Source organism: Aythya ferina (genome assembly GCF_964211825.1).
Source record: "Aythya ferina genome assembly, chromosome: 5".
NCBI lineage: Eukaryota > Metazoa > Chordata > Aves > Anseriformes > Anatidae > Aythya > Aythya ferina.
Window position 1 is genome coordinate 59,458,946 of NC_140301.1, and position 72,089 is coordinate 59,531,034.

General features: G+C 39.2%; 1 protein-coding gene and 1 long non-coding RNA gene across 6 annotated transcripts; one reads left to right on the plus strand and one right to left on the minus strand.

The window, feature by feature from the left end:
* Positions 1-406: 406 nt before the first annotated feature.
* Positions 407-1,932, minus strand: LOC311438191. The gene is made up of 3 exons (XR_014693976.1): positions 1,793-1,932; positions 1,045-1,136; positions 407-934 (listed from the first exon to the last, which is right to left on the minus strand). It is a non-coding gene; the product is annotated as an uncharacterized lncRNA (long non-coding RNA).
* Positions 1,371-31,717, plus strand: LOC311438190 (protein SIX6OS1). Of its 5 annotated transcripts, none has more exons than XM_084522300.1 (18): positions 1,371-1,622; positions 5,550-5,606; positions 5,937-5,993; positions 8,816-8,942; positions 13,533-13,622; positions 18,099-18,286; positions 18,735-18,777; positions 19,191-19,311; positions 19,854-19,948; positions 22,990-23,129; positions 23,615-23,694; positions 25,110-25,195; positions 25,294-25,358; positions 26,472-26,542; positions 27,597-27,754; positions 28,283-28,418; positions 29,829-29,886; positions 31,026-31,717. In XM_084522300.1, the coding sequence occupies exons 2-18, from the start codon at positions 5,558-5,560 to the stop codon at positions 31,226-31,228; spliced, it is 1,767 nt and encodes a 588-aa protein (XP_084378426.1). In that variant the 5' UTR covers positions 1,371-1,622; positions 5,550-5,557; the 3' UTR covers positions 31,229-31,717. The 5 variants fall into 5 exon arrangements, with proteins under 5 accessions (XP_084378426.1, XP_084378429.1, XP_084378427.1 ...); XM_084522303.1 differs by having other exon boundaries at positions 29,833-29,886; XM_084522301.1 differs by lacking the exon at positions 1,371-1,622 and adding an exon at positions 1,873-2,521.
* Positions 31,718-72,089: the final 40,372 nt, after the last annotated feature.

Sequence of the window (72,089 nt, forward strand, 5' to 3'; positions counted from 1 at the left end):
TATTTAACGATTTGTGAAGGGGGGGCTGCAAAACAGTGATTTCGGAGGCCCTAAGGGCATCCAGGAATTAAAGAGTCCCTGGGAGCCAGGCAGGGAGGCTGCTCTCCCCTCCAGGACACCGGGGAGATGCGGAGGGGAGCGCAGCGCAGAGGCTGCTTCCACAGGGACACGCTGCTTTTCACGTGTCTCCCTCTTTTCATTCCCCTCCGGCTCTGACCGGCAGCCAGGTAGGTCAGCTATTTCTCTTTGAAGCTGCATTTTTGTTGCTTCAATTCACTCTTCTGAAAGCAGCATCGCATCTGACCGACACCCGTGCTGCGGGTGGCAGAAACAGTTTTCTGTTTGTCTCTTCTGTCCTGTTTCTATTTTCTCTGACCTTTCTTCTTTCATCCTCATTGCTGATGTCTTTTTTTTTTTTTTTTTTTTTCCATCCCTCCACACTATACCCTCCTCACCTTTCCCATCTAGCTTATTTTCTTGCGTTTATTGGTAGCTTTAAATCCACCCTCTGCCTTAGTGACAGGGAATAAAACCCAACCCCATAGCTACTACAGTTGGTCGGAGGCAAGTATCAGCTTCTAGCCTCTTCCGAGCTTGGGCTGTGCATTTTAGCCGTGTAATGCTGTACATCAATAAATAAAGGCAAACAATTTTGTTAGCGCAACTTCTAGGCGAGCAGCGAGACCGTCAGCAAGGGCAGGAGCTGGTGGCGTGAATCGGAGCTGACGGGGCTGGTGGCGTCCCCCAGCAGCTTCCCCTTCCAGCCCTGCTCCAGGATGTGAAGAATGACACTTTAATGCGTTTTCAATCCCTCGGAGGGCTGGGCTGCATCTCTGTAGATGTGAAGAAGGCTTTATGTGATCTCTGCTCAGCTTGCTCCGGGGTTAGCTTGGTGCAAAGCGGAGCGCCCTGCTCTCATCTAGCATGAGGGCACCTAGGAAAAATCGTAACATGAAATCATCCCCAAGCACAGGATAGATAAATGTATAAAACACCAACACGAGCAGATACTAGGCATTGGCTCAGATCCTCCAGTTGCCCAACCTGGTGTGAAGTCACTGACTTTTCCAGAGTTGCTACAGATTGCACCAGGGAAAGAGGTAACAGAACCAGGCGGTCTGCAGGAAGGGCCTGAACTATAAACAAAGAAAAAAAAAAAAAAAAAAAGTAAACTTGTGTTTTCAACGTTTTCAGGGCCGGGGGCTCCTCCAACACACCTGCTCCCCCACCCGTGGGGCCAGAATCATGCGTGGCACCAAAAAAAACCTTTATTTGTTTGCAAGGAAAACGCCCGGGGCCTTGCAGCCGCCTCGCCCGGCCCGCCTGCTCGCTCTGCCCGGCAGGTGGAGCATCCTCATCGCTTTTCACCCGCTCGTGGCTCCCCGAAGAGGAGGGGAAGGCTGCTCCTTCCCTCTCGGCTCGCCGTTCACGGGTTATTTTTTGGGGGACACCCGCACCGAGGCGAGGAGGGCCGCGCAGCGGCGGCGCTGAGGGGAGGAGGCGGCGGGGACAGGCGGGCGCTGCCCCGCCATTTTGCAGCCTCTCTGGGAGGCAAAGGGGAGAAGTAGGCTCGTAGTCGACCCCAGAACGGGCCCTTTGCCGGGTGCAGGGCTTCTCCCGGGGTAGGTTGGCTCAGGGTCGGCCTCTTTTTCCCTTCGAGGCCGCGGAGGCGAAGCTGAGGGAGCGAGGCGGTGGTGGTGCCCCGCGCTCCCTCCACCTGATGGCCGGGGCTCAGGCCCTGGATAGCTGTCTTGGCGCCCCTCGTCCTTCCCCTAATGTCAGTGTCTCTAACCACTTTAGGGCCACCACGTCCTGGTCACCTTCCAGGTGCCCGTGTCCCCCTAAAAGCCGGAGCGGCCGCTGACCGACCCGACCCCGTCACCCCGCTCCCGTCGGGGGCACCCGCTGCTGCGCGGCCATTTTGTGGAGCTCAGCCGCGGGCCGTCAGGTGCCCCGCAAGGCGGGTTTTCCCCTACAATTTAGTCAAAAATCGGCTTAATTTTTTTTTTTTTTTTTTTTTATTTAGAGGAATTCAGAGAATCGTCTACGGCAATAGATTCTAAGTTGTATGTGCCCGATTAGGTAAAATGCGTCAGTCGAGGTGTTTAACTCCGGGAGGACTCGACAGACGCGCCCGCAATGAAGGCATGGCACACGAGGCACGGTGGCAAGGCGTTTAAAGTGTTAAAAACAGCGAATTCAGAAATGAAGAGCCATACAATTATGCCAACTCAGATGTAGTAACTAGCGCTGTGGAATTGTCATCAGTCAGGAAAGGTCTCCGGTGTTGTTGTAAGCAGTGAAAACTGCAGCAGTTGTCACCTTGAATGCGGTGTTCAAGTCTCATTACCGGGTTCCTCAAACGATGTAGCAGAAGAGGGGCAGAGGAGGGTAACAGCACGATGAGAGCCACAGGCTTTTTGCAGACATAAAATTTAGCCCAGAAATGTGAACTCAACTAAATTTCAAGAAGCAATCACTCACGTAAGAGCGTTAAGGGATAATGAACAACATAGGAGAGGTACGCCTCGATCTCAAAAGCCTTGGTGGAGTTAAAATGATTTATATAAAGTTAACAAAAATAGTGGTTTTGCACAGCAATGTGTAGAATTGAGCGTCATAACGGAATTCGAAGGAGTAAGGGTCGTATAAATAACACATACATCACAGCTTATTCTGGGAAGATAATACTTGTAAAGGATGCCTTCATGGTTCAATCTGAGCGCTGGGCATTTGATTTTAAGGAAGGATTTTTTCTCTTAGCTTATGGGTATTTTTCACCTTTTAATGAAGAACCAAGTAATGTTGTCAGGTGGGATATGAAACTACATCTGTAAGTCTGCTAAGAGGTACTGCATTAGTGTTAGTATGGTGATAATAGGTAGATACTCCGGCAGATAATCAGGCAATTTGTTTGTGATTTCTGCAGTCAATGCAATCTCGTAATGCATGAAACTTCATTGCCACAGTTGAATTTCATATAATTACATTTATTAATGTGGTACAAAAATGCAAGATGTACAGTAACATTTTTCTCCTGGCAGCGTTCTGAATATCACTGGCAGCATTAAGTGGAGACATCCATTAGAAATGAAGTATTACTGTTTGAAGCTGTTGAATATATGTATTAAATATTCCTCACACTTTAGCATTAAGATCGAGAAAAATGACAAATACATTGTTACCAAAGCTATCGATTTAATCACGACGTCTGATAAAAGTTTTGATTTTTAATTGCTTTGGGAAAAGTAAGTATCCCAACCTTTCCTAAAAACGCCTGATTTTCTGCTGTAGCAGAAGTTGATGGAGCAATTATTCTGCTCTTTAGTACCTCTTTCAGACTTAATAATAGCCTCATATGAGAACATCTTAATTTGTCATCCAATATTGGCTAATGGTTTGATGCAGCTTTTCTCCAGTAGGACCAAGGATCCTTTAGGACAGTCATATCGTGGAAGTTATCAGTTGTCCAAAATCAGTTGTCCAGCGTCTTTTGTTGCAGGCTGGTGCTTACTGCTGCTTTTAAGATCTACAGTAATCCTGTAGATTACCAAAGTAGTTGAATCTCTTAGCCCTTTCTACCAGGGACATGTGTCCTCTGAACGTATAACACAGGACAGCATTTGTCATTTGTAGTTACAATACTTCATTTAAATAAAGTCCAGAATATAAATGTTTTACATAAACATGCTTTCAGAAGCACTATCATTTTCTGCAATTTTACCCTTTAAAGAAACTGTATTGTGAAACCAGAGGGGAGGGAATAAACACCCCTCTCTCGTTAGTTCTGTTTCTCTCTTTTTCAAAAGCATTCAAAGACTAAGATGTATCATAACTATTTTAAAGGAGTAAATGGTATGTTTCATCTTAATAATTAGCAGTTGCATAATCTGCTCTATGGGTGGACCTCATGTTGTGATTTATATAGCAATGAGTAGAACTTCTTAGCTCCTATGTGCTTAAAGTCTTTTTTTTTTTTTTTTTTTTTTTGTACGTCTGCATAACTCCTGTGTATGCCCCATTTTCTTGCAGATTTTATAGGAACTGTCAGGGAAACAACTAACAAACATTGTTAAACTGTTTCTAGAGAAGGAATAAACAAGCCATTAACGTTTTCCACATGGTGCTTGCTGTTTGACTCCCAATTTACTTACAATACAGATTTCCTGAAATTCATATACTTCCCAAGGATATTTAACTAGCAGTGTCTACTTAAATACATTTAGGGTCAGATACACATCAGTCAACAGTTTACTGTGATAGTTTCATTTTGCATGCTGCAAACTTAACAGATCTTTAATATATGCTCCCAACTGTTTTTTACATCCTAAGAAATGACTTCTTTTTCCACATCTTGAAAAAGCAAAAATATTTTGCATTGACCTGTGGTTTGAAGTACTTCTGGACTTTTTTTCTTAGTTTTGTTTGCTATCTGAAGTGTTTCCAGGCACCAGGAACTAGGGTACCAATCTTTTAAATGTGTTTGGTAAAGCTGTTATCTCTTTCTCAGAGTTTTTATTACTGCCTGTTCTAATCCAGTCTCTTGGATTAGGTGTTCTGATCCTCACTTAACTATTAGCCAAATTCATTTCTGTCAAACATCCAGCACTTTAAATGCTTCCCCCCTTTCCTGCCTCCCATGATTTAACAGTCTCAGTGCTACAGTATGTAGTCTTAATGCCACTTTAGTTAAATTCTGCAGTTGTTTTCTATTCTTCTTTATCCTGGATAAATCCTCATCACCAATTATCCTGGATATCATCCTCATCACCAATTGATTGTGGTTTTACTTTTTACACACAACCCAAGGAAGTATTCCCCCCATAAAGAAGCCATTGTGGGACAGTCATGTTTCAAATAACTTGGCGTAATGTTAAGTGTGTCAGAGCTAACTACCTGGGTTCAGTATGTTCTGATGGTGATTGCATCCTTTTTGCAAGATGATGTGACTACATTTAAAAAAAAAAAAAAAAAAAAAAAAAAAAAAACTAAACTTCTGCACATAGCAGCACTACACAAACAGAAGAATGAATTTGTAATAATCCACTTTCCATTGCATGTGAATTGTGACTTTAATCACACTTATATACACATCTTCTGATTTAAACGTTCTTCACAATTACTCCAGGAGGAGCGTACAGAATGGATAAGAAGCTTTTCCATTACCAGCATTGCGGTCGATAGGCTTAGTAAACCAGCTGGAGTAGAGGCTACACATTTTGTACACAAGCATCTTTTCTTGCATTCTCCACGCCTCCTAAGAACATTAAGCCTCTCAAGGTTAGAGCTGCTCCAGGAACCTTTACCCAAATTATACACTTCCTTTTTCCTCACTATGGCTTAGACTTTCAGTAAACCCATTACCACAATCAGTGAGAAATTTGGTTCCACTAAAATAGATTAGATAATTAATTCATTTGAGGTTAAAACTGTTTTACTCCTTTTATCTTAAAACGTGTGGTATTGTCTTACAATTTTGACTTGTTTATTGTATCAATAAAGCTTTGGATTGCTTGTGTAAGTCCGTGAATTGCATTTCTCTTTTGTAGTTTACGTGATGAGTGACAGGCTCTTAAGCAACTTGGATAAACTTCTGCTCGAGTTCGGTAGGTCATTATATTATGTATTTTTTAACCGAAAATTACTACTGCCGTTCATATAGCGACGTTTTCAGCTTTTTACAGTTACATTAAATTCAAACAAGCAAATCTGTAGTATTAAGGTTTGGGTGATTGCCTACATAATGTTTTGTTCACTGTGAGGTTATGAAGCAGGGCGCTATCAATTACTTAATGGCAAAACTGCTTGTCTGAAGGGGTAATTTTAGATATCTTGTTAAAATCTTTGTTTATTGGTGTGTGCAGGTAATATTGCACAACATTTATTTCACAGTTTATTGTAGGTAAATGTGAACAAGCATTTATTTTTCTTTTCAGTTTTCCAGCTAAAGCAAACTTCTTATGCAAAGGAACATGTTAATCAACAGATAAATTGTGAGTAGTGATAAGTTATCATTTTAATAACCATTTTATTTGTATCACTGAGTACACTGCTTTTGTTTCATTAGTCCTGGTACATGTTCTGAGTTGCAGGGGCGGAAGCAAGCTTAATAATGAAAGCTGTCCAGTGTCCTGCTCTCACCCTACCTCATCTTTTGCCATCAATACTTGGTGATTCTCCCTAGCAGACTCTGCTTTTGCTTTTGACTCTTAGCTAATGCTGTTCAGCTGTCTCATGGACAGCCAGTTTCATGCTGCACCATTTCCTGCTCTTACTCTGTGGCTCCTCACAGTAACTGGCAGTTCTTTGATTCAGCTGTGCTTGCTCGATACATCTGCCACTTGCCTGCCTTTCTTTCTTCATGGTTTTTGTTCTTCCCAGATTTGGACCTCTGCCTCACTGCTTCTTCTCCCTTTCTGTCTTCCTATAATAATGAAAGTTCTCTCAGTTGCTGTGACCTACTCAAGCCTGGTTCTTCTTTTCTGCAGTCAAGCAGCTGGAAATTTTATTCGGACTCCAAAACAGTAATCCCAATGGGAAAGTCTTGCTCCACATGCAATTCTTTTTACCTAGGACTAAAAAACAGCATATTAGATCTTAGATCTTGACTGATTTGTTTTACCACATTGCTGTGTGCATCACTCAGTTACGGGAATGGCTGTAGAGGAACTATTCTTTAGATGACCTGAGGACATCAGTGCTCATCACTGGTACCCCATAAGTAGAAACTGAAGTTCATACCCTTAAAGAAGAAGAATAAGAGAGCATTTGGGTCTGATTGGTGTTCCTGTATTTCTAATAATCTTGATTGATATGTCAAAGCAAGTACTTATATATTTAGAGGTTTATCAATATTAAACTGAAGTATTTTAAACTTTAAAACATCTATAACATTACATCTGTTACATCTAGAATTCTGTATTAACTCTTTGGTCATGTGATTTAAACTTAGAGCTGTTTCTTGTCTTAAAGTTTATGTAAGATTTTGTAAATTAGGATGGTTCTAGGGAAAATCCAAAGCCCATGTAGTAACATACTATAGCTGCTTTGTTCTGTTCAGAAATATCTATACAGGCATGAACTCACAAGTAACACATGAACTTCTAAATGTTTGGGTTAAATTGTTCAAAAACTTACCCAGAAATAGCTCCACTGATTTAATTTAGTCTCTGTGTAAGTATTACTTGGCAGAAGAACAGTTGTGTCATTCAGCCTCTGACTTTTGGTGTAGGAGTCATCAGACTTTTTGGCTGGAGTCCCTCTATAATCAGTGGAGAGAAAGATTCACTTCTAGGGTGTGATTTGTCTCATCCTAAAGTGAGAGTTTAAAGTAGGTTAGATAAAGTATGGTTTAAAAAAATCTCTGTCATTCCATAGTGAGTGTGGCTGGTGCCACGTGTGTCTAGTTGTGATGTAGATGTCTGTATTGTAAACTTGGGTGGGATGGATCTCATTCACTTATTTCAGAAATGCTTATTTATAGAAAATTCTAAATGAAATGTTAAGTGTGTAGCTTTGATTATATAATAGACTTTTAAAAATATAATTGTGTTATATCTTGGTAAATCTCAAAACGTCATCTGCAGGCTATTTTCAAATACACCTTTTTTTCTGCAGAAATTAAGCGTATGTTGCTTGTCCAATAGTTTTGCTTCATGCTAAGTTAAGGCAATCCAAGTTATTAAGATATTAAAATATGTTGGGATTCTTTTCCTCTTCACTGACTGATGTTCATCTCTGATGGGTGTTCTTTACTGGTTTCAACCCAGGTGGCGTAGTGACTATGTAGCAAGTACTGCAAAACCAGGCCCAAACTTCAGGATGACTTGAAGCTCTAGAACAGTAATTGATGAGGAGGGCAGGATGGCTGTGATTGAGTGACTTCTGCTTAGGGACACTGCCTTTGTCTTACAGTGCATCAGGGCAGCCATGATGGCAAGGGAGAGTTGGCACAAGCAGTTCTGAAACCCTGTAGGAAAGAATAAATAAACAGCACAGAGTAAAAACGTACACCTAGTTGTGCTCATTGCATTGCATGCTCCTCATTAACTTTTATCTGCTACTCAATACATCAATTTATCTTATATTACAGGTTTCCAATCTGAGCAAATTCCTTTTTTATTTGGATTTATCTGTTTCTGATCTCGGCAGTCATTTGTGTATATGCTTTTAGTACGCTGTTAATGATGTTTTTATTTTTCCCTTCTTGAAGTCAGCTTTCCCATTCTAAACATTTGTATTTCTGGACTTCTGTAAAAGAAAACATGTCTAAAAGAGACCTTTATCTCAAGCAACTTTTGTACTCCGATCAGTCTCCCCAGATGCCAGCATTAGCAAAGGCAAAGTGGCTTACACTCCAGTTTTCCTGTATACTACCTCTAGTGTCTGCAGACACATGTACTTCTGTGGCCTCCAGAGAAAACAAGGGTCAGCTTTAACTATTAATAAGAGCGCTTTACTTTCTACCACTATTAATTACTTCAGTTCTATGCAGATGGGGATGCAAAAACGGCATCAGTGTTTCCTTCCAAAGCCAATCTCATAATATTAAATGAAAATTAAGGTACCACACAGCTCAAGCCTTTTCACTCACTTTGTTGGTGCTTTGTTTAATTGCAGGCTGTCCGCTCATCTGCACTATTGAGTCCAAGTATTTTGGAAGAAATTTTGATTCCTCCTGAATGTAGATTTTTTATTTCATGGATGTATTGAAAGAAAAAAACAAAACAAAACAAAAACAAACAAACAAACAATCAAAACAAACAAACAAAAAAACCACAAAGAACCCATATTAATTTTTTTTTTTATATTTCAGTGTATTCTGTAAAAATCACAGAAAAAAGGAATGAAATTGCTAGGTTGAAGGAAAATATAAATACCAGCAACGAGGCAATTGCTGATTTACGCAAGCAAAATGAGAATAGTAAGGACAGCTGTAACGCGTAAGTACACTATAAGCTGAACTTGTAGTCATAGGTGGCATTAAGAAAGTCACAGAGCAAGTAGTATAAGAATATGTGTGTTCAGACAGGAGTGATATAAAAGAAAACTTTAGTATTTTCCAATTATTTATTAGGCTGTGAATCAGGCACAAGAATTGCAGTATTATCCATCCCCTGAACAAATAAATCAGAGAAAAACAGGCTACGTTTAAGTTTGCCTGTTTTAGTGCTTTATTAGAATAAAAATGTTCAAAGGTCACAGGTACCATCTTTGCAGCATGCTAATAAACTCAGGTAGTAAGGTTGAACATGAACATTAGAACCATGATTTTTCTAATTTTTTATACATTGGAGTTCTGACAAATGTAGACATCTGACAATACAGAAAATTTGGCACAGATGATGTAATCCTGTCTTTTCATCCCAGTATTCATCTTTCTAAAGTCTGTCTAGCTCTTGGCAGCTGAAGTGGTGATTTGTTAGCATATCCTTTTTGTTTTCTTGCAAAACTGTATCTAGAGATAAGTGCTTGAAAATAAATGTTTATAGCAGATTTGAAAAAAATTTGCAGGATATGAATGGAGAATATGTGTGTTTCTAAGAATAAGAAAGAAGTGAAGATAGAGCAGGGTCCTCTTTAGGTTTACTTCAAACTATCTGAAAACAGAAGAAAGAATGGAATCAATAGTGTCTGAAGTGGGTATAGTTGGTAGCTGTTTGAATTGATTGCCTTTCTGTAATGATTCATAGCTTTATCATGAAAAGTTAGGAAAAAAATTTGAGCTTGACAAGAAAATCTCAGTGTTCTTTTATACTAAATTCTTGCTTACAGCACAATGTAGATACTTCTAATACTTTTGTAAATTACTGAAATCATTCACACTACTTCCCTCTTTTTTTGAAGTTGTAACTGTTACGTGATGCAAATATGGAAACAAAAAAACAAGGGTAGAATTAAGGATCTGACCTATTTTTTAATCGTTAAATTCAAAGGACTTTGAGTGAGGTCCTAAAAAGAATAATCAATGGCATTACTGTAAAGAGACTGAAAATGAGAAATGGCTCATTCATGGGTACTTTATTCATACAAAGACTATGCTTGCAGAAGGATGATATTTCATGTCTTACATTATTGAAAATGTTGTTTAACAACGTACTGAAAATTGCAATAATCAAGCCCTGGCTACGAGATCAGACAAATAAAGACCTTATGTACTAGAATCATCTTAAACTTCTGGTATTTATCTAGTTGATGCTCCATATACACTGAACATGATCTAATGTCGATTTTGTAAATTCAGATATTGTTTTCGAGTCACAATTGTCCTCACAGTTGATTGATTCAAAGACAAGTATTATTACATTTAGTTGCCAGTAGTACTCAATAGAGCTCTCAAAGAAACTAATTTTTGTCTGGATTACTAGGCATCATAAACATACTGAAGCACGTTCAAAGACTTTGAACAAAATACTGGATTCTTACATGCAACAAGTTTACAGAAAATACAATACATGAGACATATAGGGACACTACTGTGTTTTCTACAAAGATCCATATTAGTTTGTTTAACAAAGAACTGAAGGCACACAGGGACAAAAACGGAATACATATTCTTAGAAAAACGATGGCATTTTAAAAATATTTAGTTGATTGAGTGATTCAGACTTGAAATATTGATCCCAAAACAAGAATATGTGGTGAAATACAGTTGATGGGATGTTTTCCAATTTTACTGTTTATTTTCCTTATATGTTTTTGAAATTTCTCTTCTAGTGTTTGTATTTGGGTTCAAGAATGGTGAGAATTCATGGAAATAAAGGCGGATAAACTCAGAATGTTGCTAGTTTGAAAAGAAACTTCTGTCTTGTCCCACTTGCTAAATCACAGGAAATTTTTAGTGCTTTCAGTTTAGTGTGAATAAAGATCTTTTATACCCTAGCCAATGAAAGGAAAGACAAATAAATGTGATAGCCACCAAGAACCTCCATGAAACAGTGATGCATTTAACAAATTAATAGATCAGACTACTTCTATCCTTTTTCCATTGTTCTGTTGGGTTTTCATACTTCATGGTTTTTGTGTATGTGCTGAATAGGTGTGAATACAAATTGTAACACACAACGTGGTTTGCACTTTGGTTAACAAAAGCTCCATGACTTTTTCATTGATCATTTTTTCATTGCTCATTTGTTTTCCTCCAAAGAAAGATACAAAGTTTTCTGGAAGAAGAAAAGTGTTTGTGTGCCAGTGCACTTTTATGCATATACTGTTGGTTTCTATTTTTGAAAGTCTGACCTCTTTAAAGTGTAGCTTTTTGCTGAATTCGTGGTAGGTGTGGTGAAGTAGCATTTTGTAATTACTTTTTAATCACTGTAGCTTCAAACAATTTGTGCCAAATAATGCTAACTTTCCTGGATGTATGCTGCACTTTCTCATTCAGCTTTTTTTTTGTTGACAAATTTTAAGGCTGTTATAAAAGTTGATTATATGTTGTTGTTTTTCAGCACCTGAAGTACATTATCTTTTGTTCAGGGTTATTGGACTTCAGCAATTTAATTGTAAGGCCTTTGTTCTATTCCAGCTTTGGAGTGCTTGTGCAAATGCACAGTCCTACTTTGTATGATTGCATGCTACAAGCTCTCCACTTTTGAACCACAGGGTATACTCACATCCCAAAATGCTGTTTATGTGCTGTACTTGTGAATATACGGTGTAAACAGTACCATATATCCTCAGTTGCTCTCACTTTCCAGTAGAGAATTGCTTGCTTTGTTCAGTTGTAACCTTGTTCTGTATTGCCATTTCTCTTTTCCTCATCATTGATTTCCATCCCTTTAAATGTAACTTTTTTTTTTGACCTGTATCTTTCCTGTTCCAGTTTTATTTGGTCGCTAGCTAGCTGTGCTTCAGGTGCTTATAGTTTTCTTCTTCTCTCTTCAATCTTCATCTTTAATAGGATCTATGTAAGTCTTCCTTAAGCTGTTTCTTACGTGCACATCTCCTAGGACAGATAGTTCCATGCAAATTTCATTGTAGGTGTTTGTGTTGCCCTAGAGTAGCTTGTGTTCTAGACAAATGCTGTATTTATAGATAGTTATAAGCCCTGACCAGAGAGAGTGATTGTGCTGCCTTTTTCTGTAGAAGGTTCACTTGGAGGGAATGTGCTTCTTTTTCATTGTAAATGGGATCTCTGTACCAGTGTAGCCCAGATGATTCAGCCATCATCTGAATCTCAGCTCCCAGCATCTCAGAATTTGGCTGTTTACAACCTGTCACTACAGAGATTATTCTCTCTGAATGAGAAGAATGTCAGTAGCAAAATAATCTATTTAGCTCCATAGGCTTAAATTTAATTTTTCTGTTTCTTCCCTCACATCACAACACTTAGGTGTCTGTTCAGTCTTAATGAAAGATTACTCCCTGTTTGAAGGCTCCATGCATTGAAGATTTCTAAGTTAGTTTCTCACCATCTATAATTGAGCCCCACCCTGGCAATCTGTCGTTACAATTCTTTGTGAAAACATCTTTTCTGATAGCTGGTATCTCAGCTGGGAAGGTAGGAGACATCCAGGCCCTAATGGTTCATGCGCCGTATTTATCTTTTTTTTTCAGGCAGGTTGTTTTCCTTTTAAAGACCCACTATATGCCTCTCCTAAAGATCACATCTTAATTTCATTTGAATCAGAGTTTACCTGCCTGTTTCCTAGAGTGCCCACATTCAGGGAAGAGGCATCTTTAATACCTGGATATTGAGAAAGTACTGTTGGCATAGCGTCAGGAATCTTAAGTCCATCATGTCCTGAAGTCCTGAACTTCCTGAAGTTGCTGTGATTTCAGTCTAATCTACAGCATCCTGCTGTGGGAACATCACTTTGGTGAGCTGCATCATAGCTCTTAAATTATATGAGGCTCCTGAAATTATAAACAACCAACCAAACACACAAAACCCACACAAAATGGATTATTTGTGTTTCAAGGCTGTTGGAGAACCATATGAGAGGAGGCAAAGTGGACCTGTTAGTTTGCTCTATAGAAATCTGTGACTCCAGACTTCCAGGTCAGCACTTGCAGTCTCTGGGTTATCGTACTGAAAGGCAACATCTCTTTCTGGCTGTTTTCTGAGCAGGACTTGCTTAGCAAATGGAAGAAGCTCTGAGTTGGTGGCTGCTGCTTGCATTTAAGTAGGAGATAGGTGCTGGTGATATTGCTGAGAAAAAGCAGCGTGCATTTCCAAGAACATACACATTTAAAGGATTTACTGGTGGCACTGTTCTGAGTACCTAAAATTTGTGTTTTGATGCCTAAATGCTTAGCACCATAGGTCCTGAAAGCTTGTGAAGCTCACTCTATCCCTTAAAAAGTGCTTTATAATCATTGCTAATCCTATATATACTCTTGAATTTGCAACTTAAAATCTTGAGAAAATAAATGTATGCATGTAAAAGCTTTCTACATTAAAACCATTTATGTTTGACTTTCAAAACATTAATTGTTCTAGTTAGCTACCCAAAGTAACTTGATGTTTTCATTTTTAAATGCCTTTTTATTAGGAGAGACCATTTATACACTTTTTTCTACTTTCTCAACAGCTGGAAGCCCACCTATGCAATTCTTAGCAAGCATGAAGAATATTTGAAAAATGAACTCGAAGTTTTGCAAGAAGCTACAGAAAATGAGAGGTATCTGTGATCATATGAGATGAGGTTTCTAGCAGTAGTGTCTATTAACTTCTCTAAGCTGATCAGCAAAGAAAGCAGTCTGCATCAGAAAGTTTTGGTAAACTTTTCAGTGTAATAAAAGTATATTTGGTTTATATTATTATGAGTTCATCAGCTACTTTTTAGTTACTAATGAAAAAGGATAAAATATGCTTTTTCCAAATTCAATTGCTTCCTAACTGTCTATCATAAATTTTCATAACATTGTTGAATTGCCTACAATTTCAAGAAAAGCCTGTGAAATAAAGGTAATTAATATTTCAGCTTTGGCAGAAATATGAAATATTTGACCACATTTGCCGGAACATGTTTTATCTAAAGATTTTTTTAACCATTATTGTGACACATCTTCACATAGTGTATTTCAGATATTCAGGTTTGGGAAGACTTTTTGGAAAATAGAGAGGTTCTGTTTTTTTCAGAAGCATCATGTAAATGACCCTAAGCCTTTACTTTCATATATGCACTAAATAAGACAACAGATGCATTCAGATAATTTTGAGCCTTTCTTATTTGTGAATATGAATTGAATGTGATTATTAGAATACGCAAAAAAAAAAATAATCATATACTTCTATATATTCTTGAAAATAACTACAAAGCATACACATTCAATGAATAATCATGAAAAATAAGGTAAGTGCCTAAGGAAAGCCTGCTCCATAATCATCTTAAGACCAGTTGTGGGTAAGGTTTTTGTCAGTATTAATTACATGTTCAATTTTGTTTAGTAAGTGGCATTTCTTTTAAGTTTCATCTTCACTAATTAATTTCTACATTTTAAAGAAATGGCTTGTTATGGAATGTAGCTGCCTACGTTGAACAGGATAAAGAACAGTTCCTGAAAATCTTCACTGAAATTTTCAAAATGGGGTGTGCAAAGTTAACCCTGTGAAGTATTGTTTAACACTCATATAAAAGCGATCTTCATTTTAGAGAGGCTGCTCACCTTTACTGATCTGCTTGGGAAGGGGAAGAGATTGGTCAGCCTTATGCTGAAAAAATCATGACAGATCCATCTACATACCTAAATACCAATTTAGAGATGTAACTGTAGATAGCTACAGTTAAGTTGGTTTTGTTCTTTTATATGTGTTCTTCTTTCCAGTAGTTTTAGACAGCAGAAATAGATGTCTTCTTTTTTAGGGCTCCATATTTGGTGAAAAATAAGGCCAAAGTGCCTTTCTATGATTATATGATGAAGCCATTTTGGCCTTTTCTAGTTAGATCTAACAAGCCGAAGAATCATTACTTTTGAATTGCTTCTTTAGATAACTAGTTTCAATTCCAACCTCCCATTTTTTTTTTTGATTTATTTTCCTGAGCTTAATTATAAGACACCATGACTATAAATGATGAAATGAATTTAATTTATATATTTTTCACAATTGGTCTTCAGATATTTCTTTCAAATACAGTTCCTGTGTACTGAAGCATTTAATTATGTACTCAAATTAGCAAGATGTGCAGTCAACAAATTTTAAATATATAAATTAGGAAGACAAATAAGTATATTTAAAACTTCATGTGCTAAATGCCCATCTTATCTGGCATAAGTGGATATTCAAGGCATGCTGCTTTAAATTGAAAGATGTTTTTAAAAGATGGGCAGATCAATTTACATTTAATTAAGCACTTACTGTGGAGGTTTTAAAAACATTCTGTTTTCTTTCTATTATTAGTTTCAAGAACATATAAGAATGCGTAGTACTGGAAGTTCATCTTGAAAGTATCACTTATGTATCATGTTTTATAAATGATATTTTCAGGATGGAAAGAACAATAAAAAAAAGGAAAGAGGAATAAATAACTATCAAGGTAGTGTTCAGGAGCTTTGTGGATGTTGTCTTTTTTTCCTTTTGACATTAAATTAAAACTTTTTATAATGACTTTAGTGTGAACAGTGCTGAATTCTAGATAGCCTATGTTTAGCTACATGAACTGGAGGATGTGAATTACTTAGGAAAAATACTAAAAATTGCGATAATTTCTCAAGACTATTACACTGTTCTATATATGGCTATAAATATTTATCTGTGGAAAATACATTTTTGGGAAAGGCATTCAAAGTTTGAGGTTTATTTTCAGAAGTTTGAAATGTACCAGTTGCAACAAATTATATGACTTTGATATATTTTTTTTCGCATTTATTTGTAATGCATTCTTAATTGTATATCTGCAAATTTCATTGTTGCTCAGCTAGTGTTTGTAGCATCTACTACATTCAACAGAGCTAAATATCTTCCATCTTTCATACCTTGAAAATCTGATACAGTATACACAAATCTCAACTCTGTGTAATATTTATTTCTCAGTTAATTGACCAGGCTGTATTAATGATATATGCTATATGTCTGGAGCCGTGGTAGGTCTTTATAAATGTGTACCATCAGCATAAATTATTTCTGTCAACTGTTATTATGTATTTTACATATGTCCAAATTCATCCTTTTTTTTGGTCAAGGATGAGGTTGAATAGAATACAAACATTTTAAATGAATGACTTAATTTCATTTTAAAGAGTTATTAAGCTTTTGCTTTCAAATGCAGAGAGAAATATACTGGACTATGGTTGTTATTCATACTATTAAAAGACTGTAAGCAATTAAGACTTGTCATTTGGGAAATACAGACTTCCAGTAGGTTTATACTTACATTAAATGTGTGTGACATTAAGAACTAGAACTAGCTCTTTTGTTAATTACTCAGTGTTGTTAATTACTCAGCTAAAGATACTACTTCTGCACTGGAAATGACCTGTAACAAAAGTTATGCTTAGCATCATTATTGGTGTAACAAAAGATGTTTCCCAATGAGATAGTTGAATATTGATCTGTCATTAGCAATCTATCTTTGTAAATTCCTTGTCTGAATGAGAAAACAGACCAAGTAAAGTCTTTTCCAATGTAGTCACTGTCATTGATTTAACACAAGATGATGGCTGCTGTGTGCAAAAGTGTTTTTCTTTCTTTTTTTCTTTTTTTCCAAGCATAATATTGATCAATTTTCAGCCTTATGTGATGAATTACATCCAATTGCTTGTTATGCTATTTGTTTTTATAGCAATTTTTTTTCGAAGCCTATTTAAACTTGTAAGATGTCACGAACATTTACTTAACGGGGCCTCTTAATTGATGCTACTTACTTCAGTAATTTGTAGCTATGTACTAACACGATGTCAGTGAAATTGTATTAGTGTAGGTTAAATTTTGAGGGCAGTCCTAAAAAAAAAAAGAGTATTCTGGCTCTTTGCCAATTGAACATTTAAACGTTTGCTTAACCTTAAGCATAGATAATGCTATTGTTTTAGGACTAACACACACTAATGTGTATGCTTAAGGCTTCCATGAATCAGACTCATATTGCTCAGCATTTCCTTGGAGGCAGCTCTTGAGTGATGCATCAGGCTGCTGTAAAGACTGGACGCTAGGCCAAATCCTCTTTTAGTGTAAGTTTGATACAGCTCCACTGAAAACACTGGAGTTGTGCCAGTGAACACAAGCACAGAATTTGGCTTGATATGAGTATCATGATAATTACAGAAGGAAGAAACATTTGTCATCTGTTGAGCTACCTTTGGACATGGTATGGTCTACATTCCTGTCAAAATAACGACTGTTTGTTATATCATGAATGTATTCTTTGTTATGTCCAGTATAATGATCCATGAAAATAGCTGGAAGAGAACAATGAGAGTCAAATTTTTGTATCAGGAACGGTGTGACCAGCAGGGCTAGGGAGGTGATCGTCCCCCTGTACTCAGCTCTGGTGAGGCCGCACCTCGAGTACTGTGTTCAGTTTTGGGCCCCTCGCTACAAGAAGGACATGGAGGTGCTTGAGCGGGTGCAGAGAAGGGCGACGAAGCTGGTGAGGGGCCTGGAGAACAAGTCCTACGAGGAGCGGCTGAGGGAGCTGGGCTTGTTCAGCCTGGAGAAGAGGAGGCTCAGGGGCGACCTTATCGCTCTTCTTAGGTACCTCAAGGGAGGCTGTAGCGAGGTGGGGGTTGGCCTGTTCTCCCACGTGCCTGGTGACAGGACGAGGGGGAATGGGCTTAAGTTGAGCCAGGGGAGTTTTAGGTTAGATGTTAGGAAGAACTTCTTCACTGAAAGGGTTGTGAGGCACTGGAACAGGCTGCCCAGGGAAGTGGTGGAGTCACCATCCCTGGAGGTCTTTAAAAGACGTTTAGATGTAGAGCTTAGGGAAATGGTTTAGTGGGGACTGTTAGCGTTAGGTCAGAGGTTGGACTCGATGACCTTGAGGTCTCTTCCAACCTAGAAAATTCTGTGATTCTGTGATTCTGTGAAATAGTGATATGCTAAAAGTAATATGACTTGTTGCAGAACAACAGCGTCTAATTGAGCTGATTCCATAAACTAGGCATTTTTTCCTGATAAACAATAGCTTAATAAGTGGAAAAAGTTGTGATTTATTTTATAGGAAAATGTATCAAGATTACATAATCCAGTATAAAGAGATTTTGGAGCAACACCGTGAAAAGTATGCAGAAACTGCTCTTGCACAGGAGTGTTCCAAAAAAAAGAAAGAGATTGAAGAAATCCAAAACAGAATTCTGAAGCAGTCTGAACAATATAAATTGAAAGAAGACGCTTGCTCGGACATTCTGGGTACTATTATTATCAACGCTTAAACTGTACAGCCTGTTGCTAGTGTACTGCACATTAGAAATGCTGTATAGAAATCCACTAACTGATTCATCACAATTTCTCTTAAGCTGATTAAAAATTCTTCTTTTTGTTACACCATTTTTAAGGGAAAAAAAATGTAGCAAATTGAGATTCGGAACAAGATTTTAAAATACACATGCTGATTTGCCATTAGGCTTCTTGGGGTAAAAACATTCCCAAATTACTTTAGAACTAGACTTTCAAAAATGTACATTTATTTTTCATGTATGTTTTTTGTTCTGTTTTAAATGGCATTACCTTCAGTATTACTGCTGTTTCTGTTACGTACACTTAGCAATGATAAGTGTTCCTGAAACGTTAATTTAGCTTGTATTTGTAAAGAAAATTAGACTTGTTAATGATTTGAAACAAAATTTTGTTTCTGCAGAGCCTGTTCCTTTCAAATCCTTTAATGACTGGGCTTTGCATATGTATCCTTAATGCACAGTGTTTATATGGTTTATGGGGAGGAAAGTTTCTATTCACCTTTCACATGTTTTTATTAAAAAAATATAATAATTGTTTATTTATATTTAGAGTGGCCCTAGTAGGCATTTCCCCATGAGGAAACTGAAGCTCAATTAATATTCTTCAGTTAAGTTTTATGGGAGCTTTTTGAGGGAAGAAAGTAAAATTTCATTTAATGACATATCAGTCAAAATGCTTCATTAAGTAGGAGAAGACTAATTGAAGTTAGATTTCGAGACTTGTCTATGAAATGTGGATTTGTCAGAGCTTTCTGTAGCTGTGTAATTTTCAGTTAAAGCATAGAACTGTGAGGGATCTGTTAGTATTCAGTGCTTGAAAAAAATAATGTTGCCATGTTTGTCCCTTAACATGAAAGTGCTTCTTTGAGGCAAAAAACACAGGAAATGTTAAAGCTTGCTGAAGTTGCTACACAAGAATCAGTTGAACTAGAAAGAGAAGCAGAGGAATTAGAAATGAAAATTAATTATTTTAAAAAGGTAATGGCATTTTAATTTTCTTTTATATAAGTATGCTTTATATATGTAGGTGTTTATACTGTCATTTGCTGAAACAAAAAAAGTACGTTTTCAAGCACATGGGCCAACAGGATGATATCAGAATTGGCAATTATTTTTCTATAGCATCACATATGTTTTCTTGGAGAAGAGATGTCCATGAATATAAAGGCTCTTAAAGCTTGCTTTCTGTTGACCTCAGTTTACACCATAATTCTCTCAAGGACCTGTGTGCAATGACTTTCATGTTAGCTCAACAGTGCCAGAGCATACTCAACAAAATATAACAGGACTATTCCTTTGGGAGACACAGGGCTTGAGTATACTGCCTTCACAGGTCCTACTATTTTTAAGAAGGTTTTGTTAATTTGAATGTATTTAACTAAATATGCTTTACAGTAAGAATTGCATAAATTCCTTTTCTTTCCTTCTTAAGAAAACTTTTAATTGTACTGCACATATTTTAATTGCAGCATATTTTTTTTTTCCAAATTTTTATGTTTATCTGTTCTTTATCTTTTAAGAGATTTGAAGAGACTACAGAAGATCAAAATGATTCAGAAATGGTTGAAGGAAAAAATCTGAAAAGTCTAGAGAAGCCAAAGAGTTTTAAGGAAAGGTATGTTTAAATTCCCTTGCTTTAATCCAGACATCTGTGTGGATAGTTTTAAAGGTTTTGGATACATTTACAGTGACTGTAGTCAGAAATAAAGTGCATTAACTCTACTAAACACATAATTGGTGAAAAGGAGTCATGGTTACAAATGTCATTCGTCTTCAGCTCTGAATTACTCAAGAAATTTAACTCCTAATTTGGTTCTTAAAAAGAAGAATGAGTGAAAGTTTCATAGACAGGATTAATCATTTAGTAAATTAGTTATCATTTACAACTTGGACTCACTTTAATTTGTGCTCAACCACAAGGACTGAAATCACCATCAGGACCATCTTGCACTCATCTGGAGTTCTTGTAAGTGTTAAAAAATCGCCCTTAAAACTGTTCCTGTTAGACCAAAAGCTGTTTTAAACTTAAAATAAGTCCAAAAGTCTTCCAAGTGATTTTACATCATGGTCTTCTTGAAAAAGAAGTTTTTTAGAGTTTGGAATTGGAATTTAGTGGACCATGTGTACAGAAATGTGCCATCTTAACTCTCTAAGCTCCTTTCATAGGGACATTTTAGGTTTTTAGTATCTGCTTTTATATCCCTGAATTAATCAAATGAATTATTTTTTTCATGGTTTAAAGCCCTATACCTGTTCTGCCTTCTAAGCTTTTTATGATTGTCAAGATCTTAGAAACAAAGGGAAGCAAGAAATCCACTTTGTTGTAAGACTAGGTGAAAAAGATTGGAAACACTTCCTTGGAATTTTCAGAGGCACCCAAGTATGTTCAGTCTGCAGAAACAAAATGGCAGGAGAAGTAGATTTATATTCGGGGTGTGGAGACGTAAAAAGTATTCAATTAAACACTCAATTGAAAGAAATTCATAGGGTGCATTGCTAGACCTTCCAGTTGTATGTTTATCTCTGTCATGGATCTTTCAGGTGCTTTTCCTTTCACCGGAAGTTTTGTCTTGGTTGCATACAAGTAGATCTTTTTGGTGCTCTTATCAAAGAAATAATTCCATGGCTTATGTCATGATTATAAGTTTCTGTAAACATTTTGTGCTATTACAACTCACATTTCTCTTTAACCTCCATGTATGTGAGATATAGCATATAGTATCAGACCACAACCTGATTACTAATTAATGGTTTTGTTTTTGAAAGCTTGTTCTTGTCAAAGATATCCTCAGCATAAAGGGTTGTGGAAAACTGTAAAAATTGTTTTAAAATATCCCTATTTGGCATTAGTATATTAAAAGAAAAAGGAAGCACAGAATTAACTAATGTTAAGACGATCACAGAAGCATAGAAGTAACCACTGATGTTAAAAATCAGAATTTTATTAATCTGTGATTATAATCACTGTAAAAAGAAATCAAACAGAAAATGTGTTAAGATAATGAGTCATATGAATTAAAACCTTCGCAGACTCAAGACTATGTACAAAAATATAACAGCAGAATATGGGTACTAAAGGCAGGAGAGGAGTCTATTGTGAGTTGTTCTGCAGTCACTACACTGTGGCTCCTAGGCAAAGAGATCTTTGTGAAGAAGCAGGAGGTATCTTCATCTTCTGCTACAAAAGAAGGATGGAAAGAGAGTTTTGATACATTTGATACATTCTTCTGAATAGATATATATTGTAAAATAAAACTTTATTTAATGTATGGCAATTTTCTAGAAATATAGAGAGTTGTCTGCTAGGTTTTACAAAAACACACAGAAACTGATTCCAGGAACTTGTAAAAACACAATTGGCATCTTAACCTGTGTAAAAAAAAAAAAAAAAGGTTAATGGCAATCTAAATCATAACCATCAGCAGCAGCCTTGTTCAATTCATTTTTGAATGATGATTGTGATAAAGTGGCCAAATGAGCCACACTGAACAAAGTGAGCAGTTTTAGCCAGGGCTCTCTGCTTAGCTCTAGTTTTATCACTCCTTGGTTTAAAGATTTCCACATCTGATCTTAAAGATAATTGGTCATGTAAACATCTTACTTCCCATAGTACTCGTTCTTGACACAAGTAACATCTATAATTGCTGTAAATAAAAGAAATAGACATTTAATTTATTTATTTATTTATTTTCTTTTTTTTTCTGGTTTGTTTGATATATTTGGTGATTTCTGTAGTTTGTTAGGTTGTTGTCCAGCTCAGCACTTACTGTGTATACAACTTCATTGGTAAAGATTTTTCTTTTTCATCATTGTTATTTGACTGAGGTGCATTCCTGATCACAGTTGAGCATGCACCTGAGTTTAATGTGTTGTTAGGTCTGATATCTTAACCAGTGCTTCTAGCACTGGTATGTTTTAACCAGCAGTATTGCTAACTTTACTCCATGCTACCTTATAAAGTTCATCATATTTTTTATCTTATTTTCATTTATGAAAAATTTCAAGAAAACCAGGAAGACTGGCTTTCTTGAAATCTTGAATCTTCAGTTATTCCGAGTAGTTTTGCTTAGTCAGCCAAAAGCAGATGTTGCAGCTAGAAGCACAGAGGCGTCAAGCAGGAATGCCAAAGAGAAAATAAAATAAAACATTATTAAAATAAAAATGGTAAATGTTCCTGTGCCAAATTGTTCTGCTAACTTTTGTCTTTCTACTCCGTAAAAGGCTATTTACCATACACAGATAATTACCCTACAAGTGAAAATGTTTGCTGTTGTTTTGTCTTTTGTCTACCTACAGTATAAGTATTTTGGACTATCTCAAGGAGTGAAAAAGTGTTTTTAAATGTGGAAGTGTGATTGCAGAGCTACAGTTATGATTAAAGCTCTTTTACAAAAGTGTAAAACCAAAACTATTAATACTTTGAGACTGACAAAATTCAAGTCAGCAATGTTCTTATGATCATCTTATTGCTATTTCATGTCCCTGTATTCTCTGTCTGTTATTCTTTAAGGGAAAATTAAATCTTACTGATTGCTGGAGCTGTAAGATGTAGAACCTTTCTGGAATCATGCATCTCCTTTGAAATCTCCACTTATTTGAAGCAGTTGTATTTTATGATTTCCTTTCTTTTTCAATCATTGCCTTAATTTTTTTTAGGATATTTGAAGAGAGTGAGCATCCTTCTTTGTTAAATGAGAAACATCAACTGTATAAACCATTACATCTCCCGTGCATTCCCCGGAAATCAGTCCAGTCTGTACAGACTATTAGATTCTCTATGAAGCGAACGGACAAAGGTGCAGTGTGTTTCCAATGATCTTTTTGTGAACATTTTGGGTTATTTTTATGTAAATAAATGAAAACCATGGTAACAAATGTACTCAGCTGTTTTTACTGTGATAGTTGAAGCCAAGCTTTCAATGAAAGTTGAGTACATACCTGTCTTCATGTTCTGAAAACCTTCTGATTCTTCTCTCATCCATGCAATGAGTAAAGTGACATGGTGGGTATATTTAATACATAGTGCCAGAGAAAAATGAAGCATACTTTTTGCAGTGTTTGTAAAAAAAAAAAAACAAACAAAAAACTAAACTAAACTAAAACAACCAGTAAATAGTATTTGCTGTAATTTGTTTGATAACTTTCATATTTTCTGATACCTTTGTTTTAGCTATTCATTAGCAGGAAAATTTCTAAGCTTTGTTGATAAGTGCACTTTAACAGTGCAGTGCTTTGGATGCTTACTCCTATTGACAGTATTAAGTAAGTTTTGTTAATTTAGGGAGGGAAGAAAAAGAGAAACATATGGAACATTCAGTTGCTACTAGCAGTTCCTCCAGCCATGCAGAAAATCCGTCACAGGTATGCAGTTCTCCCACTGGTAAAAACATGGGATTATATAATGTTTTGTGTGGTTGTTTAAATTGAAAATACTTCAAATATATCCAGTGCTAATCTTATATAAAACTTAAGCTAAATTAACACTGGAACCAGGACGCTGAAGACTTGGTAACCGTAATAAAAATCTGTGGTACTAGTTCCAATTCAACTGAAAATATGTATACTTTTGCAAAATGTTTTTAAAATTTAGAGTAATCTTTGTAGATGCTGTGGTTTAACCCAACAGACAGCTGAGCACCACAGAGCTGTTCGCTCACTTCCCTGCAAAGAGATGGGGGAGAGAATAGGAAAAAAGGTAAAACTCATGGGTTGAGATAAGGGCAGTTTAATAGGACAGAAAAAGAAGATAAAATAATAATAATAATAATAATAATAATAATAATAATAATAATAATAATAATAATAATAATAATAGGAATGAAAATAAATATACAAAAGAAGTGATGCACAATGTGGGGAGGGAGGACCTTCATAAGATGAAACAAGACAACATGAATCCAAAGATGAGGATGGGAATCTGGGACCTAGAATTGCATTAGAAAATAGTGGGAAGCAGTAAATCAAAGTTAAGGGAATTTTAGGAAAGGTTGATGGCAACAACAAGATGGAGTCTGAGGGAAAAATAAAAAGAATGAAGGAAAGGAGGTTTTTATGCTTCAGAAAAGGAGTGTGGTAAACTACAGAAGGTGAGTGGCAGACAGATTCTGCATACCCGGCCCTTTTGTCCCTTACCCCAAGCTGAATTCAATTTGATAGCATTTTGCAAATTAAAAACAAACCAGAACTATCAACTCGCTGTGAACTGATGTGTTAGCTGACGCTGAGGCATAGATTCTTAGTGCCACTCTTCCCTTAAGGCACAAATACATGTTGCATGTTAGAGACAGAGCTTCTGATCTGATGAAATTCTGTGAGGTGGGAGTGTTTTCATGTTACTTACAGTTATTGCGTTCACATAGCAGACACTCTTTGTGTCCTCTTTGTGTGCCCTCTTTGACCTTAGGACATGGAGACAGGCCCTTCAGCCCATGCTGTATTGCCAATCAGGACCAAACTGGCTGCAGTAATAGAGAACATGTATAAAGTTTGTAAATTATGTAATGTTATTATGACTGAGAAGTTAATTTTTCGCCTCTAGTTATCAATTCTGTGAATGCAACTTTATCAGAAAAATGGAAGTGCTTTTGGGTATCGTGCTATAAGAAGAAAAATGTTAATCTTAGGTAAAACAGACAGGCAAAAAAGTGTATATGTTGCATAATTGTTTAGCAAAGATTAACAGAATGGATTTAAACAGCCTAAAGAGAAATCAGAATGATATTGTTGAAGTGACAATTTTATATGCTGCCTCAGTTGATTTTTTTGCAATGTTATAGATGGTTATGGACACTGCATGGACTAATAATCTACAAATTGCCCAAGTTCCATCAACAGCAAGCTTGCAAAAACAAATGCAATTCAGGTAACTTTTCTCTAATGAAGTAGCTTTCATTCTTGAGATTAAAGTTTATGGAAATAGTCCACATTGAAACAAACAGCAGTGTAACTTTTGTCTTTTAGACAGGTAGTTCCTCCAAAGCAAGTGACTACTAATCAACAGTTCGAGAGTGAAAATACAGCAATAGGTAAAGTACCACAGACATTTTCTGATCAGGTGTGCTCTTACTGTAAACTAGACCACAAAATGATAAAAGGGAAAATTCTAGGACCCAAAATTTCACCCTGGTATGAATGGACCACCATTTGTTTTCCTTTTACGTCTTGATTATTTAGTTTAAAATTGAGAATACAGTAGGCAGGCTGAGTCCTAATTTAAATGGAGACTGAACTGTGCAGTAATGTGGTATGCATTCTACATTAACCACTGCTAATGAAGGGCACCTCCCAGCATTTCTTGTAAATCTACGCTCTTAGTTTCTGTTTGGAAACCTGTGTGAAAATCTACCCAAAAGGCATGATAAAATGCAAAGAAAAGGGCTATAGCAAACTAAGGAATTCAGGAAACTTGAAGGATCAGATTAAGATTTAAAAAATGAAAATTAAGAAGTATGCACAAAATGCTTTCAGAAGCAAAACAGAGTAGCTGCAAATGCATTTACAGTTTTTAAGTCCCAGGGCACTGAGCTGTAGCTTAAATTATTTATTTTTTTTTTTTTTTTGTCCTAATTGTACTGTCAGTTTAGATGCATTTCAAAAACTATAGTCTATTTTTTTTATAAATAGGATCCTAATTATATGTCCTGAAACACAGGATCTTAGCCTACAGTGTTGCATGGTCTAAAGCTTTCAGCAGAAGGTTGGGTAGCATTCTTCTCATTTCCTACCCTAGATTTTGCCCAGGTCTTAAAGATATGTTCCATCAGTCTCATATGGATGTGCTTTTTATGCTGTTTCTACGTGTTTTCTATTGACTGGTATTAGCACTCTCAGAGCGCAACAGCTGGATTAGGCAAAAGTAGCACTCAGGGAGCAATAGCTAGATTTGAAGAACACACCAAACAATATGAAGAAGCTTTAACATTGCTTTAATGCTAGTGAGTAAGTGGCAGAACGAGAGGTAACTATTATGAAAATGGCCACAAAGTGGGTTATTATGAAGACTACGGTCGGAACACTTCCTTATCAATAGCAATGCCAAGTTAGTAGATCTTTTTCAAGGATTCTTTCCCACAACATAACTTTTACTTATCCATTTAAAATGTTGTTACAATACAAGCAGTACTGTATTCTTTGTATAGAAGACCAAGAGGCCAAATGTGATGATAAAGAAGCAGAAGATGAGCCTAAGGATTCTTCGTATATACCTCAAGTAAGGAAAGCGTTTCTTATGTCAGACATAGTTATTTTATTTACTGCAGTCAAACTATTCTGAAGTATTTGAATCAATTGGTAAGAGGTAATTAGATTTCTCAGGAATTGGCAAAGTGACTCACTTTAAGGCACCCAAGAGGTGAGAAGCCAATCTGTGTCTTCTGATTACTAATACAATGATCATTGCTTTTGGCCTTGTCAATGTTAATGGTTTTTTATGCTACCTTGACTATGGGCCATCTATGCCCATATGCACAGCATTTTTTAGATAGAACTGGTACATGTAACTTTCATCTGTGTAAGCTAAGATGCGTGGGAAACTCACTTCTTCCACAAAACTCTAGAAAATAGGCTCTGTGCTGGCTACAGAATCCAAAAGGCTCCATTTGCACTACTTCTACAATCTGTACTTGAATGGGAGTTTAAACTCACCATGCCGTAATATTCAAGCTACTTATTTGTACAGATTGCATGTATAGGTGATACTGAGATCAAGTTTGAGATACTCATCTTCTTGTAGTTGGTTACAGGTTCATGGCTGCTGGCAGCTGGTGGAGAAAAATATCTTTAAAACAATATTGAGCCTGGTGGAAATTGTTCTACAGAATTCAAGTGTATATTCTCCATTAACATTTTCTGAGAAAGAAGAAATAGTCAAATGAAATATATTCTGATGGTTGATGTTCCTTTACTTCACTAGAATATCATGTGGATTCCAATGTGACTCAAAGCATTAACTAAGAGACACTTTAGAAAGAGAGAGTTCTTTTATTCCAAATCATTTTTGTTCAGTCAGCTTACAAGTTTATTAATTTTGGAATGAAAATTTTCATACATAATTGCAATCAGAAGTACTCCATCTTAATTAGTTAAACTAAGGTTACAGTTGTAACTGTGGAGAATATGTAACAGTGAGAATTTATTGAATTCCATTAATTTTTTATGAAAATAAAAAATCTAACTAAGCCTAAAGCATACGATGACTATGTTTAAAACAATATTTGGGGAAATTACATATGCCATAAATGTTATTATATGTTTCTTTTAAACAGAAAATACATACCTATTTTAAGTCAAACGAAAATACTCCAGACACAGCAGAAGAAAGTGCAGAACATTTTCTAAGAACACCTGAAACACCTGAGTTTGTTGGAACACCTGACTCAAAGGGGAAGAAAACCCAGTTCTCTAAAACACCTCCATTTGACTTGTATGATTTCAGCTTTTATATTTGGATTTCATAAGTTAATTTGTAATGATGTTTATTTTTTATTTCTGCTATTTTTTGAAAGATACTACAGAAAGATTTCCATAGAAAGCTCTTCTGAAAATACTATTTTTTTTCTGAGTTAGGTTCTGTTCTTACACTATCATTTCTACTTGAAATGTAGCTTTTTCAAGACGGAGGGGGACTTTGCTTACAAATATGTGAGGCAGGTTTTTTGTAGCTCATTTGCTAAAATTGTTGTCTTTTCCTGCAGTAATATTTGTTAATCAATTACTATCTTTAAGCATTTTTTTTGAAACACGAGAGTAAAATTGGTAGGAACACTTCAGTCTGATTTGAAGGGCTGTATTACCCATTCTGTGTTGCAAGAAGTAATTACTGATGGAAGATACAGTAATTTGGGAAAGTCACAAAACATAATAAGGACAAATAGAACAACAGCAACAAAAAAGCCATCTGTGCTACTTTTAAAAAACTATTAATGTAGGTTTTTCCCTTCTGTCTTTACAGCATTCACAATTTAGGTTGTGAAGAAGGAACATCAAAATCTCCGGCTTTCTTTTCTCTCATGAACTTCTCCCAGAAGTCACCTGGCTTTAATTTGTTTGATTCTTCTGTGTTTGGGGCAGAACATTCATCTGATGAGGTAAAAATGAGTACATAAGAATATTGAATTTCCACAAAGCAAACAATGCTAAAAAATAGTATTGACTGCTAATGAGGATTTCTTGAACGATCATCTTTTAAGCCTTTTTTTATTAGCATGCTTAATTTTACATTTGATATCTTTAGGAAAAGCTTATCTCCTTACCTGTTCATTCTCCTGTGATGACTTCTGATCAAGGATTGGATCTTACCCGTATGGGCAAGATTGGATATTGTGCAGATGCACAAGTGACAGGATTCACAAAATGTTACTGGCTTAGCATTGAAATGCAAAATTTTAGGTACCCTGGCAGAATTCACAACTCACACGCCAATCCTGCATAGTTTTGTCTCGCTGTAGTGGGGAATCGGACACTTAAATTTTTTTATTTTTATTTTTTTCATCCTCCAGTTTTCACAAAATGCAAAACACTTAGGAAAAGAATAAAGGTTTATTTATTAGGAGAACTGAAAAGCAAATATATTTTAGCATCTATATTTAAATGGAGGAGGTAGCCAACTAATTGGAACAGGGACTGGAATCCAGCTAGTGCTCCTTATCCTTTGCAGATTGCCTAGCTGTAGTGTTCCAGAGTAATTTTTATTCTCTCTAGGCTAAGTGATAGGCAATTGGATATTCAGGATAGATGTGTGTCAGTGTGTAACACAGTGGTTAGCTACCACTCACTGGTAATGCAGATGCAAACCTCATTATAGAAATAAGGGACTTGAACCCAGGTATCTCGTATTTCAGTGGGTGTGCTCAGTCTTCTGGTTACTAGGTGAAATCTAAAGGAGGAAAGAGGGACAATATTTATTTTGCATTTCTCAAAATACATGATGGTGATATCTCCTATCATCAGCCCTGTGTAGGAGAAAATAGACCGGTGGATAGTTTGTGAGCTGTTTAGGAATGAGGTAGGTCTAGGTAAGGTGAGGTAAGTGAGTAGGTAAGTCACCTAATACTCTCAGAACCCATGTTATATTGTAACAGCTCAGGAATTTACCAGCCCCTAGCAGTCACTTCACTCTTCACAATTAACAAGTTAGATGGGAATTTTGAAGGTCTTAATATGGACTTAAGTATCTGTTATAAATCTTGCCTAAGGATTCTGCGTATATACCTCAAGTAAGGAAAGCATGAAATGTATCAAAGAATTGATTGTGCAAACTCAGGGATTGATATATAAATTTAAATTCAAATGCTAATATTCACTGGTGGGCAACCTGATCTAGTGGGTGGCATCACTGCCCATGGCAGTGGGGTTGTAACTAGATATCTTTAAGGTCTCTTCCAACCCAAGCCATGCTATGATTCTATGAATATGTCTTTCTCACTTATTACATATCAGCATTAGAACTTACATTCTGTCTTTTAAATTTGTTAAATGAAATGTCTGCTTTGTTTCAGACAGATGATAATTATCCTGTGGGACACTTGAATCCCATGTCCCCACAGAAAGATTTTGGTAAGTCTGAAAGTACTTGTGTTTTCGATTTGTGATATTGTGGTTTAGTGGTTTGTTGTGTTTGTTTTTTTTGACTAGCTTGAATCTTTCTCTTCATACTTGTCTTATGGACCTCAAATGTGTGAAATTTCATGGAAAAAAGGAATGTGAGAAAGAAGAAACAGAAATAGGGATTGTCTTAGGTGTATTTGAAGCAAACTCTGAGAGGGGCTGCAAGGGGAAAGAAAGATTTAAGTGTCAAAGTTTTGTAAGCCTTTTCATTCCTGAAAGGAGCTCTGTTCTTTAAATGTAAAAAGCTATAGTCCTGGTAAAAAACACTTTTTTTAACTTCAGGCTACTATCTCAGTGTTAGAAAAATACATCTATTGTTTCCACCCCCCCGCATCTGTAACAAAAGCAAAGTTTTCATTTGATAAAAGAAACCTTGATCATCACTTTAAATCATTGGAGGTACACAATGTAAAAATATCACAAGTGAGAGAGGAGAATGAGACTTCATAAACCATATCTTCTACCCATACAAAGTGAGCCACACACATTTATACATTCTGTGTGAAATCCTGGCTTTAGTGAGGAGAAAGGACAATTTTTCAGTGATAACAGTAGGATCAAAATACACTTTTGATCAAGCATTTTTCTGAAGGGAACTGTAATCTACTCTTTTTAGAGGTCCTGCAGGTGCAAAGCCACTTTTTTTTGAAGTGGATGAACAAAAGTTTATATGCATACATAGGTATTGCAGAGAAAAGGGTATGAATTTTGTGTTACTGAATGTGAAACTTGGGGGGTTCCTGTTTATAGCTTTGTTTCTCCAAATATTTCAGTGGTTTTTCAGAGGAGAAAGAATCCACAAACATGTATCAGTTTACAAAGACTCTGTTGCTTAGTATTCAAAATATTTCACCCAGTATATACTGAAAAAGTGTTTTGTTATTCTAAATCATTCAAGTGCTTCATTCTACATAATTTCTGATAATGCCCTCCTTTAAGTACCATATCTAGTGCAGAAATAAACACACAACTGTAGTCTGATATGCAGTGGGCATTGGGAGTAAAATATGATTAAAGGAAGCATATTATGCTGAATGCAGTATTCTTTCAGTAAGACAATCTAAAAATATAATATTCACTCTATATAGGAAGCTTATTTGGGAAATCAGAAAGTGAGGATGCATTTGCCTTTCCCTTCCCCTCGGACTCGACTTCTCATGCATTTGGAGATGGAAAAGATGACTTTAGTTTTCCATTTGCATTTGGACAGGATCAGAGATCATCACAGTCTCCTTCTGTGAAAGGTTTTCATTCTTCCTTACAAAATACAAAGCCATCTACATTCTTTTGAATACCTTTGCCTTCCTTTTAAATTCTTTTCCTACTTAGCCTTGACAAATGTTTTCAGTTTCTTAAGTTAAAGTACAAAGCATTTCATCTTCTCCTTTCATTTCATGTAAGAATACATTATTGCAATTGCTGCAAGAGCATGTGTATCTCCAGCAAGCACATGCTTTGAGATGCAGCTTTCATTTTTCTTATTTATTTTCTAAACATGTTGTTTTCATAAAATGTTATGATACACTGTCCCTAAATTGGCACTTACAAGCAGCAGAAATACCATTTTAAAATAGCATGTTGAGTTAATTCAATATCTGTGAGAGAGCATCTAAAGAGTACTTCTAGATGAGTACTTTCAGTCTCTGATACAAAATAAAAGAAAGTGTTAGTAAAAGTAACTTTATTGTACCAGACAAAGCTGAATTTGAGTTACAGTGTTCTTAAGTTGGTTATCTGTTATAAAATGTTTGAAATAAACATTTTTGTTAATTTCGTGCAAGGTTTTGTAGATATCTCTTAATATCTGAAGTGAAATAATGTTGTAATAATACTTGACATTTAAACTTCTGTCTAACTTGAGATGCTGAAAGCAAAGTAAAATCCTTCAACTTTATAGAGGTTTTCCAAAAAAATAAAATAAAAATACAAAGTGAGTTTCCAGAGTGAAACAGTGGTCAATACAAGCGTATCCACCAGCTCTCCACAAATGGCTTGCTTTCTGGACTGGGTGGTTGTGAAGATGATACCATAGTAACTCAGCAAGGAGTGCTTACTGTTCAGAGCCACCACACCACTGTGCCCTGTGAATGCCTCAGAACTGTCCTCTCCAAAAGCAGCAGTTTCACATTTATGGCCTTTGAAGGAGATATGAGGTCGCTTTTGAGTTTTTATTTTTTGTTTGTTTGTTTGTTTCTGTTATATGTGAAACACCTATGACTAGTTTTTGAAACTCCTGATAAATTTATAAGGGATATCTGTTTCTTGGTAATTTACTTTGAAGTAAATACTCTGTGTAACAGCAGGCAAGCACGATGCTGGAATGGAAGCAGAGGAAATAAAAGAAAGACAGTATTATTCAGTGAACTTCACAGAAGACACTGCAGGTGCACTAACTAGTCAGGAGGGCACATGGACTGAGTGAAAACAGGCTGATGAAAATCATCTTACCATTATAGTCTGTCGAGTCCACCAATCAAAGGTCTTCAAGGTCCAAAGGGGAGTAGCATTTCTCTTCCCTCTGCTGACCCACAAAGCCCTGAATCATAGAATGCCCTGGCTTGAGAGGGATCTTAAAGACCATCTAGTTCCACCCCATTGGGGTGCCACCCACCAGACCAGGCTGCTCAAAGCCCCATCCAGCCTGGCCTTGAACGCCTTCAGGGATGGGGCATCCACAGTTTCCCTGGGCAGCCTGCAGCAGTGCCTCACCACCCTCTGAGTAAAGAACTTGCTCCTAAAATCTAATCTAAATATCTCCTCTTTTAGTTTAAAACCCATCTCTCTTGTCCTAACAATATCTGTCCAATAAAATGACCAAGAGCTGTAATTCATGCCACTACTTCTTATCCACTAAACCCCTAAAATGTCTTAGGACCATTTTCATGCAGCCCAGCTTCTCCTTCAGTACCTGTGCTTGGACATTGGTGGAAGTTGGGCATTTTTTAAGCAAAGTGGAGATGGATTGAGGAAGCTTAATTGAAGTGCTGCAGAGATCCAGCTAATAAGACACGTATGGGTTTGGTGGACTTTATATGGGCTTCCATGCTTATCTATTTAAAACATTTTTTTCTAATTTACTGCATACCTAATTGTCTAAAGGCAAATTTGAGAACCTGTCTGTGTTATTTGGTATAGTGTGTTAGGATATGCTACTGACAGATAATCTTCGGAGATCATTTAGTAAGCCCAAAAGTGCAATTTTATTGGCTCAGTTATTCCATAACTGAACCTTCTTTTCCTGTTATCTGATGAATTTTGTCATCCATGTCTCAGATGTTGGTTATACTGCAGTAGTATACTGCAAGGCTGCTGGCTGAAGTGGGAGAAACCACAGTTCAAGATCCTTCTGGATGATTACTTAGAGAAATAGGATAGGCTTGTTAATAACAATAAATAAAAAATAAAGCTACTTCATAAGAGGCAACCACACAGTATTTGGAATACTCTTCAGAGTTTTACAACCATGAACTACTTTTAAACATGTACTGGGATTTTTCATTGTAAATGAAACTGTCAGTTTCTGCATAATCCCTTGTTATTATGCATATAAAATCAATAGTGGTCATGTTGCTGGGCTGCTGAAATGAACGCTTCTCACACTGAAAGATTTTGTTCTTACTGTCCTTTACACGAACACCTGACTACACCCATCTCTGGTCTAAAAGTGTAGGTAGAGATCCTCTTGTCAACGTAGCAGGGGTTGGTTGAGAACAGCGTGCTTCTTTGTTCATTACCACTTGTTATTTGCCATTACTGGCCCTGTGGTGCAGATAAAGTTGAAAAAATGTGTGGTTGTTCCTCACTCCTCAAGGTAAAGTTGGTAGATTTAACTTCTATCACTGCTGAAAGTGTGGAAAGCTAACTTAGCTGACTCTGGACTCTTGTGGGTGAGGGACAGGTGACTGCAGCTTAGCTGGAGACCAGTAGCCTCCAGCAGCATGCCAGCAATGGCAGCTGGGGAGCTGTAATCTCTTAAAAGCTGTGCAGCTGTCTCCGAAGTGGTAATATGGTGCTACTGGTGCTGTGAACCCTTGGAGGTGGGGGTTGTCTTGTTGTTCTGCTCTTGTACTGTACCTAGTAAAACAGAGTTCAGGTTTGTAACTGAGCCCTAAGGTAATAATAGTAAAAACAAACAAACAAAAACCAACCCACTCTTTTAAATAAACAGAGCAGGGGGTTGGCTTTCAGTCTTGTGTGTGTACTCTAATCAGAAGGTAAATGTTTATTTAGGGCCTGATATCTTTACCACTCCAAGTTTTTATTACAATTTTCACAGAAAACTGTGTCACCTGAAAACTCCTCGTAACAGCTAGTGCATCAGCCAGCATTAGAGAAGATTATAGATCAGTTCTGGTTAAATACATAACTGTAGGAAATATCTTAACATTTGAATAAGTCCTTTTTTTAATTTGTTGAGTACAATTTTTAAACACTGAAGAAAAAAAAAATTATGCTCTTACCTCCTGCTGCCGAGAGGAGGACAGTCACGCCTAATTTTTCTTTCTCCCAGAGGAATAATGCCTATATCGAGATGCCAGTTTCCCAATGGGATTTAACACAAAGAACATTTGTCCACCTTTCCTTTGGCATGCATAGTGGTCTTCCAGCAAAAAATATTCATTATAGTTTGTAAGGTGATATTTCTGTAACACTTTGACCAGAGGCCCATCTACTATTTTACTGTTAATTTTACTGATGCCCAAATGTAAAACATGCTTATAAACTGGAGAGCACATTTAGCTAACAAATATGCAACAGCTGGACAAGTTTCATGCTAAAATTAATTTAGAAACTAGGAGGTAAAGGCTACCTGGAATGACTTCCAGCTGTTGTGGGATATATAATTTATTTTCATGTTACGCTGATTTACGGCTTCACACAACACCTTTGATAGAAAATTGCACATTTGTTGAACTGTTTCCACTCAAAAATCAGGTTTCCCAATAAATTGTCAAATTTATTCTTTTCGTTCTCAGTCTATCGATATAAAACATATACACACAGCATATATCGATATAAACATATACACACAACTCTTTAGGGCAAATTAAATTGTTCTATTATATATACTTCTTAAGGTGATAAAAACACAAGAGTTCCTTCATTTTGTAGCAGAAAAAATGTTCAATATTCAAGTATGAATGAGGCATGTAATAGTGATGAAATGGGTTCTTCACAATACTAAATTTTCAACAATACCATTGTGTGAATACTTTGAGAAAAAAATCGTATATAGTATCACACTGTAGACTCAGCTCGTAGAAATATCCACTCATTTTATAAGCAATATCAGAAGAGCAACCAGAATAATGAGCTGTAAAAATTGCACAAAAAAAAAAAAAAAAAGTACAAAACTAAGTTACAACCCATGGTATCGAGTAGAGAACATTAACTATAAGTAGTAGCTCTATGTTTAGCTACCTGTTAAGACTTACTGTAGGGTGCCAAAAGTATCCCATGCTTGCCTGCCACTTTTGGGCCCTAAACAGAAAAAAAAAAAAAAGATCCATTTCAATTTTCATTTCAAGACTATGAACATAATTAAGACAACGTTGGAAGTCAAGAGGCATCACAGCACATATATATATATATTTAAATGCAAACTGTCGGGACAGTGGTAGAAGAATCATTGCATCATAAGAAAACAGTCTTATACTATAGCATTAATACGCTTAAGCATTTCAAGGAAATAAGCTTTAAGTGCTACTTATTGTAACAGATTGGAATGTGTAGACACAGTATTAGATGGTAGTAATCTCCCTGGTGCAAGGCTGATTGCATGAGTAGCAAGAGTTGGCTAATCCTTTTCGGCCAATGGCATAAAACAAGGATTAGTTTTTCATTTACTGCAACTGAGTGGGTCATTAAGATCCAAAGACACTAATGAGCCTGAACAGGCAATTGGATTCTGGTTTCAAAGTTATGGGCTAGTCTAAAAGGAGATGATTGTGTCTTTTAATGATTTAAAACAGGATGATTTAGTGACCTTTTTCCTGAAAAAAAGAAAACAAAAAAAAAAAAGGAAAAAAAAAAAAAAAAGGAAAAAAAAGGATTGAAGGCTATAACCATGGAACACAAACCTGGAATGCTGATGATTTCTCTTGGAACTTGAGTTGTTGCCAGATTCATTGCCTTAGAGGCTGAATGGCTCATTTAGAAATGTATCTGTTGCCTTGCTTTTATGTTCTGCTCTTGATGTCTCCAGAGTTGACACAAGTCACATGCAATCAAGTCTGTATTCCTGGTGGACAGGCACTGTCCTAATGTTCTCTGACTCACACCCAGGTTGTTTGCAGCTCAGCAGTTCTGCTTCCAGACACATCGCTTTTGTTCTGATGCTAACATCTTGCTGAGAAATTGCCTCTTGGCACGTTGTTTCTTGAATCCTGTACCTTGCTTGATTTGATGTGAAGATGATGCTCTTTTTAGCACTTGCAACACATTACCTTTGAAAAGGTAAATCTTTCCCCCCACCTTTCCTTGTCCCAAATTTTCTTCTTTTCTATAATCATTTCTCCTCCACAATAATATGTAGTTTGTATTTGGTTTCATTCAAATCAACAGATCCTGCCAGAAGAATGTTAAACACCAAAACATTTCAATGTGAAGAGGATGTTTAAACATATACAAAGGGCAAATACATTGATTGTTACAATTTCTTAGGGGAAATACTGTCAAATGTTCTAATAGCATAAATGTATTTTCCATATCATACCATAATCCAAAAAGCAGTCACGGTATTATTTCACAGCACACTTTATTCCATAGCACTTTGAGATTTTGGTTGGGGAAAATCGGGGAAAGAAGTGCAGGGTTAAGTAAATAAATGTTCTGTCTAGCAGGGAAGCAGCTGCTATGACTGGTGGGAAGCTTGGTAGTTGACTGTGCATAAAGTCTGTTTGGGGCTTGCAGTTCTTATCCCTTCTGTTCCCTTCTGCTGGAGCAGGACTGCCTTCAGCTAAGGGTGGGCTCTTGCTGATTTTTCCTTTTTCTTGAGGCTCATCTTTGGCTAATATTATGGTTTCCACACAATACATGGTACTGAGATCAGTGATGTTCACCGCCACAGATGGAAAGGGCTTATGTCCAGAAGCCATGGGTATCAGAAGTTACTAAAAATGTTTATTAACATTTAACTACAAAATCCTTTGTAAGCAATATTCCCATTACATTTCAGGGAGATGCCAAGACTTTGAAGCATTCCAGCCATTACCCAAGTACGACTGGCGTTCACCACAGCTTTAAATCATCCCGGATGGGTTGACAAATGTCACCTGATAAAATACATACTTTAAAGTGTTTTTTTTTTTCCTTCCAAGTCTTGCCCCAAATGCTTGACCAGTTGTGTTTCACCGCTACTTATATTAAAGGAGTTACCACATGTAACTGCTTCTTTCTCTCTCACAGTTGGAAGAGGCTCACAGCTTATAATTAATGAGATCTACAAGGTGAGATGTTAAACCAAGGCCCTGGTCACCTGTCCTTGCAATCCCCATTGCTTGTCACTGCTGTTGCTCTGTTAGAAGAAGACACGTGCAGAACATAGCTTAGGTTTTGTTTTGTTTTGTTTTTTCCAACTTGAACCAATACTTGTGAATCATCATCAGGGGCCTTTTGTTTTGTTTTGTTTTTTGTTTTCCTGCTTTAGCCTTACTTCATGGACCTGAGAGCTACGAAAGTGGCTTTCCCTTATGGGGCTTGTGGGGCTGCCAGTGTCACCACGTACAAAGAAATACAGAGTAATGTGACTGGGGTCTGCTGAGTGCCTGGTGCCACGTGTGGTAAGAATTGTGTGTTATCACTTGTCCACAGAGTTGTACCTAAATTACCAATTCCTGTGACTTTTTGAAGAATCATTAAAAAAGCCAATAATTAGATGCACATAAGAGGTTAATTGTTCAGGCTGCTCTTTTAAATATTCCTGAGATATTCTTGGTGTTTATCAATGGGACACTTGGATTCCCTGTCTTGTGTTGCCCTACAACTATGTATTGTCCTTAGCTGAAGAAACTGCCCCTTACCCCAGTCACTGAGTATCTCTCAGCCCCCAGTAGCATAATGAGAAATGTTATTTGGGGTTGGATTGTTGAGGGACATTGGGTTGTTGCAGACTTCACTCGAACCTACAAGAGGATCACAAGCAGGAATGGTAGGTCAGATCTGAATCTGTTGCTTCTATCTGAACTGTTGGACTATCTATGGGTGTGTAAAGAACATTTATCTCCATGGCTGTCAATATTCCCAAGGACTACGCATCCACATGAAAATAGTAATGGTAGGCAAGACATTTTTGTGCCAGCAACCCACAACCATATGAAATTTCTTTTCTGAGGAATCAGAAAATGATGAGATACAGATCAGCTACCTTCGTCCATAAAGCAGCTGTGGGTTTGCCCTAAGCTCTTGGCAATTCCTGTGCCTTTACAATAAGGGTTTGCTGGGTTATGGGAGGTCCATGCACACCTTCTGCTGATGTCTCTGTCCTGGTCTGGGAGGAAGAGGAAGGCACGCATGATCTAAAACAGAATTCCTGTGCTGGCAAAGTTCCTTTAGTGTTACACTGGGCAGCTCTGTGATGCAAAGCACATGCAAAGGGCGGAGGCTTAAGGCTTTTTCACTATGCAAATTACACACTTGCAGCAGCATAAGGCTGTCAGCAGCGTACTCCACTTTGCCTGTTTCTTGCAGCTAGCTCACATATTGTGGTGTCAGTCTTTCAACACAGAACATTTTACATCAGAGAAAAGGAAAAAAAAAAAAAGAAAGATGCTCCAGTGGATAGCGTATGTATTTCAGTTCCCTTTGTTGAGCCTTATCTGAGCTGACACTGCTGGAATAAAGTAGATTGTCAAAGGCTGGGCAGAGCACTTTCATCATTTGCAAGTATTGGCATAAAGTAAAATAATGATTCGAATTTCTGTTTTCTGTCTTTTGTGGCTTACATTGTCAGTTACCGTGATGTTTTTGACAAGGGAGTGCTGCTGGGTTAGTGATTTCTTCCAGAGCTTCAGAAATAGTTAAGTTATCTGCTATTATCATCATATCAAGGCTGACAGTTGATGGTCGGTGCTTATTTATTGTCTTTGTAAATTACTAAATGAAGTTAGGAGCAGCAAATGTACTTTTACAAACGTACTCTCCACTTTTATAATGTTAATTTCATTGAATTGTCTGTCATGTGTGTACACTCACATCTGGCAAAATCCTTGATCCTTGTAAGATGTGCAAAATAACTGCAGGAAACAGGTTTTCTGCAGTAACAGAGCAGGGAAGAGAAAAATACTATGCTGAGCATGTCTCTTAATAACTTTTACAACCTAGTGCCTATACATACATGTAGGTAACATTTACCTCAAGTTTCCCTAGGTGAAGCCCTAGTCCTTATAATTACAAAGTTCTTTCACTGAGGCTTGTAATACGTATACAGTTTAATGAATGTACCATGTTTAAAAAGAGAGAGAAAGGTGAAGTTCAAATACTGAAGTCATATAATTAACCCTTCACTCAAATGACTAAATGATGGTTAAGTATCAAGACATACAGCTGCATTTGCAGTGGAGTTATAAAGTATGAGCAGTGTGACCCTGGTGTTGGCAAGGGAAAACATAATTACTGCTAAATTATTTTGATGTTATGGTCGAGATTCCATGAACTGTGTAATATTGGATCAAAACTTAGTTTTGCGCACTCAGCTACTCCTAAATAATGGCTAGTTTGACATTCTTATTCCCTGTATGTGAGAACTGGGTAAACCTTGCATAAATATTCCTAGCTGGGAACACATCACTGCTGTTATGACTCGAAAGATGGATTCAGGAGCAATCCTTCCTGTTTTCCCTTCATCAGTGAAAGCAAGCACAGGTCTGAATTACTTCATATGTATAGCTAGGAGACGTATGTAGCAATTATCATGTATATTGCAGAAATGCCCACAGGGTACAGCTTTGTTTAGGGCTGCATTCTGAGAGAGTCCAAACTTTAAATATTTCACAGTTTTAAAAGACTGGGCAGACAATGGTGGGCTGGATCATAAAGTCCTGAGTGCTTCCCATACATGCTGAGCACCTTTGGTTTCCAGTTGGAAGCCAATGGGGGTTAAGGTTGCTTAACTCCGTACCAGTCGGTACCAGTCAGTCTGCTCCATCAAGCCTGTAGGACTCATTAAAAAATAAAATATCAGCTTTTTTATTATTATTTTTTAAAGAAAAAAAAAAAAGGAAAAAGGAAAAAGGAAAAGGAAAAGGAAAAGGAAAAGGAAAAGGAAAAGGAAAAGGAAAAGAGAGAAAGAGAAAGAAAAAAAGAAAAAAAGAAAAAGAAAAAGAAAAAGAAAAAGAAAAAGAAAAAGAAAAAGAAAAAGAAAAAGAAAAAGAAAAAGAAAAAGAAAAAGAAAAAGAAAAAGAAAAAGAAAAAGAAAAAGAAAAAGAAAAAGAAAGCCTTAAAAGAAGAACTAGGCATTTGGAAATTGTGGTTGTGGGAAATAGAATTCCTCTCTTTGGCTGTGTTTTGTAGGATGTTTCAGGAAGGCATCGTTCACCAAATTCAAACCGGGCTGTTTCCACTAGATCAGTGTTACTGACAAGCCATGCTCTGAGCAGAGTTGTCATCAAGAGCTTAATCTGGGAGAAATTTATAAAACCTGAAGAACAGCAGCTTTCAAAGTGCTGGATGTCCTTTCAATTGTATGTCAGTCTAGAAAGATGATGAAAGAGCAAATCTGGTGAGGCAAAGAGAGGCAAATAGAAGAAAAATTTATGGAAAAATCATTGGTATCAAACGAAGACTGGCAATTAGCACCACAGACGCAATGCATTTATTCTTTCTTACCCCAGATTGTGTAGGCCTATGTGTAAGATAGTAAATGCCATCTCTGCTGGGGTAATTTTTATTGTCATACTGGAGTCAGCATCACAGCTTCTAGCAGCTGTTGGGGGAGGTGGAAAGAAGGCCGTCCATATGGCTCTGTGTATTGTACCCAAAGCATCCCATGTTTGGGAAGATCCTTACAATGTCAGTGGTGGGTCATCTAAGGCCTGCTTTTGTTTCTGTAAAGTCAGTGGGGATTTTGGCGTTTATTAGTGGGAGCAGAAACAAAACCTTAATCCCTGCCAATTCTGTTTGTATTAAATTATGCCCCATGACACATGTGTGCACAGTATACCATGATTAAAACAGGCTCTTACGCTGCCATCACATCTTCTCCAACAACAGTGGGACTGAAGGCGGAGTGGACCTGCAGACAGGCAGCTTTGGGCCTCTTCTTCATTTTTTCCATCCCCTGTGTGAGAAAATAAAAGTTGGGGGAGTGGGTGTGAACCACTAAACTTATGTATGCTACCCATAGTCTTACTGGTGGTGAGCTCTCAAGAAGCTGGCAGTATCAGTTGGCCAAACTCAATGTTAGCTACTGCAGGTGTCATAAGATCCAGAGGAGGACGAGGGGCATTTGCAAACACGGTGCAAGGGTGGGCATTTAAATGGAGTCTGGGGCAGGGGAGCCAAGCAAGAAAATAGAAGTAAGCAACAGGCAGGATATCAGGAGAAGAACAGGATCACAAAGCACAATGAAGGAACACTGGGTGGGAAAGCAGATCCCCAACCGGGCCCTGTTTATTCCAGCTGAATCACTTTTCTTTGACCTGAATGCTTTGCTTGCCTCATCAGCATCTCCTCCCTGCTGTGCGCTGGCTCCAGTGAAGTCTGGGCAGTGCTGTGAGGATGTGGCTGAGTGCTGCTGGTCAGGGCCCTCGGCTTTCTTACTGCTTTTGGAGCTTATTTTTGGTACCTCAGTGGCCGATTACATCGACTTAGATGGCAGTGATCAGGGGAGATGCTCAAGTCTGCTGCTCAGAAAGTAAAACCATTGCTGAGAAGGACAGTAGCAAAGAAATTTGGAAGTCCTGATGCCAAAATGCCTAAGCCTGTGCGTGCCTCTGCTTGCATAACCCCTCTTCATGCCAAGTGCCAGGCCTGCACAGCCGGGCTTGACCACTGCATGAAGCATCTTTTCATGCCCCACGTTGTGCCTCAGTGCTCCAGAATGCCAGGGTCGTCCCTCTGCAGAGTTGACCGGAGCAAACCAAAGTGGCTGCTCTTTGTTAGTGAAGTGGGCTGCACTCGATCTAGGCGCTGCTCCAGCCTGACAGGCTCTGCTAAAATTGATTTCTGTGTGCGAGCTGCTTGCACACCGTTAGAACAGGACTTGTGTCTGGCCAGCTTCTTGGATGTACTGTCAGGAATGTGAGGACACTCAGAGCATCATTTACGGAGGATGTGTGCATCATTGGGGTTTTGTGATGGATGGAGCCAGTCTCATGGACTCAGAATTCACTTCACCATCTCCAGAGGTACCAACTGATTTAAAAAAATAAGTTTGTTGTCAGGATTCTCCAAAAGTGGCAATGTTTTTTATTGTATCATAGATTTATTTCACATGATGATGTGTTTATTCTGTAATAAACCAAGTGATAACTGTGTCTGGTTTACATTGCTTGCCAGTACTTTCTCAAAGCCTTGGAAAGTAAAGCAAGGACAAACTGCTTTTCAGCTTTGTTCCTCTTGCCCATACTTATAGCATGGTATAAGTAGCACTCACACGCTGCTGTGGCTGGCAGACCTGGCTGTTCAAGCATTCATGAGCAGCAAGAACATTATCTCCATAAACGAAATACGTGCAGACGCAGGCTCATGTACACAAACAAACAGCAATACATTCCCTCTTGCATACGCACTTCAGTTGTCAGCCTCTTACTTCCTGAAGCACATGGGGATGTAGGAAAGCCTGGCACTAGTGCAGACTAAACAAACTGCTGAATGAAGGGAAAGCCACGATCATCCTTGTGTATCTATGCCATTAAATACATTTCTAATTAAAGCAACCATAAATGCAGCTTCACCATTTCTGGACCAGTCCTATTTTATTAAGTTCAATGGTCAAGCTCCAAATGTATTTGTTTTATTAAGCCTCTGAAGAACTGGATACGTTTCTGGGCAAGTCAGTTTTCCTGCGTCTCTACTCTCAATGGATCAAAATTACCATGTTAATAATGACATTACTGTCATTAGTATTTTTTATGTGCTAAAAAGTCTATAAGAAGAAGTAATGTCCTTTATTAGACTGAATGATTCAGAAAAAAAAAAAAAAAAAAAAAAAAAAAAAAAAAAAAAGCTATCATAATTTGACTTAGCTACATTTTGCTTTCACGTGCAAGCTCCTGCACCTGGGCTGGGGCAATCCCAAACCCAAACCCAGGCTGGGCAGAGAATGGATTGAGAGTAGCCCTGAGGAGAAGGGCCTAGGGGTGGAGGTGGATGAGAAGCTCAACATGAGCCGGCAACGTGTGCCTGCAGAAAGACACGCATGTCCTGGGCTGCACCAGCAGCAGCGTGGGCAGCAGGGAGGGAGGGGATTGTCCCCCTCTGCTCTGCTCTCCTGAGACCCCACCTGGAGCCCTGCACCCAGCTCTGGGGCCCCAGCACATGGACAGGGACCTGCTGGAGCCAGTCCAGAGGAGGCCACGAGGATGTTCAGAGGAGGGAGCCCCTCTGCTGTGGGGACAGGCTGAGGGAGCTGGGGATGTTCAGCCTGGAAAAGGGAAGGCTCCAGGGAGACCTCACAGCGGCCTGCCAGGGCCTAAAGGGGCTAAAGGACGGCTGGGGAGGCGCTTTGTGCCAGGGGATGGAGTGACAGCACAAAGGGTAATGGTTTTAAACTAAAAGAGGGTAGGTTTAGATTAGATATTAGGAAGAAATTCTTCATTCTGAGGGTGGTGAGGCCCTGGCGCAGGCTGCCCAGAGCAACTGTGTCTGCCCCATCCCTGGCAGTGCCCAAGGCCAGGCTGGATGGTGCTGGGGGCAGCCTGCAAGGGGTCCCTGCCCTTGGCAGGGGGCTGTAAAGTCCCTGCCAACCCAAACCATCCTGTGATTCTGTGATCTTAGCAATACATGTGTGACTCCAAGTGAAAACACACCCATACACCACCTCCCGCCTTTTCCACTGTCATGTCCAGCCCTTGTCATTGACTTTGTCTCTTTCCATTCCTCTTCCTGGTGGAAGGTTTTATGACAGGGTTTGACATTTGAAGTACAACCTTTCTCCTGTGTTGGAGGAAAGCAGTTCCTATCTTGCCCATCAGCTTTTTTTTTTTGGTGAAGCATTGTGAGAAACATTTAGGTTTTTCAGGTATATGTATGCTCAGTTCAGCATGAAGCTTGCTGCGAGCCATCTGACCTGGGTGCTGCTCCCATCTGCTCTCCACGAGAGGAACAGGACGCTCTGACCATGGCTGGGAATCGCAGCAGAGGCAGAGGAGGAACAGCTACTCCTGGCTAGGAAGACACGGTCCCTGTCACCTTAGGACACTGCAACTTCACCATGACAAGTGCTTCTCAATGCCAGTGCTGGGTTGCTATGCCCGGGATGTGTTTCTGAGAATGCATCCACTACAAGGGCTTCTGTTTTTTTTTTTGTTGTTGTTGTTGTTGTTGTTTTTGTTTTGTTTTGTTTTGTTTTGTTTTGTTTTGTTTTGTTTTTGTTTTGTTTTGTTTTGTTTTGTTTTTGTTTTTGATTTTGTTTTTTTGTTTTGTTTTTTATCTTAAGGCCAGTTATTCAAGAAGGCCTAAAAGGGTCTCCACAAAAGCAAAAGAAGTGCTGTGTGCATCTCCTGGCATCCTGCAAAGAGGCACTTCTCTACTTCCACCTTTCTTTTTTTCTTTTAAATGAGAATGAAAAAAGGTTCATGCCTTATCAGGGTACTGAAGAGACACATTTTTCTATACCTGAAATATCACAAACATTCATAGGACAGGCTACTGGTAAGAAATACAGCAAAGCTGAGTTAGGCTGCTTGCTCCAAGAACTACAGGTGGAAATCTGGCAAAAGCATTTCCAAGCTTTGCTTGACAGCATATTTTATTTTATTTTATTTTATTTTATTTTATTTTATTTTATTTTATTTTATTTTATTTTATTTTATTTTATTTTATTTTATTTTATTATTTTATTTTATTTTATTTTATTTTATTTTATTTTATTTTATATTTTATTTTATTTTTTTGCTTTGTTTATTCACCAGGGATATAGCGATTCTTTCCCAGGGAAAGGTATGGCATTTCCAAACCTATTGACAGGAAAGGCCAATGCTGTTCATTTATTTTTTTTATTATTTTAGCACAGAGATACTTTCATGCTCTGATCTTCTTGACACAACTGTTACCTCTCCTTTATGTTTGGAATGGCTCTGGGTGCCACGGGCATGGTCTGGCCACATCAGCCTTTCTTTACAGCACTGGGACAGACAGGGTGCCTAAAATCCAGGTGGAACATATATGCCCATCTCATCAAAGGAAGTTAAATTAAAAAAAAACCTTTACATAGAGTATGTTAAAGACCATAATGTGCTGTTAGATTATTCCTTTGGTTATTTACAGCTTTATTTGTTGGGAGAAATTATTCCACTAACACTGGGGGTTTATTTGACTGACTGTACTGCAATGGAAGGGCTGAACCCCCAAGCATTCTAGCCTCGACCAGGGGAAGCAGAAATAAAAAACAGTTCCCAGTATTTCTACACAAGAATTATGGAGTATTTTCCCCTATATCACAACAATCTTCTCCTCTGCTGTAACATATCTGCGACCAATCATTCCTTAGACTTACACATCAACCCACTAACCCTGTTTCACAGATCAACTCACCTCTTAGATGTGCAAAACAAAGCAGATTTTGATCTATTTTCATTATGTTTTGTGAGTGTGCACGTGACATAATTTAAATAAGCTTATCCTACTCAGAAAGAAAAAAAAAGCATTCCTACCACAGTTTAGGTAAACTAAGCAATTATTCTGTTACTAAGTGTAATTAATGCCTAATGTTTTGCTTTGATTAATTGGACAATCAGCATCTGCTCCTAGTAATAGGGATTAGTAACTCAAGCCGTCTCATATATTAGAAGGTAGGGGGTTCTTCAGTATTAAAATCTCTTTTTCCACATTCATGTGGCAAAAGCAGAAAAAAGCAGCCCTGTATTATTTTCTAAAAACTGAACAAAGGGGGGGCAACAAATTTCTGAAAGAATATGGAGAAAGCTTTAGAATGTCTTCAAGAATTCATATTTTTTAGTCAGTAAAATCCATTATTCTCCATTTATTATTTCTCCAAGAAAGGAAGAAATTTGATCTAATTCTCTGACAGTTTTTATGGACAAATGACCAAACCATTTAAGATTCTGCATCTTCTAGCAGTAGAGGCATTTGGAAGAGGAAGCTGAACTAAATAAGAATCTGCATTTGGTATTTCTGTGTTGCTGATTACTGCTTCTCTCAATTTAGGAAAAGAAGGAATGGCATTTTAGATATAATAGCTAATAGCTATTTTTCTCAATGTTTAGTTTCTCCATTTTATTTTTATTTTTCTCTGTGGCTAAAGAGTTACAACATGCAGTGAGGTTACAAGGCTAATCGTGCTTTATCATCTCCTATAGATCCCAACGCTGGAGCTGGAGTGCAGTTAGATGCAAACACTAATCCAATCGTGTAACAGACATCCCCATATGGTTAGTCACCAGCTTTGCCTTAAGCCAATCAATAATCACTTTGATAAAGAAAAATAAATTTGGATTTTTTTTTGTTGTCGAAAGGTCATTTGGCCTCTGATTGCTGCAACCACCAAATTATAGCCAGGTGTTATGGGATTCTCCGTCGCTTCAGTGTCCACTCAAAAACAGTTCTTGCAGTGGGTGGTAGGTAACTTAAGAAATGATTCTCATTCCTGGGATTACTGCAGAGCCAAGAACAGAATTAACTTGAGCCATACACTTTGCTTCTAAAAGCCTATAGTAGAGACTAAGCACCTCATAAAGTGAGGTGGGATTTCATTGTAATATAAACAAAAAATATATTTGAAGAAACACTGTCAGTATAAGCCATTGAACACAGGAGGTTTGTGGTGGAGGCTCACCTGGAGGCTTTCACTCTCCAGTCTGTGACCACTGCAAGAATGAAGAGTGAATCCATAGTAGGCACCTGATAAGCACTTGGTTTAGTCAGCTGATGGAGGCTTTCACAGAAAAGTTCATCTGCTCTGATACATCCGGTACTGAAGACAGTGAAGAGATCATAAATGCCAACATTTCAAGCTGTGCTACTTTAGCCTCTCTCTGAATTTGTTTGGTTAAGGGCTGACTCCTCTGTTAGGTCACAGGCTGTGCATACGTCCCCTGTACCAGGTCCTCTGGGCCAGAAAGGCTATTTCAAGTTGTCCTGCATAGGGATTTGTGCTGCAGTTGTGGATGGACTCCAGCAGGTAAGGACTGATGATGAGGGATGAGGACTGATGACTGAATATTCACTCTACGCTCAGTTCAATCCAATGAATAATTCTCTAGTAATAAGCACTCGATATTCACAATGAATTGCCTTTAACCAGATGGGAGGTGAAACAAAGACATTGCAATAAACTTCAAAAATAACGCTGAATACCTGCATATACAAAGAAAATAAGATCTGCTCTAAGATGCCCCACCAACCATGTATTAAATAACTATATTTTATACTGAAAATTATATCTTTTCTTGACTTTATTTCCTCTTGGCTTGTATGTTTACTCAGATGGCTGTCCTATGTCATAAACATGCATCAGTTACATAGCTAAGGTCTTACAGTTACCTTCATACCCTTTTCTCTTTTCCTTCTATCTAGTCTGGCTTTACCATACCTTTCAGATGTGCCTTTCCTCCTGTTGCATATCACGGTGCTGAGATTCAGGGTTTTATTTCTCCTTCTGGAATTGAAGCTCCCTTGTCTTCTCCATTTGTCTTTATGGAGACCCAGAGACATGGCTACTGAAGCAGAACATTTTTTCTCTTTCCTGACACTGAAACCAAGTTCTGTCTTCATAGTCTGTCTGTAATATTTTAAAATGAATAAGTGAGCAACCAGATCCTCTTTGCTGTGTTGAAAGTACCAGCATGAAGTGTTACTCCTTAAATTGTACACTGTAGACATATCCAGGAACCTCAGCAGGGTGAAGCAGGAGCTGTGCATTAGACTACTCAGCCATTAGACTAATTCTTATGGGTCACGTTATGATATACAGTCAGTTCTGATCTAGATGGGGTGAAGATACTCAAATAGACTCAGAAAGAGCAGAACAGCAGCATTTCTGTGACTCTGCACCAGACCCTCTTCATCTATATTGCTTGCACGATGTCCACGGGAGTGATTTATCTGCAAGCTGGATAATCTGCCAGGGAACAATGGCAAGGAAACAAAGAATGCTCAGGGTATGTAACAACTCATAGCATTTAGAGGTTCCTTCCCCCAGAAGTTCTATAAAATAGGGAATCTAAGCATTAGCAGGTACCAAGCACTCAAGATGCTGGAATTTGTTAGTGAAAGTTACTTACAAGCCAGTATGCGAAGTAGGACCTCAGCAAAAATAACCTGCCTAAAAGATGCCCAAAATCCAGCTCCTAGACAAAGTCTTTCTCAGTATATATTCTCTAGCTAGAGGATGAGGGCTGTTTTGGTATATGTACTCTGGTAGGCCCCTGCATTCCTCATTGCACCGTGGTGCATCTTTTTACCTCTGTTTGTAATTAGAGCTGCTTTTTGATTGGTCTTGACAGCAGTTTGAAGTGGTCTTTTTGTTCAGAAATGTCACCAGGAAGTATATTAATGGAGAGATGCCAAAGGTATAAAAGCTACAGAGTCCCAAGTTACAATGGAGATATATTCTTGTGTATATTCCAGTGCAATCTTTGCAATATAAAAGCAGAGACAAAACATCTCCTACGTTTCTTTCCTCCCTTGAATTCCATCTTTCACCACCCTATTCCCTTTGCAGATTGGTGAGCGGCAGTTGCTAAATATATGCATAATAGTGAAAACCACTACATAATACACTGCATTGAAAAAGAGTCCTGCCAGGCTTCTAGGTCAAGGGAAGGAATATCTCTTTCTTTCCTAGTCAGCTTATCTTCCCATTTGTCTCCTTTCTCTTTATGAAAGAGCTGATGGGGAAGGTCTCCAGTTGAAGGAGCTATTCAGAAAAAGACCTGACATTTTGAATCAAAATTCACACTGCCTCCAAACATCCCAGTGCTATTAAACAATAATCAAAGTAGAATGAAATTCATATTTACTCTGAAAACAAAATACATGCAGGTATTTGATTTAAGAAAATCCAGATAAATGCCTTTTGGAAGAAATACTTGAAAAATGGGTGCAAAATAGATAGTTTAGGTAGAGTGCGAAAAACAAAGTAACGCCTGAACCTATGGGATGAGGAGAAGAGCAAACAGTAGGCAGAAGCACAGATGTTTGCATTCTTATTCTTTAGAAGAATGCAAAGGTAAATGGGGACAAAGACTTGGAAAGGGTCGCCTATTTTACCAAAGCACACCGCTGGTGTCACAAGCACTTTGGTGACAGGCTCGGAGATTCACAGCACAGCACACACCAGTCCCCACGTGCCATTATTTCTGGCCTCTGTGTCTCACAGCAGTCTCTGACACTGACACCAAATTTAACACCTTCAGTGCACCGAATTAACGCTTTCAGTTCTAGTGAAAACGTGGATGACACTGGGGAGATTTTACCCCCAAAGTATGGGTAACAGCTAAAAAACTATATCCCTAAACCAAGTACAGGTACATGTGTCCATCTGCAATGCAAATTGTCACCTGAGCTGTAAAGCGACCTCATAGCAGCCAGGCAGGCAGGGATCGTACTGGTTTATGCTCAGGATTCCCAGACAAACTGTTTCAGGATGTGGTATTTCTTGGTAGGTCAGGTTGGTGGTTGGACTTGATGATCTTGAAGGTCTTTTTCAAACTAGATGAGCCATAGGTGTATAATCCCAGAGGATTAAGAAATAACAAAGCACAAAGCCAAGGAGGTGAAAAAGCTCTTTGTATGCCCTGTTGCTTTTCCTTTAACCTGGCAGTAAAGAGAAAGCAACCACTGCAGTCATTAGAAGCTCTGATGCAATGAGCTGGAACACCAGCGAGGACCAGTGAGGTGTTTGCTAACCTCACTGAAGACCCACGGCTTGCAGGGGCCCAGACACATCCCACACAAGCTCTTGTGGTTTGCCACAGTCAGTGGCCTCATGTCTCACATAGGATTCATACCCAATCAATTCCACAAGGTGACAGGAGCAAGCGTAGAGCAGTTGTGAGATGTTTCTTGGCTGATCACCTAAGTGCGTCCCTAGGACTTTTGAACACCTCAGCAGGGTGAGCAGGGTTGCTCAAAAGGGAATTATTGCCACATATGAGATCTCCAGACTGTTGCTGAGCTGGGAGAGTCCCAGATCCATGGCAGCCTGTGTGTGACCACAGTGGGTTGTGCAGACTGCTGCTCAAAAGCAATGATCTACTGGATTTCTACTGCTAAAACCCTTCTGCAAGAGTTTTGCTAGGAAGCACAATCCAAAGGCTGTATTCTGCTCTCAGGGACATGTACACAGAGCCCCCATTAATATGTACTCATGCTGAATGCATCTGCCTATTGCCTGGCACCAGGACATCCCAAGGTAGCAGAGCACCACAGGAAGCTTCCTGCTCTTCAGAGGCTGGATTAGAAATGCTATAAAGCTAAAGAAAACATCACCTTCGTTAGAATGACCCACTGTGCTTCACAACAGACCTGACTCCATCACTTCGTGCCTCTGCCCTGCCTTCCCTGCCTCCCTGCTACAGGATAAAAACCAAACAAACAACAACACATGCATCTGCAAAGCCTCCAGGGGCAAAACTTTCCTCCGCAGCCTTCATCGCATCTCTCACTCTCATATTCAGAAGTGCAGAATTCATTGTATAATCCACACCCACTCAGCACAGAGATCATTCTTTGACATCAGAGGAAAAGTTAATGTATGAAGAAATAAAAGAATATGTAATGGAGATTTCCCCAGAGCAGAAAGGAGTGGAGAAATCTGCCATCGCGTATCATGCGTCTCACTAACAGATACATATTCATTCTGCTTAAATGTATTCTGGTAGTTCTTATATATTCCTTGTAGTTCCTAACAATTATATCTGATCTCTTTGTTAGGGACAGAAAATGTAGACTTAATAAGATGTCAACAGACAAGGAGTATAAAGTAATTGCCCATTACGCTATAAATGTGTTATAATCATTTGCCAGAGGGAAAAGAAGTCTAATTGAATGAAAACTCTTGATGGTTTCATTATGCTTCTATTAAGAGGCAGTCAGTCCTCCTGATCCAAATACAAGGCTCAATGCTTCTTGCATTTACATCCGCAGAAAAATTGAGGGAACTGCAGTTTGCCAATGGATTTGCAGCAATGCAGGGCTGGAGTAAGAGAGATAGGAGTCAGTCCTGAGCATTTCTGAGCCAGGATGAAATGAAAACATTTACCGTGCATGTGACTGAGGAAGAAAAATTCAATACAAATGACAGCAAAGCTAAATAAAATGCCAGAGCTCTTTTCAGCAATGCCAGGAATCAAGCAAGGTCTGTCTGTGGGGAGAATGCAAAGAGCTAAATTTCTGCCTTTCAAATTGCACTGCTAAAAATCCAGGGTAATTATTTGCTTATTAGTTATTTAATAAAACTTCCTTTTCTCCATTCTCCCTGCCACCCAGGCAGAACACAGCTGTTAAAATCCCTTTCTGTCTTTGCCAAGATCAGCCCAGCCGTTTTCAATCCCTCCCTAACTCCCCCTTTCTCTGCTGCATCTTGTTCAAGCTTCTTGTCCTTGCCTTTGTGCCCTGCATAATTCCAGCTCTTCCCCACTCCGCGTGCTACCCCCCGCGCATCCTCCATGCCCTACGTACCAACTTCAGCATCCTGTGCATCTGCTTCTCTGTGAACCTCTTGGCATTTCCCCTGCTGCCACTATTCACAGCTTCCCTGAGGCGCTTCACGAAGTCATCCCCCTCACCTACTTCCAACACTTTTTGAAGAACCTTTTCTTCCATGACCTTAAATAAACACAACACCTGGTGGCTTCATCTGCTTAGCACATTACAACAGGGACTGTCGCTCCTCCTCTGCATTAGTCTCACTGAATATGTAGCTTCAGTGCCGGTGTGCCTGCCCGTGCTTCCCCAGCCCATCCATCTCGGTGGCTGCTGTAAAGTTGCTCGTGAGCATCCTCTGGCAGGAACTGTGAATCTCCGTGGGGTCCCACCTGTGCTGGAGGTCAGACAGATGGACACTCCAAAGATGTGTAGTGTCTGGGAAAAATAAATAAATAAATAAATAAAATTTGGTTTGATTCATAAATGTCTTTTTTTTTTTTTTTTTTTTTTTTTCAGTGTGAGTAAGCACCCCTATGTAATGCCTTTTAGCCTCTGACAAAAGGCTGACTTTCCTTAATTGCTCTCCACCTGTTTCTTAAACACCATGCACAGCTCCCTGGGGATCTGCAAACCACAGCTGGGAAACCTCCACTCGCCCCTTTGCTCCCCTTGATCAGACAAGTGAGTGCAGCTTCCCGAGCAGAGGTATTCTGCTCTAGGTGAGGGCTCCTTGAAGCAGTGAGGATGCTCTCTGGAGGTAGCAAGGAGCAGTGATCCGTTCTGAACAGGAGTTTAAAGTGGTTAGAAAGCCAGACTGCTTCTGCTGCTTTGCATGTATGCAAGATCCTATGTACATGTAAGTTAGGAGACAATTTTTAAATCAGACCAGGCATTACACATGTTGTGCAAACCAAGATGTTGTAACCAGGACCATCACCCAAAACAGGGGGAAACAGGATGACTGTCCAGCAGTTCCTCCTTCTATCCCTAAGCCTTTAGGCTTCCCTGTCCTACCTGTCTACCTGCCTGCCCAGGCAGTCTGTTGCATACTGCTGGAGAGGGGGAGGTAGCTGGGGACACAACTGGGGAGAGAAATTTGGGGGCAAAGGGCACAGATCCATCACAACAGAGGCTTCACTGCTTCATGATGCAGTACTTCGTTACTCTGCATTGCTGTATTATCTTGCCTTCATTTAATTGGCTTGTGCACTTAGGTGAACAAGCCATTGCAGAATTCTTGAATGATGAACATTTCAGTTAATTTCCCGTCTCTTTTTGGCTGGGACAAAGAAACCTATTTCTTTCCGCCTCTTCAGAGAGGCTTGCTGCTGTATGCTGTTAATAGGGTCTGTCCTCTGTCCCCCAACTCCTCTCTGTTTGCAAAGCCACTTGCTTGTGTAATGCAAAGGTATCTTGCACCCATTGTAGAGATTTACTTTCATGGACACCAACATCCTGGGCTCATAAGAAGATGGTATTAGCCAATTCCAAAATATTGGCTGGGAAACAGCCGTCTCAGCTCAGGTTGTTGCTGAGAGTCGCACTTCAGCATGCAGTCCTCTGCTTCAGACTGAAAAGTTTTTGTCATGTTGTTTCAGGCTCTGCAGAGAAAATTGCTGGTGGAGCTGTATCTGCAAGTGGAAATGTCTCCCTCCAGACAGAGTCTGGTCCAAAGCTACCTAGAGTTAATGGATTTCTTTCCCTAAGGCATCCAAAGTGGATTACATGTAACGGCGATGAACTGGTTTATAAACAGAGGAATAGTCTCTATTTACAGGCTGCCTTTCCCTGAGAGGATGAGTGGTATTGGTAATAAACATACAGCTTCTTGTACGTAGCAGTGGGATTACTTGTATCTCTGCTTTTTTTATATATAGATATAGATACTCTCTGTTCAGAAAAACCCAATGGAAGAAATGTAGCTAAAATGCTGTCTGCAGCCTGATGGACTGATAGACAATCCATCAAGTATTTGGGGTGAAAATGGGGTGGATTGAGATGATAAACAAAACTGTATTTTATGGAAAAGATAAACAATGATCACTAAACCCATGTTGTTTAAGATTAAACACCACTGTTATTTTTCACAACACAAAACCAAACCAGTGCCAAAATACCCAAATTGTTTTATCATGTTAGCCTATAACTAAAACTCAGCACTTTTAACAATTTCTTTCAGTGTAATGAAGCTATGTTCAAAGCAAGAAATATAAAGGTATAAATGAGAAGTAATTCTGCTGAAATCTTTAGCCAAAATTTCCAGACTGGAAATAGAAAAGCAGGACTTTTTGTTGGATAAATCTTATTTTTATTGAGAATTGAACCCTCATCTTTCCTGCTCTTGCAAAAACCCTCCAAGTGCATAGTTATACTCTGAACTCAAAAGCATCCTGTATTTTAGTCGTGTTTTGCTGGTTGCTTTTCAGTTGCAGCTGTTCTGGGAGAAAAAAAAATCTGACTGTATTTCAGAGTGATTATCAAAAATGTAGATTTAGGAGAATAATTTTAGGCACCCAAGCTTGAAGTTTTGAACAACGGGATTGCATTAGTGTAAATAACAGCAAAGCCACAAACCTGGGAAAAATAATAAAGCAGAAGGATCTCAAAGAAGAAAATCCAACTCCTGCAAGAGCTGCCAAGGATTACCATAAGGCAATAATTAATGACTGTTGCTGCTGGGTCTCTGGCTGATGCAGGGGGAATATTGATATAATCCTATTAGTGTGTTGCTCTCATTAATGTACTTATGTCAATTAGCTGAGCATTTTAGCAGAAAGGTGAATTTATATATATATATATATTTAATGTAACATAGATTTCCAGTGCAAAAATCAATTTTGAACAACCACCAAAGATCAAGGTCCATTAACGAATCTCATCTGACACTAATGTTGTCTAATTACATTAAAATGTCAAAACTAATTTAATGGCATCAGAGCTCCCTGCTACATAAATAAACACAAGTATGGTTACTTTTCTGAAGAATTTCATTTCCAAGCAGAAAAAGGTGACTGGAAATTCAACTTTTGCTCATTTTCCACATTTCTGTCATTATCACTTGTTTGGAAAGCTCACCAGGACATTCACCAACATCTCACCAGCAAAACAACAGAGCTTTGTGGGAGCATTTAAAAGAATGTGAATCTGGTTGTAATTGGGCAGAAAAGAAGAGGGAACAGAGACTGCAGTGAAGATGCAACAAGGGTTTTCATCACTCCAACACACTCGAGCCTTGAAAATGAGTTGAAATAGACCTTGAACCAACAACTGTTCAAATGACTGATAACTGGTTCAAAGAGAGGAGATTTTAACCTAATTCCCATTGTGTATTTTTTCTTCAACAAAATAAAACAGAAGATTCTTTCACAGTTGCCAGGGCTGGAGCCTCTGTAAGAGATTATGAGACATGCAGCCAGTTACTAAGTTCAGATACAAAAGCATTTCTGATTGGTTTCCTGCAAGACGAAATTCTGTTATAAAACCTGCTATTCATTTTCCATTGAAAGAGCAATTTGGGAAACTGTCTTCCTTTGTGCTCTAACTAGGCAGCAGATGGTTCCAGATAAGTTTTACTTGGTCATATTGATTTCACTGAAGGGATTTAATTTTGTTTCTCAGCTGAATCACAGAATCACAGAATGGGTGAAGCTGGAAGGGTGGTCTGAAGGTCATTTGGTCCAACCCCCCTGCTCAAGCAGGGACACCTAGATCAGGTTGCCCAAGACCATGTCCAGACAGCTTCCAAATATCTCCAAGGAGGGAGAGCAGATTAAAATATGGGAGATGCATCTCAGTCTCCTGAAATAGCAGAAACCTCCTGCAAAGCAGCTTCAGTGTCGGTCCTGCTGTTGGTGACTTGGTCACCAAGAGGATCTCCTTCCCTTGTGATAGCTCAAAGACATCTGCTTCCTCCTGCAGCATTTGTGTAGGGAATATCACTGGCAGACCCAGTGTAACACAGACAACAAACAGACAAAGGACAAATGAGTGGCTGTGTGGAAAAGACATTGTGCAATGTGATTATTTTTAAAGGCTGTCCCCAGTGTGGGCTTAATAAATAATTAAATCCCGTTATTTACAAGCTCAGGTCCATTTTCACACAAATGCACTTCAAACTGCAGTGATAAAAAAAAAAAAAAAAAAAAAAGGATGCTTTTTTGTTGATTTTTCTTCAGTGCAGCCCTGAAGCAATAAACCAAATTGACTGCTAAATTTAGACATGAATACAGTCTGGCCAAGTCATCTTAGAGTCTATAAATTTATTAATAAGGGAGATCAAGATGAGTCAGGAAAGAATCCCTGAGATACAGAGCTGCTTCCCCTTTTAGTGGGTCAAGGATACTTTGGGATTTGAAACACGTTTTGTAATCTCCAATTGACATGTCTAGGTCTAGGTTTCTTCTGTTAGCTGTGGAAGAAACCTCCACAGAGGGGAAGCAGCTGGATGGGCACCCCTGACCAGGATGTTCCTGTGCCGAGGGGCTGCTTGTTCCAACCCAGCAATTCCACACTGCTTCCTCTGGCTTTCCCTGGCCCTTTGGCTCACTCCCCTTTTTCCCAGTTGTTAATCCTGTCTTAACTCCTTCCCAAACAATTGCCCTCATGTCTCATTATCATGCTGGTCTTTCTGACCAGCTCCTCTGAGCTGTTCCTCACTCATGTCGTGTTTGGTGTCTCTATTTAGAAGAGAAAGTCTGGCATAGGAACACCCAACATGTGGATATAGCAAGGTCTCAGGATCTGTCATAGTGAAAATAAGCAGAATAAGAGCTCTTTTCTAAGCAGCATTTCATACGTGTCACCTATCAAAGGAGTCTTTTTGAAGCCCTAGCTGGTGCCTGCATGTTTTCTGCAAAGCAGGTGTGATGGTTGATGCTCGTACTCCTCACACAGTCCTTAACCTTTAATCTTAGACATTCCACAGAGGTGTCCAGTTATTTCACAACTTCTTCCAGATAAGAAAATAAATCCATAGCAAGAATAAATGATACGTCCCCAGTGCTGCCAAGTAGCTGACCCATTGCGTGGCAAGGTAGGAATTGAAAGAGGAGGGATATGAATAGGGAATTTGTGCCCTTCACTGGAGAAAGTCTTATCTTCCCAGAAGAGGAGAGTAGGCAAGATGTCACCTCATAGTAGTTAATGACATAATCTGTCTTACTGCCCTTCTTCACATACCTATACTTCTCAGGCATGTCATGTCGTGCAAGAGCTTCTCTCCTGAAGAAGTCTGTAAGCTTCTCCAGGAATTAAACCTTAGACTTAGCCTTGAAAGACTTCTCTCATTTCTCTCGTGATCCTCCCGCCCCATACAATGCATTTCTTCTGCAAGGACAACACAGGTACAGACAGTAGGGTTGTAGATTTTATGTTTAGTACTTGGGGAAATGGTCTCATTTGGTGTAGATCTTGTGTCCAGAGAGTGGTCAGTGTTGGATGAGGGACCAAGACACTTACTCAGTTACCTCTGTCTACCATCTTTTCCTCCTGTCCGTGTTGTGTCTGCCTCTCCCAACATCTCCTTTCACCTCCCTTCCTTTTCTCTTGTTCTTACCTGGGGATCACTGTCTGCAGTGGGCTCGCTCGGCTTTGGAGTGGCAGATTGTGCCAACAGCACAGCTGCTGCATGAAATAGGTTAGGAAAAAGCCAAGAGGGAGCTTCCAAGACAAGGATGTAGGGGAGGAAAGGTGTCGGATGAGAATGGAGGCTCTGTTGCCAGAGAGCCTGCTTTCCTGTGGTAATGCACCTCTGCAGGACTTGGCAAAGGTAAACACGAATGGTCTGTGTGATGCAGCTGCTGCTTTCTCTGGGGTTAGAGTTTGCAGTCAAGAAAATTACAGCCTTTTATTTACTTAGTGGGAAGTTTCCACTTTTGACTGCTTTGCCGTAACACTTGTGTGCCCATCACCCTTGTGAGTCAGGGACAGCAAGACAAGAATCTGCTCCTGTGCTTAGAGCATGAGCTTGAAGCTGGGGCACTGCTGTGGGCTTGACCCTGTCACTGACAGCATATAAATCAGCCATCAAGTTTGCAGTGTCAGTCAGTGACTCTGAAGATTACAACTCAGACTAACTAATGTTTGAATTCTTTACCAATCCCCCAAGTAGCAGAGTCAGTCCAACTCACCTCTTCCAAGTGGCTTCAAAGAGACTACCCAAGTCAAGAGAGCAGAACGCGATCCGTGGCAGCACACAAAAGGATTGGTGTTTGCTCTACTTGGCCAAAATTCATTTCAAAATGTGTCAGCATGAATGTAGGTGAAGTACCACTGTGAAGAAATGAGGACATGATGAAGATCAGTGTGACAAAACCATGTCTCCAGGACACACTGTACATGACAGCCTAAGCTTTAGACCAGGCATCCTGCCCCAGCCTGCCCCAGATATCTACGCCTGCCCCAGCCAACTCGAGACTTGTACAAAAGAGCAACTTCTGTTCTCAGAGGAGTCAGGAGAGCGTAAAGCAAAACTGCTTCATTCAGCACCAACACTGGCTTCTGTCTGCACAAGAAATGGATGGAATTGCTGCAGTTCAGTTCCAAACTACCACATGATGAGGCTGTTTTTGGGATCCCAAGAAGAGTCCAAATAGATTGGCACCTTGTTTAGGTTGGAAAGACTCGTGTTCAACGAATTTGATCAGGCTGATAATTTATAGGTAATCTGTGCTTCTTAATTATCCACTGTGGGGTTTTCCAAATTCTGCATGGCAATGCCAACACATCCCCCATGCCCGTGCCTATTCAGTGCTTGCCCTCTCCTGGCCCAGTGCATTACTGCGTGTGCTTTTCCTCCAAACATTTAAGAGTTTGCAAATTTTCCTCTCCTCCTCTGTTTCAAAGCTGGCTTTCCCCACCTAGGATTTTGCCCTTTGCTAGTAGGAAGGAAAAAAAAACACACACAACACAATTATAGGTGAAAGTTCCTCTGCCAACATCCCCAGGATATAAACTTGAAGTCTGAAACCATGGATATTAATAAAATTGCTCTTGTTATGCTGCCTGCTTCTGGTGATCAAATCTGCCCTCAGTGGTCTTGTTTTACAGAAACAGAATGAGGGTGATACAATTCACAGCTCCTGGTGTCATTAAAGCCCTTGTGCTGATGGGGAAGGAAGTCCTGCTTAGAAACACCTACTTAACAATTTGGGTGATTTTTTTCTCCTTTAAATTCCCCAAATTTGGCATTACTGGGCAAAGAAGAGATAGTGCCCTAGAAGCAACCACTGTCACCTATTTTCCCCAGCAACAATTCTCACATCTACTTGGCTATTCTTCTTAAATTGCCATCTAATTTTCAGTATAAAGAGTGTCTAAGTTATTTACTTTTCCATGATTGCAGCTTTATTACAAACCTGCAGGAAAAATAAGAGCTTTCATTCTTGTTTTAACTCCTTCAAACTTCTGAATTCATCTTCCCCACAACACACACATGACACAGAAAAAGTGTCATTTAAAGAGCATCCGGAATAAAGGTTGACATATTTTCTTCTCATGTTCTAATAAAAAACAAGCATATAACCATAGTCTTGTAATTAGCATGTTCACTAAATACCATGTATTTTGCATCAGGTCTTGGAATGAAACCTGAAAGTAAAATAAGCACATTTCCAGAATGACTGTTGGACACAAATGAGAGATGCAATTCTTCAGCACAGACCCATCCTCAGAACAACATGGAACTTCACAAATGTGACTGACGGGTGGTCTGCACACGAAAAATAACAGCAAAAATAAGCGGGGTGAACAGTGTCATTTAATTGACTTCTGCCACTACAAATCTAGGCCAGATGCAGCCCTGGATTTCCAGTCATTTAAGAAAGAGCCTCTTACAAAGAAAATCTATTTTGCGAGATACACAAGTGAAAGAGCTTGGAAGGTCACCAAACCTAAACAGTTAAAAGCAATCGCGTTTCAATTAAGTTGAACTGAAACAAACAGGCTTTAGAGAGAACGGTAAACACAGAAATGTTTCACTGAGCATTGAGATTAACAAAGACCATATCTTCTGAAATGTCTTTAAGAGCCGTCTCATCGCTGCGCAGACATGAGACATTGCACTGCATAAATCCCCAACTTCCCTGCGCCAAGCCAAGCACAAAAATTAAATAGTTTTTCCCTCCGTTCGAGATTAAATAATGGTGATACAGCCATCCGAAGCGCAGTAAAAGGGAAACAAATGGATACGCGGTATTAAGAGAGTTAATTATAGATGCAGATTAAAAGGCAAGACTGAGTAGTGGAAGAAAAGGAAAGAGTAACCTCCGGCGCAGAGATACTGACATGCAGCAGTTGTCAGTCACCTAGCAACAAGTTTCCTATCCCTGCTGTGCTCTTTAATTCAGCAAATCTGCTCAGGATGTTGGGCTGTTCTCCTGACAAAACGCATTATGTAGTAGACTAAAGGATACAAAAATCCACTGTACACAACACTCTGCTCCCTATTGACCACTGATCCTTTCTCTCAACCCACAAAAGAGGCTTGCATAATGCTCTGAAAAGAGAAAAGTCTCAACAGAGAAAACATTTGCTTGTAATTGAGATTGACTACATAATGAAAATGATGTTCTTTTTTAAATTCAGCTTGTTGAGGCCATGCTTTTTGTCTCCTGGCTCTCAAAACCCATCCCTGCTGGGAAAAGGGGCAAACATTGTACAAACTCAAACCTGTGGGTTTTTTCCCTTCTTTTCACTGGAAGCACACACACGCACGCATGCACGCACATGCATTTTGTAACTAAATGGCCAAGACCGGCTCCTAAAGACTTAAACAAGTTTGAAAAGAGAGAAGACAAATAGGAAAATTGTTGTGCAATTCTGCATCGGAGGAAACCTGCCTTACTTCTGAAGGAATACTGGGATGGGGAAGGCTGAATATGTTTTGTAATTGTTTTGACTAGCAGGTACTGCTGTCTGAGAAGAAAAGTTGTTTTATTCATGAGTCTGTGCAGTAAATTATAAGCAAAACCAGGAACGATCTGTGTGCCCACATAAAGTCTGGGCTGTGCTTTGAGATAATGATTACCTAAATACAAAGAATAAGCAGGGTGTTCAGCTTAAAAGACCCAAGTCTTGACCCAGCGAACTCTCTTCCAGTCTGTGGCAGAAGTCTGGGGGAGTGCTTCTCAAGAGGAAAGGCAGAGCGGTGTCACTGCTGCCACCACCAGGATAGCTGGTGGTAGCTGGGTGTCTTGTCCTATGTCTTAAACCTTGGTTGGTCTTCTTCAGAAGACAGTAGCAAGAGGGAGGAAGGAAATAAGGGAGAAATTACAGCCCTATCCAGCTCACATGGGTGCTCCCAGCAAATTCAGCAGAAGAAAACAAGCCCTCTGAAGGCTCTGGGGTTTGACCCTAATTGGCACACTGAGCTCTTCGGGATGGAAATGGTTCATTTGTCCTCTGTATAGCACCTAAGGAAGCAGAGGCCTGGCATCTGAGAAGCTCCAGAGGTGCAGGTAATGGCACTAGCACATGACAAACCTTTCTGTTGATGTGGTCCAGCTGACTCAACAAGTGTGAAACTCCAGCTAAATGAGTGGTAGCCTGAGAAATGATCTGGAGTCCCTTACAGAGTAAGACTAGTCAGTATGTCAGTGTGGAGCATGAGGTTCATGTCCCAAACCATGACAGCAGAGGAGGGAGAACTGGTCCCAGAGAGCTCCAGGGCACAGCACAGGTAGGAAATATCAGGAAAACCTGATTTCCTCAGGATCCCTTCCCTTAGAGAAGGGAAAAAAGGCAAGGGCCATGGTTTAACTACTGTGTGTTTCCAGAGGTAATAAAGTACTTTCCCTGCTTGTACCTGTAATGTCCAGATGCTCATTCCTGCCCAAATGCTCCCGTTCCTTTCTGGGGCTGAGCTGAAGTAAGTTGGGGACAAAATGAAAACAGATATACCTTATTTATTAACTTACACCCAGATCCTTTTTTTTTTTTTTTTTGTACTTGGTGTGGCTGAGCCATGGCCAATTGGTGTGGGCTTTCCTCAGGGTTCATCTCACAGAATAAGGATAAAAGGTTAAATACTTCAATAATAAGAGATAGGTATCGATGACTTTATTCTCTGGGTTACTGAAACATGTTTAACAATTTCTCTTCTATATCAGTGCTTTTGCTGATCTAACATTTATTCTCATTTTGTGTTGTTTTATATATCAAATAACAAGTTGATTCTTTGTTTCCTTTATTTTAATAACCATGGCTCTGAAGATATGGACGGTTACTAACAATGTGAGTGTAACGCACCTGTTAAAAAATAATGGATTGGGAATGGCTGCCATGAATATATTACGTGCCCACAACCAAGAAAAAGTAGAGTTGTATATTTAAAACCTTCCCTCTAAAAATGATTGTGTCTCTGAAACCAATCAATTAATTTTGAAAATTTTTATTGCCTTTTTAAAGCAAAACCAAAATTTATTTTCAAGATAATTTAAACCAATAAATTAAAACTTAAGGATTAACTTCATGAAGCTGGGAACAATCAGAAGATAATGTGTAACAGCAGGAAAGTGGGTTATATGAAAACCCCAAAGAGTTGTTAAAAACATGAAATAATAGAAGGTTTAGAGAAGTCCAATGGAATTAAAAAAAAAAAAAAAAAAAAGCAGAAAAAAAAAAGCAGAAGACATGAATAACTGTGGTGCTGGTGAAATACATCTTGCTATCTTCAAAACCAGTGTAGTGTTGTTTACAGTAGAACTTAAGACCCCCTGTCACTCAGAGAGTGCTGACAGATTTCGTATAGGAGTTTCAAAGAAAAAGGAGTTGGATCAATCATAGAATATACAGGAGTCCAGACTGCTCAAAAAATGGAAGAAAAAAAAAAAAAAGGCAAATATTTAGGCTAAGAAGTAACTCCTAGTAGTACAGAATGAAGAGAACACATAGAAGTATTTACACCTATTTCTGGAGCTTTGCAAATATATTCAACAGAGATATTTGTTTTAAATCTACCTACAAGAACAACCTGTGTAAATCCTGGATGAGCTTAAATCTGTGCAGCTCCTTCCCTGCCAAGCCAGTGCACACTAGCTGCAAAAGGGACCTGGTATTCTGAAAGCAGAATTTCTGCTATGAAGGATATTAATTTTCAAGTATAATTTTTGGAAAAGTTTTATCTTGGAAAAGATAAAATTAAAGTGGACACCGGGGTCAGTGCAGAATAGTTGGATCACATCCCACCAAAAATAGGAATCGCAAGGGATTCTCCTGTTGATATTTTAAACTTTTGTTCATGAAAGTTTTAATCAATTAAAATGCATTATCTACCCTCTTAACTTTCTCAGAGAGGATTATCTGACATTTACTATTCACCAGTTTTGCTGAAAAGGTTAATAGTTCACAGGCTGAAGTTAGAAGTAAACAGAATTGATCATTCCTAATGCTTTGGCTGAAATGGAAGGGCTTTGTGTTGACAGGCTAGGAGATGTAATGAGCCTCTAGTACATTCTTAAGGCTTGTTTCATTTGCTCTGTGAATGGGGAAAGTAAAATTATAGTCTATAGGTGTTTTCCATGGTTCTTTCATAAGCAGGCCTCCTGACACCAATTAAAGAGATTATGTCATCAACTGAAAAGAAAGCTATAACCTTGTATGTTAATGCCGTGATTACTTAAGACAGGGTCACTGGACCCAATAGAACAGTGAATGACCTTGGTGAAATTAACTTCAGAGCTCAATTCCTAATTAACTGTTTTGAATGAAAGAATGTGTGATTTCAGGCTATTGGTCAAAATATTCACTTTTTTCTGTACAAGGACTTTGCCACCAGAAGTTAGTCTCCAATAGCATGAAAAACGGGAATAAGATTAGGAAATGGCAAACAGCATGCCCAGAGCTTTATGAAAGCAGATATTGTGCCCTGGATATTTTGTCTGAAAAACCTTATTCTCTTGAGACTTCTTTACCCACAGTTTAAAAAATACTGTCCTCAGGAGGAAATCACACATTCAAAAACACATCCAGGACAGATGATATTGAAAAAAAAATTGCTCTAGAGTACTAATAAGAAACTATTTAGAAAATGTAAATGTATATTTATAAACATTATAAACTTATCATCTCATTTTAATAGAATTGAAGCATATACAATCATCTTGTCAGGGAATTTTATTTTCTAACATCGAATGTAAAAAGGAGACAGGGAAACATTTTTAATGTGTTGCTCTTCTTTGTCCTTGGGGTAAGAGTACTGGATGCTCCAAAACCAGGGTAGATTGCCAGAGTCCCCCTTGACTTTGTCTACCCAGTGTCACAGGCTGCTCTCTATCAGAGATGTGTGCAATCAGCCCTCGTGCTGTAGTATTGTTAAGGGCTGTGTTTCCCTTAAATCTGTTGCTCAGCAGTACACCTATATTAGACCTCTGATCAGCTACGTTAAGCCTCACTTACACATGGTTCACTTTACCTGGAAGAAATACACATCTGAAAACATTTTCAACACTCACAACCATCTGATCTGGCTGTAAGAAAACCAATTTAACCTGTTAGTCTTTTACTAATTTCCTATTTTGCTCTTTTTATATATGATCCAAGTCATATTCAAACTAAGAGTGCAACTCTTGAGGATGTTGCTAATCCAATACTCCAGCAAGGAGAAAATTCATCTTCAAAATTAATACAAAGCTAATGGCAACTTGCTTCATGCAAAGAAAACCTTCAGATCTGAGCTGCTCATATGAAAACACCCTACCTCCATGGGCATGAATTCACAGGATCAAACATTATGTTTAGAGTTTATTGAGGACTTTAATGAAACCATTAAATAAACTGTAAAGGAAAGTGATTAGAATTTATAATATAAGAGCTCTTTAGCATACCTTTCTTTTTTTTTCTTTTTTTTTTTTATCTGCCAGATTTCAGGTGATGTGAAGAGAGAACTTGTGCTGACTTAACACCTCTTTCTTGATGACATTTTCTGGCTGGAGCTGTTAGTGCCTTTCCTCATCTCACACCATTGTTTCCAGTCAACATGCTCTCACCCAGATGGGAGGACAGCCCTGCTCAGACACACTGGGCTGTCTCTGTAGACCGTGCAGGGTAGTAGAAAACCAAGGCATGTGCTTTTGTAGCTGTCATGCTCCCCTTCTTTCATGTGCATGGATGAGCGTGCACATGAGGACACTGGCTATGAGAGATGGGCTGCCAATGTCTCACTATTACTTGTTATACATCAGTGCCCAGAGGCTGTCACTGTGCCCTGGATGTGCTTGGTGCTCCACAGACACACTGACAAAAAGGGAAGAGCTCAGCACCACGTGGAGGTTCCTCAAGTGTTATTATTTCCTTTTACAAAGGGGGAAGCAGTGCAGAAGTCTAGATCTGATGCCTAAATGAACCTGTGAGGATTGGGGTTTGGCATCTTCACAGCTCAGTGCACTGGGCTGAATGTGCACGCGTGTGCAGGGAGGTATGGTCCCCTTATTAACAATGGGTTAATGGAGATGTCTGTACCAGCTCTGAGAATGGAAGTGGTTTCCTTCCCTGAGTGCTCTGGATGTGCTCCTGCTACTGAATGATGCAATAAAGCTGGTTCCTCAATCTGGCTGCTGTAATGGGATGAGGTAAGTGAACATCGAAGTAGCTCAAGGAGGGGAGGCAGGAACCTCTCCAATCTGCCCACATCCAATTCTACTGGTAGAAGTGATTAGAAACAACGTGCCAGAGAAAGCCCAGAGTACCTGGTGCTCGGAGACAGTGGAGGTATCTATGTGCCATGCACAAAATTCCCACAGGGAGTCTGTACCAATGCCAAGGAGTGAGCCAGCTTCCTGAGACCATCTCCATTCACAAACCACATCTGTGCCAACCATAGAGCACTGCTGGTTGGCCACCAGGCCAGCTGCTCCTCTCCTCACGTAGAAAGAAAATCTGCCTGGGCTTGGACACAGGCATTCACTGTTCATGGGAACACTCTGAAACATCAGAGTGGGCAAAAGTGTTTTCCCACGGTCACCATGTTATAAAAGAGTGTGATTAAAAGGGGATCTACATCCAGCTCTAGGGGACAGCTAGGGAGACTGAAGGAGATGCACCAGCAATTAAACTGGTGCAAGCTGGGTAACATCGTTGATTCCTGCCTGAAGTTATGGTGTGTGGATGGGGAGACATGAATTAAACATTAAGATTTGTGAAACTTATGACCATGTAATATGGGCAAAACAAAGCACACAGTTCAGTTTGAATCCAACCAAATATGAGCAGCTGCTTTCTCTAATAAAAAAGAACCCAGAAAATTAAATCTCATATAGCTTTCTGGCTTTATTTTTATTGTGGGTCAAAAATATGCCCCTTAGACTGGGCAGGAATGTAATCAAACAAGCCATGGGTTAGACATCACCAACCTCACAGTGAATTCAGCCCCACAGAGCACACTTCAGATAACCAACCACCTTTCACACTCTGTCCCCTGGATAATAAATGGCAAAGGAGCAATTGGTAAATTTGCTGAAAGGTGCAATTAAAAGCGATAGGGACATTCTGCCTGCTGAAAGCAACGTATTCTTTACTGCTTGTTTGTGGAGGGTGGAAAAGAAAAGGAAAGGAAAAGATTTCTCCCATCACTGTGGACCACCCATGAAACTTTTTGTCTCCTAATTCTAGCACCATAAAGAAAAGAGATACTTGTTGCTTAAAGCAATGCCTGGAGTTCTCATGTGTGTTGCTCCCCATACAGTAAGGCTTTTGGAAGCTAATTGCATTAACATGTTGTCAGAGTAAAAGCAGGTGTTGCAACACCTGCATTTTCTAAAGCTGAATTTCATTAAGAATCTTTGCATTTTAGGAGGGTCAGGGCATGTGGTTTATACAAAGGTGATATTTAAGGGGCTGGGGCTGCACAGAACCACTAAATTGGAAAGGTTAATAACTTGTGTCATAAAACCCTGCAAATTATTGGCTACTAGAGCTAAGGCCTGGATAAACTGGGAGGAGCTGCTGGCTCCCTCAAGGGTAGAGAGGCCTTACAGACAGATCTTGGAAAATTAGAGGGCTGGGCAATCACCAACAATATGAAATTTAACAAAAGGAAGTGCCAGGTTCTGCACCTGGAAAGAGGCATCCCTGGATATCTGTACAGACTGGGGGATGAGAGCAGCCCCACAGAAAGGGATCTGGGGGTTCTTGTTGATGGCAAGTTGGATATGAGCCAGCAGCGTGCCCTGGCAGCCAAACGGGACAGCTGTACCATGGCTAGCATGGCTTTGATGGCTGGTTTGAGGAGCAGCTGAGGTCCCTTGGTTTGTGCAGCCCCGAGCAGAGCAGGCTGAGGGGAGGCCTCATGGCAGCCTGCAGCTCCCTCACAAGGGGAGCGGAGGGGCAGGCGCTGAGCTCTGCTCTCTGGGGACAGTGACAGGACCCGAGGGGACGGCATGAAGCTGGGACAGGGGAGGGTCAGGCTGGGGGTTAGGGAAAGGGTCTGAATCCAGAGGGTGGTTGGACACTGGGACAAGCTCCCCAGGGCAGTGGGCACGGCACTGAGCTTGATGGAGTTCAAGAAGCATTTGAACAATGCTCTTAGACAAGTGGGCTGATTTTTGGGTGGTCGTGTGTAGAGCCAGAAGTTGGACTTGATGATCCTTGTGGGTCCCTTCCAACTCAGGATATTCTATGATTCTGTGATTCTATTATAGCACTGAGTTGTCTCAACGAATTCAGCTCAGGCATGCTTTTCAGAAGTGGCAGAAAAGTCAGTTTGTGCAGTTTTTTGGCCCATGCTTTAGCCTTTGCTGAGACCCAATTACAGTGCTCAGGACTTTACAGGATGCAGCTCCTTAGATCTGGCCTTTGAGCATGTAGGGCTGAAGTCATCAGGCTCTCTGGCACCATCTTCCTTCAGAAGCCAGGTCACTGTAAACAAGGCAGGGTTTAGTAAATAAATATTGTGGTTACAAAGAACATGACAGTAGCAACACTACATCTAGAAATTCTCCTGGTGGTGAGGATTTTCTAGGAATAGCAGTTTACGGGTTAGAAAGCCCAAAGTAGAAGACCTGTTTACTCACATGAGTAAGGGTACCAGTACTAGGAGGGGTGGCAAGATTAAGCTCTGAAGGAATGAAGTGCTAATGGGTCTGACACTGAGGAGGCTCTGTAGAAACTTGCACAGTTGAGGATATGGCCTGTGACATAACACATTCAGCCATGCAAGCTTCATGCGCACATGTCCATGTCATAAATACCAGCAACTTGTTAAGTGCATATAATCCCTCCCATTAGAGACACAAGAGCTACTTTCTTGTAAAAAGCACGTTAAAGTCTGGAGAAAATACACTGCCTTGTGCCAGCACTCCCTTGTACACTGAATCATATGAGAAGTGAATACATCTTGGTTGAGATGCCCTTACTGCAGCAACAGCCCCCTCTACCACTTGTCCATGTTTGATATTGTACCAAAGCAGCAGGAAGAAGTTTGAAAAGCTCTGTTAAAAGCAGAGAGATGATTTCTGCAGGGGAGACAGTGAAGGGCAGCAAAATATCCATCTTCCAGGTAAAAATCCTGGTGCTGAGGGTGTGGACAACAGAGACCTAGGATAACTTAGAGAGACCACTGGAGTCCAAGTGAAAGTGAGGCTTTCTTACACTGCTGATCTAAGCTGAGAAGATTCAGAAAGGATTTAAACTCAGTATTGCTATGAATGTACTGTGAGGTTCAGAGACGTCCAGTTCTGAGTCCTTTGTGTACTATGGTCATATTTCACATAATGCTTCAAATTAAGAATTAATATTTACTTCTGTTAGGTATTATTAATCTCATTGTTATTACTGGCCTCGTTACTCACATGCAGTGCGATCATACTCTCATGGCCTGTGCATAATGTACTGCATGGTTTCATTCCAACTCACTACAGCTTTCAGCCCAAATTATCCTTTCCTGAAAAGTACCAGCTGCCAGCAACCATGGAGAGAAGTATTCTCCCCCCCGACCCTTATCCCTTCTAAGTGCAACGAGTTGCCTGTCTTGAATGCAGTACTTCAACAGGATGCCTCTTGCCCTGAACACACATGCTAGACACCCACCACAAGGGAAATAATTTCATTACTAATATCAGTTGAAATATTTAGTTCAAATGCACGGGAAAGCAGTGGCAGGCTCTAAACAGAGCAAGGCAGATTTGTCTTGTAAACGTTTTGGAATAAAATCTTCCAAAGTGGAAATGAGAGATGGGCAGCAGAAATGACTGACATCCGCTTCCTTCCTTCAGTTGTGGGCTATTTTCAGATATGACTGACAATGTCTTTCCTACTTCCTTCCTCTGAAATCCACTTACTTTTGAGTAAATATGCTGTGCCTTCCTTCTTTATGACTATTAGCAAGTGCACAGATCCTGGATAGCAATTACTTTTTGTGCTTTGAAAATGGCAGTGTGGAAACCCACAACTATTTTTCACAAGAGCAGCCTTCCCAAAGTAGCTTGAGAAAAAGGAGCAGCTGCCCATAGCCTTGGAGAGCCTGCTGGGACTGCGAAGGCTCCAGTATCATCAGCTTTTCCCAAATGATGCTCCAGCAGCCATTTCCACATGAGCTAAAACAGTAAAATACTCCTATATAGCACTCTTCACACCAGCTGATCTCAAAGCACTTTACAAATACAGTACCACTATCTCCTTTTCCTAGGCAGAAACGATCAGTGCCTGGATCATTTGGAAGGCTATCATACAACCAAAAACAGAAGAAAAGGCAACTGAGTTCCCCAGGCACGGCTTCACACCATAGGCCTGCTCTGTCTACCCAAGAAGAGCTAGGGTAGGCAATAAAGCTACTTTCAGACTGTTTGCTGGTGGATAGTCAAGCCTGTATTATGACAACCTTGATATTCAGATTTAGGATGCCTCTGATTCAAGTCCTTCTTTGGCAGGTCTTCTCCTTCAACCTTGAGGAGCCCTCCCTACAAGGCATATGAAACACAGGAGGCTGCAGGTATGTGGCTGCAGGACTGGAATGGCTTGAGGAAAACAAGTCATTAAAACATTCCCTCAAACCAGGCGGGATGCTGTGTCTTCCTGAGCTGAGAGCTTGGTGCCAGGGAGCCTCAAAGCCACGTGCTGTCCTGTTCCTGTGCACAGGGACAAGTGCTAATGGCAGTGCACACTTGTTTTGGAACTGGTGTGTGAGGAGGAGATGGCTGAATGCAAGAGCTGGAGCAGTCAGGGTGAACTTCTCTTGACCTCTCCCTAATGTCAGCATTTGAGCACAAAACCTCAGGCTTTCATACACTACATGTTTTCATTCATTTTTACCGATACATTCATGCTGCGATTGTTCCGGGTTCTTCTGTTTCCATTTTCCCTGGGGATCAGCGAGTCAGGCACATACAAGACATCTTCTGCCAGCAGTTACATGCTGCTCTTTGTCACCATGCTGCAGCACTGTACCATGAGGAAACTGCTCCTCTCAGTTTTGCTGCGCTCTTTTCTTCAGCTGGGATTTTTCCTGACAAAAGGAACTGGAGCCCTCTTGTGTCGAGTTTTGAAGCTTGCAAAAAAATCTCTTCGGAAAAGCAGAGACACGCATGGATTAAGCCATCTCAGCTTCACCTGGGAGCTGCTGACAAGCTGCTATTAATAGGCATCAGTCTGCTCTGCATTGTCTTTGCATTAGTAGCAACATTACATAAAGTGATACTCCAAAATAGACTTCAGCTTCAAAAGCTACAGACTTAATTATAGAAAGATAAATTAAAAAATCTTATCATATACAAGCAGCCTACTTTAATCTCAGTGACCGAAAAATGTGGCTTTTTTAATCATTGGAGTTCAATTAATAGGGTACAGGATAAGCCAACTATGTAGGAGGCATATATTAGAGAGAGCAGTGATGATTATAGGATTTGCAATTTCACTTGAATTTCAAAGCCAAATAGAAGAAATCAATCTCTGTTCACACCTGCTACACAGAACTGTGCAAAAGGACTAATTTCCACTTATGGAAACTCAGAATGAGTTTTCCAAAGACTGAGAGCTTTCAGGATTTGGTTATGGCAGAACAGAGTACACACTTTTGAAAAGGTAGCATTTTAACTACTGAGAATTCCTAGGATTGTTTCAAACATGTAAATTTAGGTTTATTTTTCATTAATTTTATTTATATATTATGCTTTTCTGCCTCTTCCAGTGACATCAACTTGACTGTAAAGGCTGATATTGAAACCACCTTAAATGCAAGTACCAGCATTTTCTCCTCTTTGAGGAGAAAATAAAATATTTATTTCGTAACTATGATTATTTCACTTTTTCAAAGCTGGGGAAAAATTAGCATTGTATTTTCCTTAATTTGTTGTTGTTGTTTGTTTGTTTTGTGGGGAGATATTTTGATTTCTTGTAATCCTCTTCTGATTTGAATTTTCTGCTGTGGATTCATTTAAGACAGCCTACAAAAAGTGTTACCTGTGTTTTTAAGTCCTGTAAACTGGCTTTGAATAGTCTCTAGACAGGGATCCTAATTCTATATCTTGCCATTTAGGGACATTTTATTAGACGTTATTGGTGCTATTATTTACTGCAAATTGCAGTGGTATTCTGCAGACCTGTGAGAGAACAAGGACCTTGTCATATCTTGCTCACACTGGCTCAGAGAGACAGGGCCTGTGGAATAACATCATGCAGTACATGGCCCTGTAGAGATATGCTCTCTAAGAACGCCAGTCTTAAAAGGTCTTGTGAAGGAAACAGTTTAGAAAGAGGATTTTGAAGACGGGAAAAAAGAGGTGATGTTATTAGTGTGAGGCCCAGTCCTCTGAGATGAGCCCCCTCTGTCACCTGTGTAACATTTTGAAGACCGAGACCCAAGGTGAGGGGGCTTTCCAAGCAACGCAATCAATAGCAAAGAAGTAGATGCAAATATTGTGCGTTTCACTGTTTTTATTGCACATTGGCTTCTCCCCTTCTTCCAATGCAATTCAAGACCATGTATTTCCTGTGTGAAAGAAGTAACCTAAGCTGTGAACCAAGAGTCCCCACAATGACTAGAGTTTTCCAAGCTTGTAAGACAACATGGGGATATGGCTTTTTGTGAGCTGCTGAGACACCCTCTGAAAAGTCAGGCCTTGTAAAGATGTTTCCAGTTTTTCTGTTGCAAGAAGAAGTATGCATTAATAAAAGCACTCAAGAACATTAAGTCACTTAAAAAAAACAACCCGTCTACATTTGGTTTGCAATGTAGATAGATATATTCAGTATAGGTGAAAGTCATGTCTGATCTTTCTCTATTTTGCTTCCTGGTTCTCACCATATGTCAACGATCATGATTATAATCTGACACAAAAGTGTATTCAGAAAGTGATGCATTTCCTTTACTTGTGGTTAAATACAACACCTACAGAAAAAAAATACTTTGTGCTTTGAGATTGCAGTAACAGCAACTGGATGAGATAACACATAGGTAT

What these genes read in the sequence shown, in the direction of transcription:
- LOC311438190 (XM_084522299.1), top strand. Translation starts at nt 2,767, where the DNA reads ATGGGTATTTTTCACCTTTTAATGAAGAACCAAGTAATGTTGTCAG. An exon ending in AGTAAGGACAGCTGTAACGC is followed by an intron (nt 8,943 to 13,532) that starts GTAAGTACACTA and finishes CTTTCTCAACAG; the next exon opens with CTGGAAGCCCACCTATGCAA. An exon ending in AAAACACCTCCATTTGACTT is followed by an intron (nt 27,755 to 28,282) that starts GTATGATTTCAG and finishes CTGTCTTTACAG; the next exon opens with CATTCACAATTTAGGTTGTG.